Source organism: Petaurus breviceps, unplaced genomic scaffold (assembly GCF_028583685.1).
Source record: "Petaurus breviceps papuanus isolate PSGF00001 unplaced genomic scaffold, PetGlider_PUasm1.0 90895, whole genome shotgun sequence".
Taxonomy (NCBI): Eukaryota; Metazoa; Chordata; class Mammalia; order Diprotodontia; family Petauridae; genus Petaurus; species Petaurus breviceps.
In genome coordinates, this window is record NW_027187372.1 from 21116307 (window position 1) to 21188395 (window position 72089).

Sequence of the window (72089 nt, forward strand, 5' to 3'; positions counted from 1 at the left end):
GCCAAGTCATATCACCACAAGGGTTTGATTCCCTGAATGAAACCTGCAGGGACTGGGCTAGAAGAAGGGCCCTTGGTTTTAGGGGTCAGAGAAGTGAATATGGGAAAGCATTGCTGTCTCCAAGGCTCTTGGGATTACCTCATGTGGTTGCAGTTGATCAGTGAGTGGTGGTGGTGGTAGTGGGAATGCCAGGCCCCTTCTCCACAGGGGTTGCTCACCTGGATGATAGCTCTAAGTCAGAGTACTTACTGTTAACAAAGTATTATGTGAGTTCTGAGGAAGCAAAGGCCATTACTGTCTAATGAGAGTGTGAAAGAAGGTGGCATTTGAGATGAATCTTAAAAGATGGAATTAAAGGGATATGCAAAGACAAGGAATCAGAAAACAGAGCATTAGAGGGAAAGCAAGCTGTCTAGTGTGACTAGACTAGGGTAAATGGAAGAAATAGAGTAGATGGATATAGTAGTTATTAAATTAAATTAATTTAAAAGGGGTTACACAGAATAAATAGACAATTCAGTCAATGCTGAAAGCAGTGGGTCCTTTTATTTGGTGCATTTAAGAGAAAAAACAAATGGGAAGGCCATGTGGCTTCACTAGAGACATATAAAGGAGCAGAAGTTTGAGACACTAACAGAAGCCTATTAGGACATTCCACTGGCTTTCTCTTTACACTGGGACTGGAAGTGAGTTCAAATCCTACCTCAGATATTTACTAGCTTTGTGACCACTCACAAGTCATTTGACCTCTCTTTAGAATGTTTCTCCACCTATAAAATGAGAGCTATGAACTCAATGGTCTCTAAGGTCCCTTTCAACTCCAAATCCATGGTTCTAAGATCTTATGGTCCAATGAGATCAGGTACTCAGTGGGGGAAAAAGTTCTTTTTTTTTTTTTTTTTTAGCAAAAGGAGAAATAACCATGTGGGTCAGAACTTTGTCAAACTTAACAGGCACCTTCTATCTGGAGAGAACCATGTGTCTCCCAGCACTTAAATTGTCTTGGAGTTTATTTGGGATATAACTGCCAATATCTAAGATATGGATATTAGCAATTTTCCCTGAATTACCCACAGGATCACAGAATTGGAAAAAATTTCAAAAAATACCTGGTCTTGTTTGTAAGGAGAATTTCCTCTACAACAGCTCTAAGTAGTCAACCAGTCTTTAGGTGAACACTTCTAGGGAGAAGAAATCCTATACCTACTAAAGAAGTGGACTCCTTTTTATATACGTCTACTTGATGGAAGTTTTCTTCAAATACACTTGAAAATTCTACACATTGCCCCTATTTCTTCCTGTCACACAATGTTTGACTTTTCTCTCCTCTGTCACAAATTCTAAGATGAAATGGTCACTTCTTACCAAGGTCCACTTCATTTGTACTCTAGCAATCAGTTCTTTGGTCTTGTCCAAGTTCCTTCCATTGATTCCCTCATCTTTTCCCCCTGTGATGACAATCCCAACTCAAAGTAGCAGATTTCACAAAGGGATATTTTCTTACACTAACAAAACTGATAACTTTGAGAAATACAAAATTTAGGACACTACTATATTTACTACAAAAACTACATGATTTTTTCAATAATAATAAGTACCCTTGCAACCACTTTCTGTGATATAAATATGGTCTTGATATATAAATTTGGGATAAACAAAGCAAAGAAAGAAAATACAGAACAATATTTTTAATGAACATTGACACAAAAATTTTAAATATTAACAAATAGGCTACAACAGCATATTAGAAAGACTGGACATTATGGCCAGGTTGACCTTATAGGTGCATGTAGCAGCAAGCACCCAAAGAGTCCCCAGGGTGTCTGCCAACATAGGTTCTTAGATCTGCTTTGTTAAAGGAAAGCAACTCAAAATGGGTTAACAAGCTTACTTTAATCAGTCAATATGTATCGTTTACCTAGTTCAGGGGAATAAGGTCAGCACCCCGAACTTCAGAATATACAGACAGAATTATCAAGACAGAGAAACAGATCAAGTAAACAGTTTCCAAACTGTCCAACCATTACATGCATACCAAATAAACATCTGGGTTTTTCAAAGCCAAGGAACTCTCAACAACGGCTTCCCAGAACACTTCTCAAAGTGAGCCCCAAAACAAAGCCTCAAATCAGGGTTTATATAGCCTTCTCCTGGCGCAGAGACTGTAACAACCTTCTGGACCCACTGGCCAATCAAAAAGTATCTACTGAAAAACAAGCCTCCCACCCCAGGCTCCAAGTGCACTTTAGCCTAGGGGCAGGTAAGATCTTAAAAATTTACATTCCCATTACAATGCATTGCACTGGAAATTCAGTTTTTGGTTATAGGTTAGACTTAGATGGCCACTGAGGTTGCTTCCAATACTAAAATTCTATGATTCTTTGATATATGATGTCTTTATTCTTGACTACTTATAAAATAATTTCCTTATTAGTATTATTATAAAATTACATTATATTAAAATTAATATAAAATTATTTCCTTATTAGTATTATCTTGAAGTTTACAGGCTGGATTAATTGAATTTGGGGTTCCTCATTATTGGCATCCTGTGAATTCTATCAGTTTTCAACCTGCCATACATTCACAATATGGTTGGAAATTTTTCTTGTACAATTTTCTGAAATATATTAGTTAGATTCTTTACTTCTTCATAGTTTTCAGGCAACCCAATAATTCTTAAATTTTTTTCTCTCTTCTTTATCTTCCAAATCCATTACTTTCATTTGCATAAAATCCAAATATTTTTCCAGATAAATAATTTTCTCTAATTATTTTTCATTCCTGTTTTTCAGCATTCTTTCTTCTATAAAATAATTATTTTTCAATTCATTATTAAGGTATTGATTGTTTTGTTAATATTTTCTATAGATATCCTAACCTGTTGAGTTTCATCATATTAGGATCGAGAGTTTTAAAGTATATTAATGATCATCTATTCCAACACCTTCATTGTTAAATGACAAACTGAGACCCAGAGATATTAAGACACATACCCAAGTTTTTTAAGGTTTTAAGTAGAATAATTGGAATTTGAACTGCTATATTCACATGCAATGAGTTCTAATATTTTTACTTTCTTTTTACTTCACTTTCTTTTACTTTACCCTAAGAGAGACAGAGGAAAAGAGAAAGAGATTAATAGGCGCTCACCACATTCAGTTCCTTCAAACTCTATTCTTAATGAAAACATTTATACACTCTCACATATAGTTAATGTTTTGGTTGATTTTGCTGAATTGAAAAACAAATCCATTATTTTTTCCACTATGAAATACTGCACTAGGTTTTCTTAATAACATTCAATTCTTTATTTATTTCATTTCATGATATAGTTTTAATTTCATTTCATTTAATCCCTTCAGTATATTGATCATACATTTTATTATATATCATTGTGATCCCCCAGCTAAGCTTTGGAGAGCTCTGGGAGTTTCTCCCTAGCTGCTTACTACTCAATGAGGAAGGGACACCAGTGGTCTGATCTTTTAGACCTCTGCACCAACCAAGTCTTGAGGAAGATCTCAATACCATTTAAGGAATAATTAGCCAAATTTGCACGGAAAGAGTTAAGATATTGTTCCGACCACAACTGAGATCTTTTCTAGGGGCCACAGTGCTTCAGCAAGGCCTTTCCCTTTATAGTTCAATGGACACTATGAGTTAAGGAGCCCAACAACAAACGGAAACCAAAAGGACTAAAGACAGGAAGACAGGCTAAGGCTGATTCAAGCCTTCTGAATGCCTCCAACAGTTCCAATTATCCTTCACTCAAAAAAGACCTCTTCCAACTACATGGTTAGTGACTGAAAACAGCAGCAAAAAATCTATCCATGCTTTGCAATCTCTCCAGAGTACTTCTATTACACAGTATTGACTCACCTGGGACGAGGATACCCAGCATCTCCATGTGGAGAAACACTATCAGAGGTGATCTAGGTATATGCCAGAACCCATTACAATAGCATTAAGATCTTTTCTATTCTAGAATCTTTCTCTTTGGCATATCTTAAAATTCGAATTTCTTGTACTTTTAAATTATGTGACATCCAACATGGATTTTTTTTTCTTGTAAATATTGGGTTGTGTCTATCTACTTCTTCAGACTTGTAGGATAATAAATTTTAGAGCTGGAAGGCATAGTTATTCTAAGACCTTCTTTTTAAAGATGTAGAAACTGAAGTCCAGCAAGATAAATTACTTTCCTGAGGACATACAATTTAAGAAGTAGCAGAACTCAAAATGTGATGCAATTTCTACTATACCATGTTTTGCAACTTAGTAATGAGTCTAGTTGTGATGGTTCTGTAATCATTGATGGTGAGAATAAATTGCTATATAAATTCAGGCAGCTCTGTTCAATTTCACAACTACATATTGTCTTCTTTTCATTTTCATCTATTAATGATCTCAGGATGATCTGGTTTAAAAAGGTCCTAGGCTCATCTTTCTGTAGTCGTGTTTTTCCTTATACTGTTTCTCACTGTTTTATCATGGAAAATTTATTTTATCCTCCCATTGTAAATAAGCTTGTATTCTTAGGAAACATCACCTTCAGCTTCTAGATCACTCAGTCTGGCAAGGTCAAGAATTTGTGGGTTATGGTGCATTCTAGATTCTTTTTTGTTTTTTTGTTGTAGTAATTGGTTTATATTGTCTAAACATATCTAAGAAATAGTGATGGGGGCAGCTAAGTGATGCGGTGAATAAATCACTGGCCCTGGAGTCAAGAGGATCTGAGTTCAAATCCGACCTCAGACACTTGACACACTTACTAGCTATGTGGCCTTGGGTAAGTCACTTAACCCCAATTGCCTTGCCTTCCCCCCTCAAAAAAAAAGTCTTTTAGGGACAGGTAGGTGGCAAAGTGAATAGAGCACCAGCTCTGGGGTCAGGAGGACCTGAGTTCAAATCCGGCCTCAGACACTTATTTGCTAGCCGTGTGACTTTGGGAAAGTCACTTAACCCCAAATTCCCTGCCTTACTGCCTCCAGAAAGGAAAAAAAAATAGTGATCATCAAAGCCAATGTCAATTGCTTTATCCATTTCCTATTTTCGAAGTTGATAGTTTAGATAGATTAGGTTGTTGGCTTTGTAATTGCATATAATATATTCTCCTTTGTGTCATTTCTCCTAAATTGATATTGTTTTGCCAAACCATGACATAGACTCATTTGTTAATGAAACACACTTAAATTCAGCAAAACAAATTTCCGGCTTAAAGAGCTATTTCAAATAAACTATTCTTCCTGTATATGTTAAAATGTCAAAACATCCATGCCCTAGACATTTTCTTTAAAAACAATATTCATCTTGTCCTTTCTTCAATTTTTGACATTGTTGACCACCCCTCCTCCTGAATTCTCTTTCCTCAATGAATTGTTGGGTCATCTGGGCCAGTGGCATAACAAGAAAAAACAGAAAGACATCACAGTAAAAGCATCATTACCTGCCTGAGATTTTAAAAGTACAAGCAGAGGTAATCCAGCAGTTAGGGTCTATCCTTGATGGAGAATTTCTGTAAATATATGGGAAGAATTGGAAGGCATAGAGGATTTATGTTCTGCACCAATGGAGAGAGCGTTTACATCCATAAGATCATTGATCCGTATAAATAAATATGGTTTATTTACTTATTTTTTTTTGGTTAAGTGGGATTATTTGATTCCAGGTTACATGAGGCCAACATAGTAAACATAAACATTACCCTTTCATTTTCCCCACTACTCTTGCAAAGTTTGACAACTTAAAATTTTCAAAGAAATTAAGTATATTTTCATTTTTTCTTTTAGCACCACATACTATCATAAAACAATAGTAGGAAGAGATAATAGACTCCATCAAATGGCAAAACAACATACAGTACTAATTTCAAGTGACTAATGTCAGGAATTGAACTATGGTGAAGGTTCACATCCCCAAGGTTAAGGAAGAGTACCAATGGGCACATGGATTTCCCAAATTTTATCTCATGTAAATTATTAAATCTATAGATTTAGTATATATTGTTTCCAGCAGAATATAAGCTTATTGGTCAGAGTATAATGTCATTTTTAAATCTCAGTGGATACAAAGTACCTGCACTGTGTTGCATTTTACATATAGCATATGCTTAATTAATGTTTGTTCAATGGAACTGAATTAAACATAGTAGCCATTAGTTTTTTTATTATTTTTTTTAAATTCCTATTAGAAACTATGCTTGGTTTCCCCTGAGGTCAGTTTAATGTATAATGCACTCAAATGTTTTGATCTTACTTTTTTTCACAGATAAAAAAGAGACGTCTATAAATTCTTCATTTCCCCTTGAAATTTTTAAGCTCCTTTGTGAAGAACTGGGCAAAAAAAATCGAAAGGTTTCGGATCACCCAGGGCAAAAATCATGTGGGCAACTTTGATCTCTGACTCAGAGCCCCTAGTGCCACACTAGTTGAGCTCAGAGGCAGAGGTCTCCAATCGCTTTTTTTTTTTCTCATTCCCAACTTCTCTCCTCTTGGAACAACATTATTGTTTGATGACCCTGCAAACAGTTTATGAATGATAATCAAGGAGCTGCAGAGGCATTCAAAAAGGCCTGTCAGTTGCAGCCATAGAACATTGATTTTGGCCTCATTTAGTGATCTCTTCATTCATGGAGCCTGGTGAGGATAGTGCTGTAAGGAGAAGGCCTTGGGACTTTCTCCCTGTAAGGCCATGAGGAATCCAAGAAATGGGCTTCTACTTTTGTTCATTTCCATTTTAGGTAAAGGGAGTGAAGTCTCCATAATTTATGAGTTTAGAAAGTCCAAAGGGTGTCTTAGTATTCCAACATTCTAGAGTACAGAGAACATTTCAGTGTTCTGATATTCCAAGCCAGGTTCTGAAGCCAAGAGAGCATCAATGCCCCAAGGAAAAAGGAGCAGCATTTTTGACCCCAAGCACTAGGTTTAGAAAGAAAGGCAAAAACATTCAAGGAGTTCACAGTCTAATGGGGGATACAATATGCAAACAACTATGTGCAAGAAAATAAATGCATATTAAATATGTAAGACCTATATTTATTCATATATATGATAAAGAATTCTCAGAAGAAATGAGATTAAGGAAGATTAGGGAAAGGCTTCTGATAGAAACTAGAACTTCAGCTGAGACTTGAAGGTATCTAGGAGGTGGAGAATATTCTAGACATGAGGGAGAGACAATGAAAATACCTGGAATGGGGAAATGGAGTGTCACGTGCAAGGAGCAGCATAGAGGCTGGTGTGTCACTGGATATCTGAGTACTTGAGGAAAGGGAGGTAAGATGTAAGAAGATCTGAAAAATAGGGAGATAGGTTGCAAAGGGGTTTGAAAGTCAGAGAATTTTATATTTGATCCTGAGGGAAACAGGGAGCCAATGGAGCTCATTGAATAGGGAGGTGACATGGTCAGATGTGTGCTTTAGGAAGATCACTTTGATAATCAAATGGAGAATAAACTGGTAGGGAGAGACTTAAAGCAGGGAGATCCACCAACAGGCTAGTCCAATAATCCAGCTACAAGGTGCTGAGTTGCTACTAGGTGGTGATAATGTCAAAGGAGAGAAGAGGTTATAAATAGATTTTGCAAATGTAGAAATATCAAGGCTTGGCAAATGATTGGGTATGAAAAGTGAGAAAGAGGGAGGATGACACTTCAAGAACTGGAAGGATGGTGGTACCCTTGACAATAATAAGAAAGTTAGGAAGAGGGGAGGGCTTGAGGGGAAAATAGTGAATTAGATTTTGAATATGTTGAATAGAAGATGTCTACAGGACATTCAGTTCAATATATACAATAGAAATTTGGAGATGAGAGACTACAGGTTAAAGGAGAGGTTAATACTGGACAAGTAGATCTAAGAGTCAACTAACTACACAGAGATGATAACTGAAATCATGGGAGCCAATGAAATAATAAATTGAAAATAGTAAAGATGGAGAAGAGAGGAAGGTTCAGGACAGAGCCCTAGGGTGAACCTACCTTTAGTAGGTATGGCCTGGATGATCTCACAAAGGAGGCAGAGAAAGAATGGTCAGATAGATAGGAAATCATTGGGATAGATAATATTATAAAAATCTAGAGTAAAGAAAGCATCAAGGAGTAGAGAGTGACAGTGTTAAAGATAGCAGAAAGGTCAAGAAGGATGAGGATTAGAAAAATGTTATTAGATTTGATGATTAAGATATCATTGGTAATTTTGGAGAGAGGAATTTCAGTTAAAAGAGGAGGCTAAAAGTCCAACTACCCAAAGAGTTAAGGAGAAAAAAAGCAAGTAGAAGCATTTACTGTAGACAGTTTTCTTAAAAAGAAGGAAAAATAACCAGAGGTGAATGGACCAAGTGAGGATTTGCTGAGGGTGGAGAGACATGAACATGTTTCCAGGCTGTAGTCTGTACTGGATTAAACCAGATTATACCAGTATGGATTAGATTGGACTTGATTTGACTGATTTGGACTGGATTGAACTTAATTAAATTGGTCTAAATAGGATTGAAATGGATTGAACTAGTTAGGACCAGACCAGATTGAACCAGATTGGTCCTGACCGAACAGTAATTAACCAGATTGGACCAGATTGAACTGTATTATGCCAGATTAAATCTAAATAGGGAAAATACAATGTAATGAATTAAACAGATGAACTACTTCCAATAAACAATTCTTCACCATCTAAATCTATAATATTATGAACTTTTTATAAACAATGAGAAAATGTTCAACATATATAATTTTGGTTGAAAGTTTTAAACAGCTCAAATGGTATTTTATTTTAAGTAATATTCTTATTCTTCTTAACTATATTGTATTTTATGATGCTTTCAAACAAGCCTCTTCTTTCCATCATTTTTTCATATCCTTAATGGTTGTTGGTTGTATTGAATCCTTTAAAAAGAAAAAGAATACATATGAGCTTTGTTCCCACTACCTATTGACATTTTAACTTATCAACTTTCTGTTTAAAGAATTATTTTTTCTTGATGATGTAGCAATATAGGCAGGTGGTCATACATGGTTAAAAATACCTATTAATTTTAAAGAACTGCTTTAAAAATTCATTAGTTCTTATGGTAACCATCTAGGACTATTACCATACTTTCTTTATTGAGAGGACAAAATTTAGCCACTAAGAATTTTGTCATTATCAACCATGCTTCTGGAAGATGTGTCAATTCTGTCCATGATCTGTAGTCATCTAAACCTTAACTTTTTTTTTTTTACACATTATCTAAGGAAAGAAAGTATGGTATACTTCAAATGGTACTTTCTTAAGACTGGATGCAAAGTCAGAATACCTAGGTAAATATCATCATTGTCACTAATGTCTGACCCTGACCTAAGCAATTACTTAGGCTCATTGAAACTTGCTTTCCTCATCTATTATAAATTGGGTCGGGTGTGGAAATAAGATCCTTCGAAGTTTTAGCGACCTACATGAAACATATTTCAATTCAACTAAACAGTAAAAGACATTTTGTCTTTTTTTGTCTATTTTGTACAAAAAAAAATCAAACACTCCTACTCTTACAGGAGGCATTCAACTGGAGGGATAAAACATGTACAAACATAAATAAATGCAAAGTCAATTAAGGAGAGGGAGCATTAACAACTGGAGAGAACAGTGAGACTTCATGGAGGAGGTAGTTCCTGAACTGAGCCTAGAAGAAAAATAATGATTCTGAAGGTCAGAGATAGTGGAGGCTAGGGGGGATAACTTGAGAAAAGATGCAGAGGTAGGAGATGGAACTTTGACTATGGGAAAGAGCATTCTCTTCAAAATAATCTTTTCAAGTATGAGAGTACAAGCATTCTAACCTACATTTCATCTATGGAGAAACCAAGTCTGAAAGATGAGAGAAGGAATTGCCTCAGGTCGCACAGCTAGTAAGTGACAGAGTGGGATTCCAATACAGGTTCCCTGACTCCAAGTGCAGAGCTCTTCTCACTATACACAGTGGCCTTCCTTGATTGAAAAATGATGATGCAAATATAGAAATTGTCCCAAGACATCTCATCTTACCTTCCTTTTTCAATGCACTGAGGATATTTCAGTTGCCCTCTGTAGCACTGCACTCTCAATTCAGATTCTGTAAAAGATGCATCTAGAAAACTGCTCCTTTTACAGAGAAACGAAACGTACTCGCCATGGAAAAAATAAGGCCTGTCATCAAAACTCCATTTCAAAATCAAATTATTATTTTCCATCTCAGTTGAAGATAACATGCAAGGTTCTGGGGAGAAGAGGGATGGGAAGGAAACAGTGAGAATAAAAAGTTGTATCAATAAAACAATAAGAAAAAAATTTAAAGCAGTTATAGAAACCAGCATTTTCTTACATATCATGACTTTAATATGTTAAAATGGAATTTTATTGAATTTTAACATCTGCATTCTCTCCCTCTTACCTCCTCCTCTATTCCCCATTGAGAAAGCAAGAAAATAAAATTAATTACAAATATGTATAACATGATCGCAAAAATTACACAGACAAGAGTAAGTCAGTAGTATCTTACAGTTACCAATACTAACCTAACTGGGGGGGAAATTTTTAAAGCTGGGCCCTATGGTCCAGAAATCCAGAACAAAGGCCCTTCCTACTCTTTCTTTTAGACCACTGACAAGTCCACCTCAGTTGTTTTTTAGGGACAGAGAATAAGATGGTCAGAACTTGCTCTCCTATAGCCTTATAACTCCTGCCCAGGAGAGGAGGTAAACTGTTAACATTCATTTAAAGTTTCTTTATCCCTTCTTTAGAAAATCCAGGGGAGAAAAGGATCATTGAAGACTGATGTTGGCAAGGAGGTACTCCTTTTCTAAGGTGATTGAGGACAGCTAAAATTAACTGCTCAGACCCTAGTCCTACATCAGATACTAGACAATTTTCCACCTTTGATTTTCAGCGAGGAAGAGACAGCTGCTGAGAGTTGTGATGGTGTTAAGTGGAAGAAGTGGGAATCAAAAGGATCTATTTAGGTACTTCTGAAATCAAGTTCAGTTACATCCTGCTAAGATGTTAATGTTTATGGATTTCCAATGTACTACAGATGATATCTAATATAGAAATGATGAGGCATGTAGCTGTATACAGCTATTCTAAGTAGGAAAACAAGTCAAAATGTTCTTGGCAGACAGAATGACACAAATGCCATAAAGAAACTGATAGAAGTTTCATTTGTTTTTAATACTAACCCATATAGAGTACAACTTGTGTATTGAAATAAAAATATTTCAAAAAATACATACCTAAACATGATGGTGGTGTAGTCCATTGTCCCTGAAAGCAATAGGCTGTCTTGGACCCTTGCAGGAAATGATAATCTAAACATCTATATTCTACTGAGGAACCATTTTCATAACTCCTTTGTGATGAGCCAATAACATTGCCATATCTAATAATTGGAGGAGATCCACAGTTTCCTTCAGATTCTATAAAAAATGATTTTAAGTTGTTTGTATCAAATTGAGAGACCAAACAGTAAAGAAATACTATTGCCTTTCAAATTGTTAGGCAAATAAAAGACAGATGATCTTTAAACTATTAAGATTTTTTTAAAAGTGCGAAACTCAGACATTTTATTGAAGTTTCTAAGTATATCATCAAAATAATGTCTTACTTTTAAATTTATTATTAACTTTAAAATTCCATCTCCTAACATTCAAATTAGCTTTTATACATTCAAAATTTAATATTTATGACTGTATTTTCTTATTCCCAACTGATCCAAAAAAGAAAATCTACTAGTTTCTACCTTGAAATTATTCTCTAAGATTTTCTTTTTTCTTTTCTTTTTTTAAACACATAAGGCCAATACCTAGGAAGAAGATAAAGCTGAATTGTGTGCCCAAACAATTACATTTTTAGAACTGATAAATAGAAGTATGCATAGAATAATTTTACAAAATGTGTGTGTATATATGTACACACACACATATATATATATACATATATATCTATTTGTGTCTAATGGTAGCCATGACTAAAGGGGGGGAGGAAAAAAAGAAAAAAATTTACAGGATAATTTTGTTGTATATTTGAAAAAAATAGCACATTGTACAGGGTAGATTTGCAGTCTTGTGTCTAATCATCTTTTTTATTGTACTATGTTATGCAAATGCTTGTTTTATTTCCTAAATTAAAAATAAAATTAACAAAAACATAGTGTACTACTGCCCTTGACCTACATATGGTGCCTACTAGGACATACCCTAGAAATGTAATCACTTGCAGAACTGCTTAGCTCATACACAGAAATAAACCTCTGGTTATACTGGTGCATGTTTATACTCATGGGAAGGAGAGCCTTTTCAGAACTAGAAGGAATCATACAATAGGGCATGTATAGGGCAGAGGCACCCAGGATTTCATCTTATGGCACCTAACATCTTGAAGGTAGCTGCATCCCTCCTCCATTCCATCAGAGGCCCCTTTTATCTATGACAAAATCATTTCTAAGCCTTTGCCCAGCCTTCAGCTAAGAACAATTTGAGAAGTAAGACTTGAGAGTGACTACCTTACAATACCACCTAACAGTATCCTTCTAAATCGTATAGGCTGTATGCTTGTTTTCTTATAGTCTCTTTTATTGCTGGCTTTCTTAGCTAGTGCTTAGCATGGTACCTGGAACACAGCAGGTACTGAATAAATCCTTGCTGATCTAACTCCACTCAATACCACATGGCTGTTATACTTGTTTTTTACTGTAATCTCCTCTACTGGTAGCTTCTCAATAATCACAAAAGGTATATTTATACACTTTTTCTACTATAATCCATCTTTGTTACAGCAATAGTTTTCTAATACCGCATGAGCTATATACTTGTTATTTACTATGAGACTATATAGATATGTTTTAGGGACTCTAATAAAAAAAAACTTAAGGATTAAAAGTTGAATCTACACATTTCTTTCAATATCAGAAACCTAAATAATGAGTAATTAACTAAGGCAGGCACTTTACCCCTATGGACAGTTCAATGAAATAATGTTTGTAAAGAACATAGCCCAATACCTGGCTCATAGTGGGTACTTAATGAATGCTTGATTACTTCCCTTTTTCCATCTTGCAGAAAAGTCAATACACATACACACACACACACACACACACACACACAAGCAGAAAAGTTATGGGCCCTTACCAAGATGTGATCCCAAGGCCTCCCCACTCCTCTCTAGTCCTACCTTGCTCCCTCCCTCCACATCCTGTCTATGTCCTAGGGTGTTTTGGGGACCAGTCTCTATCAAGGTTCCACTCCCCTACATGGGTTAAGACAAAACAAGTACAAGGCATTAAAAGGATCAAGCTCCCTTAACACAGCTTCCTTGTGGCCTCTGACTGTGTTGACACAGATTCCTGGTTACCTGTAGTCATAAAAGGTCCTACCACAATAGGGCTGAGGGCCTTTCAACTTGGTGGATATCTGAAGACCATACTCTGAACTGCTGAACAGATGAATTTCCATATGGAGATGAAAAAGGCCACATATACGAAGCTAAGTGCTGTGATAAAAGAATTTCTACCTCAGGCTTCTTGTTTTCAGTACACTAAAAACCAAAACCAAAAAAAAAAAAAAAAACCCCTCTGCCCAAAACTCTATCTTGAAATTCCTAACACTGTTTGTTTGAAGCAAGAAATTCATGCACCCTGATGAAATTGGTAAAAATCAAGCCTGAGACATGAGCCAGAGCTCTAGTTTTAACTAGCCAGTTCCCTGATCTTTCTGACGATGACATTCTTCTGACATTCTTATCTTCCCACTCTGTTGTCCATTTTCTTTCTTTTTGTTTTTGGAGGGGGTAAGGCTGGGCAATTGGGATTAAGTGACTTGCCCAAGGTCACATGGCTAGTATGTGTTGTGTCTGAGTCCGTATTTGAACTCAAGTCCTCATGACTCCAGAGCTGGTTCTCTATTCACTTTGCCACCTAGATGCCCCTGTTGTCTATTTTCTGATGTGGAAATCCATATATTCCCCTTCTGCTCCCTGTAAAATCCCATTGTACCCATTCTGCTTTTTATATATAAGGTTGTTAAAATATGCTTAGGGCGGTTGTTAAAATATGCTTAGGGCTCACTGATTCATTGATTAGTATTCAGTAAGGCCCACCATGTTGCTCTGAGTGTAATAAACTCCAGTTTTTCTGTCCTGTCTGTGTTATTGATTGGTGATTTATATCAGTACCTAGTCAGTGCAATAATTCTGTCACATTGCCATCATATTCTTGTTGCATATTCTTGCTATATAGAGCTAAGTGATTTTTCTTTTGTTAGGTCTTCAATGACTTACCTCATTTTGTCCCAATGTTGAACTATTAGGGTGCTAGTATCAGCCCCACCCCTAATACAGGACTTCATAAGCCTCCCAAAGGAGTGATGTCTCAGGGTTTCTCCTACTGTGGGACTTGTGCCCTGATGTCTGATTTTTCTCCCTAAGGTTTTACCGATCCCCCTCACCCTATTTCCATTTGTACCAGAAGTGAGAATTACTGTAGTTCTGATAGGTAAGTATTGATTTGAACTAGCCCAAATCCTTGGTTTTATGGATATAACTGAGGTCCAGAAAGACTAAATAATTTATGCAAGACAATATTCTTTAAATGTAGCTGGGGATATTTGGGTTAATAGGGAACTGTCAAAATTTACTCCTACCTTTTCTAACACATGTTGGATATTTCAGTTCTCCTCTGTTACACTGTACTATCAGTTCAGAAGGTCTGGTTGACGGGGACAAATCATATCCCTGTTTACATATAAAATCTATATTATCACCATGTAAAAAGTATCTCTCTCCTTCAATATTCCACTTCATTTGTATGTTATTATTGTTCATATGATCAGCATTAACAATGCATGGCTCTGCAAGACAAAAAAAAATCTTTACATATTTCACATAATTTTCCCCCATGTTGGCACATTATTTTAATTGATTACTTATGTTAATTATGATTGATTATTACATATCATATCATATATTAAATTTTATATATTATATGCTATATAATATATCATAATATTGTGTTGTATTATATTACTTAAATAATAACTTATGTTAAAGAGTCTTCCTAAAAACGATGGGCATTTTTACCATAATACTGGCAGATGAGTCTAGATGGAACCTATCCCACACACAAACCATCTGTCTTTTGGAGCTCACAATGGCACCATTATGGACTGTGTAATTAAAGATGAAGGAATAAATGGTCCTGCTTGGAGAGCTTACAATCTAAACAAGAATGGGATGGGGAAGGAGGCAAGAACACAAAAACCACAGAACTAGTAGACAAAAAAAAATCATTCAGATTAAATTTTAACCAAATTTTTGGTGAGGATGAATCAATGAAAGCATTTAATGAATTATGTTTTAGAAGGGGAAAAATGAGCAAACAAAACCAACAACAACAAACAACAAAAACCCTTAACCATAAAAAAAAAAAAAACTACTATGGAAGCAGAGAAGACTGAAACAATGTGAAAATAGCTACAAGCAAAGCCTCAGAGGAAAAATGCTAATTGGACCCAATGTCAACAAGAATTCCTGTGACGGAATCCTAATAAAGTTGCCCCTAGGTCCAATATTCTAACTTCTTTTGGGCCGCAGTGAACAGCAAGTATGCCCTGATTTGACCATACAATGGGACTTTAACCATATAATAGGTCCCAAAACTCAATCATAGGCCTCACTGAACAGTAGACTCACTGCTCCTAGCTAACTAGTACTCCTAGACTCAATCCTCTAGCTAGTTTCTGCTCCCCAGATCTAATTCACATATTTCCCCACAGAAACAGGTGTATCCATGCACTCTACCATAACCACATCATCCGTTTAGCCCAAGATAGGAACATAATACCTAACTATCTGTCTTGACCAAACAGGCCCACAATAGCTAGCCAATCAGAAAGCAGCACCACTAGCATGCAAACCAGGATTTCTGACCACCAAACCATAGAAGGCACCCCCACCAAGATAGTACCTGCACCTGAGCAGTAATAGTAAAGAACTGACCTAGAGTAAACTTATTACATAGAAAGGCTTATTATAATATCATTATCATATATAAATGTCCCCCCTTTGGGTTTTTCTGTATGCACTATGGGTAACTGAATGTGAAAATCCACTGAGGCTGGGACTCCTCCCCTATTATCTAATCACTTAACAACCCCTTCATGCCTTTTTTAATATTTATTATATTCCTATATTCTATGTAAATTCTGATTGTGTAATCAGCATCATATACTCTATAATATATTGTTTGTCTTGCCTTACTGAAATCACCAACTTTTCTAAGGAATTTAGCCACTCACCAGAGTGTGAAACCTCAAAACCATAATAAATGTCTCTAACTGGATTGGAGTTGGCCTGGGTCTTTGAAATTCTTTAGAGATATCCTGCTGCAACACAACCTGCCCTCATCACCTGAAAGAGTTAAAGAAAGAGATAACTTGGTAGGGAAAAAATTGGGGAAAGAAGTGAGAGTTATACAAGAAAATTATAAGGAGAGAATTAACAACTTAGTAAAAAAAAGGCATAAAAACTTTAAAAGAAAATAACACATTAAAAAACAGAATTGGACAAAAACTCACTGAAACAAAGAAATCCTTAAGGACAAATGGAAAAGGAAGTACAAAAATTCACTTGATGAAAAGCATTCCTTAAAAAGCAGAATTGGCTAAATGGAAAAATTTGAAATACAAAAGCTCACTAAAAAAAAATTATTTAAAAATTGGAACTGAGCTAGTGGAAGCTAATGACTCCATGAGACATCAAGAAAGAATCAAACAAACTTAAAAGAATGGAAAAAATAGAAGAAAATGTGAAATATCTCATCAGAAAAACAATTGACCTTAGTCCTGGTCAAGATTCTCCTTAGACTCCTCCTCAAGACCCTCCCCAAATCCCTCCTCTAGACCACTGCTGTATCCTTCCCACAGTCTTTCTGTATATAAGATCCATCTTGCCTCTATGAAGGTGCACAGACTCAAGTCTGTGTCAGATTGTTCCAGCCTGCTTGTTAACACAAGTGTCACAAATGCGTAGGCTCCTTAAGAGTCTAAACATCATGGTGAATCTTTAACAAATTTTGCTTTTCTTTGGCTGAGAGAAGACTTGAGTCAAATTCATTTGGCAGAACCTGGAGTGTTGGTATTTTGGGTTCTCAAGCACCCCTAAACCCCCAAACCTCAACAATATCAAAAAAAATTTACAGCAAGTTCCTCCAATAAAGGCCTCATTTCTCAAATATATGGGGAACTGAGTCAAATTTATAAAAATAAGAGCCATTCCCCAAATGATAAATGATCAGAGGATGTAGCAGGTAATTCCTGAAAGAAGAAATCAGAGCTCTCTATAGCCCTATGAAAAACTGCTCTAAATCACTATTGGTTAGAAAAATGCCAATTAAAACAACCTCATACCTATCAGAAATGTCAAATATTGGAAGGGATGAGACATTAATATTATAATATTTTATTGATAATTAATTAATTAATTTGTGATCCACCCTTTTCCTTTCATTTTTGTTAAAACCTAACTCCTTAAAACTCAGTCAGCCTCTGAAGTGCATGGCTGAGTGATGAGATCTGCTCCTAGCCCTCAAGGCATATGCTAGTTAGTTGGGTGGGACACCAACCAGAGACCTAATTTTTGTTTAGAATATAAGCAAAATCCAGTCTGAATGAGACTTTGCCTGGGGAAAGAACACCTGGTCCTTGGTTTCCTCCATTAGAGTTTAGGGCAATTCAGCTCATGAGTGAGAAAACTAACCAGACAGGTCCAGATGGAGAAGACTTCCCCTACTCAGATACCTTGAGGCTGCTGAGTCTCATGATCAAGCCACATTCTCATCAGGAGAAGGAGAAGACTTTTAGCCCACCTCCCCATTAAGTGTCCACCAATCAGGGTTAATTTTCAGAAGAGTTCCCTTTCAGAAGGGATTTTAGGGTCCCCCTTTGTCAGAGAGCATAATTGCTACCCCTGCCTTTTTTTTTTTTCACTTAGGCTAGCCAACAATCAACAAATTGATGGTTTGTGGCTTACCAAGAGAAACTACTGACCATAAATTTATTGATTGTCAGTTAGCCTAATTAATAAAAATAATATTATCTAGGAGCTCTGTCTTTTAGGGTTTTCATTCATCTCAGGTGGCCTCCAGCAACTTCCCACACTTAATCATTCATTGACCCCATTAACTACTCCTTAAGACCCTCCCCAAACTCCTCCCCTAGACCAAGCCTAGATTCCTCCCATAACCTTCTGTATATAAGACCCCATCCTATCTTCATGTTTGTGAGAGCCCCATAGAATGATCTAGCACAGACTTGCTCTGTGTCTAATGCAGGCAAACTTTTAATAAACTTTACTTTACTTTGGCTGAGAGAAGACTTGAGTTGAATTCATTAGGCAGGACCCAGCATGTTGGTATTTTGGGGTCTCCAGAGAAACTAAATTTTTTCCAATGTTGTAAAAGACAACCCAAAGGCGAACTTTTGGGAGCTACAGGCATAGGGCCTTGGAAGTATCTTCCTCCATAAAGGAAAGTTTGAGAGTAAGCCTCAAAAAAACAAACAAAAAAAAGACACAAAAAAGTATCTGAAGTTTTCCCAGTTCCCTAGCAGAGAAGATGGATTATGAGAATATGGCTTATGCTTCCAGATGGGACATCTGTCTTTATCTTCCATTCTTCAGAAACTTCGCACATGTCCATGTTCTCCAAAATAATCAAACAGGACCAAAAACCTGAGGTCAGGCTGGGCACGAAACAGCCTCCTAGCTGTCTGACCTGATGGGACCTAAGAGGTCAGACCCAAAAAAACCCCACAAAACAAAACAAAAAAAAAAAACCCCTGCACTTCCAAAGTACTAGGGAAAGAGAGAGGCTTTCGTATCTTCCAGTCCCAGCTGGAGAAGAACTTTAGATTAGCAGTGTTTCTTGGTCAGAGAGCCATAAAAATGAAGGTTACCCATAAAGAGGGTTAGAGTTGCTCTGGAGACCCCAAAATACCAACATGATGGGTTCTGTCAAATGAATTCAACTCAAATCTTCTCAGCCAAAGAAAAGTAAAGTTTATTAAAGTTCACTTGTATTAGACACAGAGCAAGTCTGTGCTAGGTCATTCTATGGGGCTCTCACAAACATGAAGACAGGATGGAGTCTTATATACAGAAGGTTGAGGGAGGAGGAGTTTGGGGAGGGTCTTAAGGAGGAGTTAATAAGGTCATTGAGTGATTAAAGGTGGGTAGTCACTGGAGGCCACCTGGAGACCACAAACAATGGTGGGCTAGGCCAGTTTGGGTGGGAAGCAGATGGACAATGGAGGGCTAGGCTAGTAACTAGGCTAGTAGTTAGCAGTCAGTAACTAGGCTAGAGGTCTGGTCCCAGCCACAGTGTAAGGCTTATTGCCTCATGCAAATGCCTCATAAAATGAGACGTTTTTATCAGAGTCCAAGGGAGGTTCCCAGAGACTGTACCTCAAGGACTCAAGGAGAGCTTGAGAGCCTTACCCAGAGCCCATACCTCATCAGCAAGACCTATATAAACTGATGCAAAATGAAGTGAGAAAAAACAGGAGATTATTGTTCACAGTAACAGCAAAGTTCTAATGATGGTCAACTGTGGAAAACTTGGCTATTCTAATCAATACAGTGATTCAAGACAGTTTTAAAGTACTCATGATGAAAAAATGCTATCCACCTCCAGAGAACTAATGAACTCTGAGTAAAAATAATTTTTTTTTTGTGATATGGCTAATGGGAAAATGTGCTTTGCTTGATTTCACATGTATAATTGATATCATTTTGATTGCTTCTGAATGGGAAGAGGGGAATTTGAATGAAGAAAATTTGGAGCTCAATTTTTAAATTAAATAATGATTTTTAAAAACAAAAACCTATTAATCTATGAGCTACTTTAAACTTTACTCCCTAAAATAAAAGTCATGTAAGTTTCTTCCTACCCTTAAATTCTTATCAGAGAAAAATTCAAGTAATATATGTATTATCTAAATTCAGAAATATCTGAAATCATTCATAGAGGAAAATACTATCCCAAACAGAATTCTTCAACTTTTGGTTGACATTACTTTGAGTTCCAGAGAATAAGCAAAATACAAACTAGTCTTGCCTTTTGGATAGAAATTAAGTACTTAATAAAACATTTTTTCAATGTTAATAGGAACTTAACACTTATCTCTCTAAAGATTGCAATGAGCATTTGTTACTGCAACAAACTACTCCAGTTTCAAAATTTATTACTTTATTTAAAAGGATTAAATATTCATTTCAGTGTTGGTTCAAGGACCAATAATCAATTTTAGTAATTGAACATTAACAGTTTGTCAGTTTAATAAACATTTGACAGTATGTGTACTAAATCTCATGAAACAATTGTGTTTGGATGTCCGGGAGGTGGGAAGATCCTTCACCACTGGGGGAAAGGGATGTGCTGACATCCCTATCTTCCCTTGGCCTTGAACTGCCCCAATCCATCTGGACTCTTCCAAACTCACAATGCTTGGATTACTTGGCATTCACCAACTCTATTCACAATTGTTTCACTCTAGCATTCACCCCTACCACCAACACAACCACTACCACCATTATGACTACCACCCAGCCTCAATGCCAATTAAATCATGCAACCATGTGATCTGCTTCTCTATCTGTCAAACTATACTATATACTATGTAGGTAGTAGGTTCATATCCACTAAGTAAAGATGATTATTGAGGCAAATTTGAAAGTTGGGAACATTCTCTACTTCAATTTGTACATGTGGTCATTATCAGAGCAAAAAATCCAGATAGATTCTTATCACTTTCCATTTACATAGGACATATTAGTAATGTGCATACCATACACTCAGAATAATGCTAGAGTGCTTCTCTCTAAATGATTTTCTCTGAAATAGGTAAGCACTGGCTTTGACAGGGCCCAGTAAAAGCAAAATTGCCATTGACTATAATGTAAAGCAGCAGTTATCAAAACTCTCATACTGGTTAAAAAATAGAAAAGTAGATCAATGGGATACACTAAAATAGAATGGGGGAATTAGGATTAATGGAACTCAACAACCCAGTGTTCAATAAACCCTCAAATGTAAATTACCTAGGAAATAATTTCCTATTTGACAAAAACCTCCTAGGAAAACTGGAAACAGTCTAGCCAAAATTAGGCTTTGACAAAATGTTATACCATATTCTACAATAAATTCAAAATGGATATGAAATTCAGATCTTTTTGTCTTTGATCTCCTGAATAATAAATATCATGCCACAAAAACATAAGAAGTGAAGTAGTTCATATACCTCTCCCAAATATAGGGAGGGTATAAATTCTTAAGCAAAAAAGTAATTACAATAGACAAAATAAATAATTCTAACATAATGAAATTTGAAAGTTTCTGCACAAAAACATTAATGTATCTAGGATAAGAAGTGAAACAAGACTGGAAGAAAAATCTTTGACTCAGATATCTATGAGAAAGATTTGACATTCAAGATATGTAGAAAATTAAAATAATTTTATAAGACCAAAAGCCATTTTCTAGTAGATAAGTAGTCAATGGATATGAACCAAAGATTCTCAATTGAAGAATTGTAAACTTTTGTCAACCATATGAAAGAATGATCTATATCACTAATAAGAAAAGAAATACAAATCATAAACAACCCTAAGGATCTACCTTATATCCAGCAAACTGGCAAAGATAACAAAAGATAAGAATGCCAATATTGGAGGGGTTCTGGAAAGACAGGCATACTAATTCATTGTTGGTGAAATCTGGGAATATGAACAACCATTCTAAAAAACATTTTGAAATTATGCAAATATAGTGGTTGAAATGTCCATATTCTTTTATCCAGAAATTCCACTATTAGGCCTATGCCCCAAGGAAGACACTGGCAAAGAGAAAGGCTCCATATACAACAAACCATTTATAGCAGCATTTTTTGCTTTAGCACATAACTAGAAATGAAGTCAATATCTATTGATTAGGAATGGAACAAACAAATTATGGTACATGAATATAATGAAATTTCACCATGCTATAAGAAATTATGAACATAATTGTGAGATGCTTGAAGGCAGGGATTATTTTTTCCTTTCTGTGCATCCTCAGCACTTAGTACAGTGCCTGGAACAGAATAGGCATTTAATAAATGCTTGCTGATATGACTTGAAAGTCTCACAGCAAAGTGAACAGAAACAAGAAATAAGATACTCAATAACTAGAACAAGTTAAATGGAAATAATCACCAGAAAACAGTAAAAATGAATGTTGCAAAACCATACAAAACGAAGTTGGGCCCAAAGAAGAGTTATGAAGTTATGTACCTCTCAGCATAACTTGAACAGAGGTATCCCAAGGATAAGAGATGCCAGGGCAGGTAATTTATTTATAACTAATTCAACCAGTATATGTTTGCTAGAGGTACATAACATCTTTCTCCCCCCCCCCACTCCTTTGCACAGATGAGGGAACAGGCTGATTGATATAAAACATAGAAATATAAAATATATTTTGAGGCATTGACCTTTTGTCAAAATCTTGATAAAATTTTCTTCTCTCTCTTATTTTCTCTTTTAAAAAATTATCATAAGGGATGGTTCTCTAAGAGGAGGCAGAGAAAGTGATAGAAAGGGAAATCTAGACAATATAAAAGAAAAAGATCAAAAATCCATTTTTAAAAGAAGAAAAACAATATATTAAGCAAAACTGTTGGGAATTTTCATCTAGAGGAAACAATAAAAATTAGGATAAAGATTTAAATAATTATTTTCTATCATAGCATGGAAGATACACGAAGAGTGTTACTTAAAAGAAACACAATAGAGGGGTCTTACCTAAGCAAAGAGGTGGAGTTGACCACTTTCCTTGCACACACTGTGATTTTTGAGATCCGCTCAACAAGTAATATATATTGCATCTGTATTCCACTGAGGACCCTGTTACATAGCTTGGCAATAATTCATTAATAATAGTCCCATGTTCAATCTCAGGTGGTGGTTTACAGTTTTCACTGTTTTCTAAGAAAAAAATTAATTGTTGAAATAAGAAAACATGCATTCACAAATGCATAATCTTTCCTGTGTTTGTTTTTCACATCATTTTATTCAGAGAACAATCATTTATTGTGGTGCAGAGAGAACAGGTCTTAAAAATCAGGAATACCTGGGTAGATTTGGTATTACTGTTAAAAAAATAAACCCTAACATTTAAATAGCTAGCATCTCAATGAATACTCCACCATTTCATTCAAGGCAATGTAACACAATACCATACAAATATGTAAGGTGCTATGCTTGATTTTGCTGTAAACAGAAAAATATGAAAAAAGAGTTCGAGTCCACAAAATCATGAGATTTACACATGTGGATTTCTGATCATGGAGACTGCTATTGAAAAACATTGGATAGCCCTGCTCTAAGGGTCTCTGGAGTTAAAACTTGTCTCAGTGAAGACAAACATCAATCACATTGACCACAAGAACAATTCTAGTCAAATACGCCTCTTCCAGTCTTTTATTTCCTACTGTTTATAAAACACATTACTTCTAGTCTCAGCATAACTTGAACAGAGGTATCCCAAGGATAAGAGATGCCAGGGCAGGTAATTTATTTATAACTAATTCAACCAGTATATGTTTGCTAGAGGTACATAAATTTACTAAACCAGAAGGCATGTGGCTGATCTAATCAGCTATGGCATTTATCCTGAATATAGCATACTTACCAATGCATTTGGGAGATGGGGTCCATTTTCCATTTTTACAAATTATCTCATCAGATCCCTTAAGATGGTAGCCATTTTCACAAGTATATGTCACTTTATCCCCATTATAATAGATCTTAGCAAGGAGGTTTGCCGTGCCATTCATGATGGCAGGTGGCTCCTCACACAATATTTTCTCCTTTATTTCTGAAAAAAGAAATCCCAACAAGTAAAAGAGCAAAGACCATTTATATTTATGTGACAGGTTTCTCGGGACTATTACTAACCAATGCAGTTTGGAGGTGCTGTCCATTTCCCATTTTCACAACGTATTTCTTCTGATCCTTCCATTTGAAAGTTCAGCTCACATTCTATGTGTATTACTTTTCCATGACGGAAGGTATTGGAATGAGTTTGCATTTTGGCATTTGGAGGCAGTGGTGGTGGAGGACATCTATTTCTTTTTTCTTGAGAAAAGAAACTTGTACATTTCATTATATGACATGGTATAAGAAAAAAAAAAAAGAGCTCTAGTCTAGAATCAGAAGAATTGGGTCCTGATACTGGCTGCTACATTTACTAGCTGTGGGATCCTGATCAAGTCATACTTAACCTCTCCAACCCTCAGTTTCCCCATAAAAAATGAGGATGATTCTTGACCTGGCTGCTTCAAGGTAATTGTGAGGAAAGTAGTTTAAAGTTAATTCCCTTAGTCCAGGAGACAGACTAAAAAATATATTTAACTCCTGACAGGAACAGTAGAAGAGAATGGAACTGGAGAAAGAAAAGCTACTGTAGGAAGCCACTTGGATCTGGGAGAGTAGATCCAAAGCTGACACAAAGCCACAATCCAGGACTCTTGTAGATTCCTTAAGGCATGAAGTGTTTGGGGAAGTTTTGTTACTGAAACCCCTAAAACTGTATCATTGCCCCAAGGCAATAATCCTAGGTCTTTTTCCCCTTGATTCTCCTTTTTAGGATCCTTGGGCATGAGAAAAACCTGTTTACCTTTCTTTGTTTTTAAAGTTTTATTTTGTCTTTATAAACAGTTAACTGTATCTGACTGTAGGGATGTACTTGCTGAAAATAAAGTTGGGAAGAGGCAACTGAAAAGGCCCTATCTTCCAGAGGATATTAAAATAGACCTAACAACAAGGTGTTTTGCCAGAACATCATCTATGACTGAAGAAAGCTCAGAGCTGAAAAAAAAAAGATAAAGAGAATTACATATCTTTTGATATTACTTACCAGAGCAGAAGTAGAGTGTTTATACAAGGAAATCCATCTGGGTAATAATTTAAAATTAGGGTGAGGGGCAAATAAGAGGAGTTGAAAAACTTTGATCATTATGCCATCCCTTAACAATACTGCATTTGTGTATATACACACAGAGATACATGTATGTGCATGTGTCTGCACATGTATATAAATGCATGTTTTATATGCAATTATGTGTGTGTGTGTGTGTGTGTGAAGTTTGTGCCCTCATGGAACTTACATTGCAAGAGGAGATTCCCCCTTTGTTTTTTTTTTGTTTGTTTTTATAAAATAATTTTTATTTATTAAGCAATTGGGGTTAAGAAACTTGCTCAAGGTTACACGGCCAGGTGTTTCTGGGTGGGTGCTAAGTGTCTGAGCCCGGATTCGATCCCAGGTCATCCCGACTCTGAGGCCAGTGATCTTACTCACTGTGTGCTACCTGGCTGTCCCTTAAAAGAAATTTTTTTAAAATGAAAATTTGTATTTTTGTATGTGTCTAACAGTGCCTGGCACATAGTAGGGATTGATAAATTCTTGCTTGCTTGATGCACAAATGTGAGCTATCATTATAATTATGAACTCATATTGCTAGTGGATAGAGAAATGGCTTTGGAGAAAATGCCATGATTAAGTCCCACTTTTATACATAATGGTATTGTTAGTCTGAATAAGTCGCCTAATTTTTTAGTTTCCCAAAAAATTTTCTAAAAGAGAAGTCCTTAACTTTTTTTTTGTCACTTTTGGCAGCTTGATGGGGCCTGTGGAATACTCATAATAATATTTTTAAATGCATAAAATAAAATACATTTGTTTAAAAAGGAAATAAACAAAAATTAATGTTTTTTGGTTTTTGGGGGGGGAGGGCAATTGGGGTTAACTGACTTGTTCAAGGTCACATGGCTAGTAAGTGACCAAAATTATTTTAAAACAAGTTCATGGACCTCAAATTTAAAACCCATGCTAAAAAAAATAAGTTGATGCATAGTTGAATATCTGCATTGACAGAGAAAACAAAGTTTCCTACACTAACAAAACCACACATCCAGACCAAAAAAATTTTTTCTTACTATGTGTATGTATATATGATGCATATAGTTACTATCTATGGCATATATGATATCTATATAGTTACTATATATCATATATATCTGTTTGGAAACATCTATACTTTCATGTGACTAAATCAAGATTTAGAGATTGCTAAGGATTTATTTAAGAGTTGTGAAAGCTCCTAGGGACCCAGACTCATAGAGGAATTATATTTTAATGTTTATAAATATGAAGTAAAAAACAAAATTACCTTCACAAACTGGAGGTTCTGGGTACCATCCAAAATGATAGCACTGAATTAAATCTGACCCACTGAGATAGTAATTTTCAAGGCAGAAATACTGAACTACATCTCCCTCTTCATAGGTTTTCTTTATGGGATTAAAGTGTCCATTTTCTATTACTCTTAAAGGAGAACAGGTTAATTCTGAAAACAATGATTGAAAACATCAAGAAGTTAATGTCTGCAACAAAGAAAATTTGCTTAATGTTTACATATGTAATTGTTCAGATATTGCTTTCCCCATCAGACTGTGAGTTCCTTGAGAGCAGGAATGGTCTTTGGCCTTTCTTTGTATCTCCAGCTCTTAGCATTATGCCTGATACATACTAGGCACTCAATAAATGTTCCCTGGCTGATTATTGCTATAAGACAAGGCAATAATCACTCAAATATTTTAAAATCATAAAAAGCAACTTGATTTGTTTAAAAATGCATATATTAAAGATGGCACAGCGAGGTTCCTTAATGTAATTTTAAAAATAGGATTTAAAGGATTTTTGATAGTTATTATATCCTCACTATCACTATAGCTTAAAAAAAAAGCAAAATCTATGAAACCTAGAGTGTATCAATAAGATAGATTATATAAAATGAAATGGAACTAAAGGAACTTTTTTTTTAATGGAAGGAAATTATTTTCAAAGCCACCACTTACTGGTACATGTTGGAATGAGAGACCATCCATATGGATGACATTCTGCCTCTTCAGATCTCTTTCCCCCAGTAGTGAAATATCCATCATCACATGCATAGTACAGTCTCTCTTTTACTCTGAAGATCTTCTGGCTTGAGGAGTAATTCCCATGATATAACTCAGGGACCAGGCAAGTTTCTAATAAAAATTTTTTCCAAAAAAATTTAATATTCAGGTCACTTACTAAAAAAAAACCAAACAAACTAGGGGGTGGCTAGGTGGCGCAGTGAATAGAGCACCAGCCCTGGAGTCAGGAGGACCTGAGTTCAAATCCGGCCTCAGACACTTAACACACACACACACACACACAAATCCCTAGCCATGTGACCTTGGGCAAGTCACTTAACCCCAGTTGCCCTCCAAAAAAAAAGGCAAAAAACAAACAAACCATCACACACACATTTTCAAATATGTATTACCACTTTTAGTATAGAATACTAAGAAACCTCAAAGTCCTGGATCACTGAATATAGAGTAATATTAAGCTTGGAAGCATTTCAAAGCACTTAAAGTAAATCTTTGACACTCACTTCCCTCGCTTTCTTCACTCTTCTACCCCAGTCTCTTGCTCATGGTGCTCCTTTCTATTGCCCAAAGTCCCCTCCCCCCTTTTCCACTTCATCCTATTCTTGTTGTTGTTCATCCTTTGTTTTCAAAGAGGACTGATGAGACCACCAAGTGGTGTCTGGACTTACATGTGAACTGGATTTAAGTGAGGCAGAGTTGCACAGTCCTCAGTCTCACTCTCTCCTCCAGAGTCATCAAAGTCCAATAGCAAGACAAAAGTCAAGATGGGCAATGGCCTGAAATGCAGTAGATAACCTTGGTAACTTCAATGTCTGACTAAGCTCCAAGGACTAGCACCTCTAGTATGAGTCCTTTTCAGGGGTGTTCATTCACTTTCGAGGTCCACCTGCCACCCAACCTGTGGCTCTAAAAACTTTAGTATACCCAAAAGTTATACTATTCTCTTCCCAAAGTATACCATATCCTAAAATTGAATAGGCACTATCATGCCAATTGAGACTCAATATAATTTTTAAAAAATATTGGACCTAGGGCGGCCAGGTGGCTTAGCGAGTAAGAGCACCGGCTCCAGTGTTGGGATGACCTGGAGATCGAATCCCGGGCTCAGATACTCAGCACCACACCCAGAAATAACTGGCCGTGTAACCTTGAGCAAGTTACTTAACCCCCGATTGCTTAAAAAAAAATACAAAAAAAAATTGGACCTATAATCAAAGGCCTTGGGTTCAAATCTTAGCTCTGCTATTGATGTTATTATTCAAATACATCCCCCATATTCACTTCATTTTTCATCCCAGTAGACTTAAAATTAATCAATTACAAGTCCATTTGGATTAAAAAGAAAGGTGTTCTTTTTAATATGCAAATAAGTTTGGGAAAGTTGGTGGCTATCAAACATTCATGCATATATGTAAATTGCTGCCCTCCTAATTGCTAAAGGTATAGGATAGTAAGATTTAGATTTTAAGTGGATCATAGAGTCCACCATGGTCAGCTCCCACATTTTACATAGATCATACAAGTAGTAAGAAGAAAAGCCAGGATTCAAACTCAGATCTTATGATTTCAAATTCAATGTTTTTTTCCCCACTATATCATGTTGTTAGAGAAATAGAGAGATTAAAATATTTACCCAAGGTAAAAAAGTTAAATCATCCTAGAAGTTGTAATTCCTTAATCTCTGTGGTTTTTCAATTTAACATTTGCCTTTTCAACAAAAGTTTTCTTAATATGTCTTAATTTACTATGGCTATAGTCTCAGGGAAAGAGTATACAGCACCTTTGAACACACACACACACACACACACACACACAGACATCTTCCAAAAAAAGTAACAACAAAGGTGCATATCTAAAAATATTGGAAGCAATTCAGAGATGAATACCAAGTTCCTTGTTACAACTTGGTTGAGAAGACCATCCCTTGGAAAGACATTGTAGCAATTCTTCATCCTTTCCTCCAGTAGTTTTGTATCCTGAAGCACATTTGTAATGTAGAGTTTCTTGAATTTTATATAACATCTTCTGGTCAGAAAAGAAGCCATTATGCAAGACTGGTTTTTTACATTTTTCTGTATAAAAAGAAATATTCTACCTCAGTTTTAATAATGCAATTAAACTCTTTTGCACTTAAACAGTGAATTTAAAGAAGTAGAGGAATGTTATACTGAATTTTAATTTCATTCTTTTTACTTCTTAGGCTTTGATTAAACTTTGAAAAATTCTATATTATAAGAAGCTAGAATATTTTTTTTTCTAGGCAAAGTAAAAAAAGAAACCTGTTGAATGCTTTTGAAAGCCAATTGGATATGCAAAGAATATTTTTAACTTGAAAATTTTGCATTTCCTATCTCTATATTTACAAATCCCACTTTCTTCTACCATGTCACTGAAGATGAGTAAGCATCTGCCTTTAGCAAGCCTAGATAGGCTTTATAAAATGTCCCAACATGTCAGAATATCAGAAAGAAGTATATCCTAGCTCCCCATCAAATCTCCTCCACAAAGATCTAAAAGTGCACAAGAAAAAATTCTTATTAAGAAAGGTAAGAAAAAGTCATAATGAGTCATTTCTCTAGCCCAGGTCAAGTTAGGGGGACAGAGAGGTTGATAGATAAGGACAGGATTTGACCAGGAGTGCATGGCTGGTGGAACATTCCAGTGGCCAAAGATTTGAAAGAGTAACAAGATTAGGCACCAGGGCAAGAAAGACTAAGGCAGGAAGAGATTATGGAGGTGGGGAGGGAACCTTGTCAGCTTTGTCATCCACTACTCAGTTCTGAATTGGACTGGGGGAGGGCAAAGGGAACCTGCACAAAGGTGTGGCAGAGAGGATCAGTTGCAGTATGGGATTCTGGCTGTGACTTGAGCAAAGAATGGGTTCAGAAGCAAAAAGTGGCCACATGGTTCTGATCTCAGGAGTGGAGCAGGGACTCCATTCTAGCCTCTAGCCCAAGCTGAGGCCTACAGTGGAATAACTAGGGTAAGTCTCACACAAAGGGGAGTTTGCAGGGCAGAGCCTAGATAGTGGAGAGGAAGCAGAAAGCTGCCTAAACTCTCCCCAGTTTCCCCCAGAAACAATGTTAAATTAAGCCTCTAAAACAATTCTGGAGTGACAGAATTCACAAAAAGATGAACTGAAACCAATTTCCAGCCCAAGATGACTTAGAAGGACTTCAGGAAAGGTCTGTCTCACTTGGTTAAAAGGGAAGCATAGCCTAGTGAAGGCAGTGTTGGGACAAGCCAGGGGGAGGTTCTTAGCCACAGCATAGATCATCAACTGAGAGGCCCCATGGCCCTGACTCAACAGGCCAGTGGCAAAGCAGGCCAGTTGTGAGGCCTCCAGCTCCAGCACAGAATGCAAACTGCCAGCTCCAGAACCCAGGACACAACAAACACAAGTAGACTGGGCTACCCTAGTGCAGAGCAAACTGCCAGTCCCAGAGGCCCTGGCACAGAAAGCCAGTCATCAGGCCCCTGGCTCCCAGTGCACGAAGCTTGGGACAGTGCCCTCCTGCACCCCAGAAGCGGAACTCAACTTTAAAAGTCATGAAATAGGTTTAAAAATGAGCAAAAAGAGGGAGAATGTAAAAATTATTGGACTACCTGAAAGTCATGACCAAAAATAGGTCCCAGATGGCATCTTTCAAGAAACAAATACAAGACTCAAAAGAAGAATAAAAAGGTAAATAGGAAAGGGGGGGAAAAACATGGTATTCAATAAAGTTAAACTGTTTCCATCCCTACATAGGAAGATGATACTTGCAAGTCTCAAGAACTCTTTATTAGGGAAGTTAGAAAGAGTATACATATATAGAGAGTGTGTTATAAACTGACTTTGATGTTACAATAAAAAAGTTGGAGAAGAAAAAAGAGAATTGTACTGGGAGAAGAGGAAAGGGGGAGGTAGAATGGAGCAAATTATATCACATGAAGAGGTATGAAAGACCTATTATAGTAGAGAGAAAGAAAGGAGGAGGTGAGCATTGCTTGAACCTTACTTTCATCAGATTTAACTCAAAGAGGGAATAACATACACATTCAGATAAAGAAATCTATCTTACTGTATAGGGAAGTAGGAAGAGAAGGGGATAGGGAAACGGGGATGTAGATTGATAGAAGGGAGGGCAGATTGAGGGAAGTGGTGCTCAGAAGCAAAACACTGGTGAAGAAGGACAGGGTGAAATGAGAGAGAAAGTATAAACAGTAGTAAATAGGATGGAGGAAAATACACAGTAATCATAACTGTGAATGTGTGTTGAGGGCCAAGGTGAGCCAGTCCAGTCATGGGTAGAGTCTGGACCAGGATTCCCCTGGACCCCACTCCCCACATGGGCTAATTATGGCTCAGGGTGTTGGCTCACCATTTTTCCATGACTAGCAAGGGCATGATTCCTGAGAAGTGACCCCCAAGGATTGCACAGCTGCCAATAATTAAGTACAAGCCAGTTAATTATTTTTTCCATGAGAAAACCAGATGCAACTGCCTCTGTTACAAAAACCCTTGCCCCAGAAAACATAAACAGAGTACCCTGATAGTTCCTACCTGGCTCGCATGTTGTCATTTCATTGCCACACCCTTACATTCGGCCTGCACCCCTTTGGTACAGGCATCAAATGTAAATGGGATAAACTCTCCCATAAAATAGAACCAGATATAAGAGTGGATTAAAAAACAGAATCTTACAATATGTTGTTTACAAGAAACACATTTGAAGCATACAGATATGCACAGAGTAAATGTAAAAGACTAGAGCCGAATATATTATGTTTCAGTTAAAGTATCTCAGACAAAGCAAAAGCAAAAATAGATCAATTAAAAGAGACAAGAAAGAAAACTACATTTTGCTAAAAGATACCATAGACAAGGAAGTAAGGTTGATACTAAACATATATGCACTAAGTGTTATATGTCCAAAATCTTAGAGGAGAAGTTAAATGAGTTACAGGAAAAAATAGAAGCAAAACTATACTACTGGAGAATCTCAACCTCCACCTTTCAAAACTAGATAAATATAACCACAAAATAAGCAAGGAGATGAGTAGACTTTTAGAAAAGTTAAATATGGTAGAGGGGTGTGTGGAGCCAAGATGGCAGAGTAAAAGAAGGGACTTGCTTAAGCTCTCACACCAACCACCTCCAATACCTGTAAAATATGACTCTAAACAAAAGAGCTACAGAACCCACAAAGTGACAGAGAAGCAAATCTACTGAAGGCAGCCTGGCAGAGTAATAGAAAAGGTCTATTGCACCAGCCTCTGAGCCCGGCACAGTCCCAAATGAGCCCCACAAGCTCAGTCTTGGGGTGACCCTAACTAATGGCCCAGACTGGCCAGAGCAGACTTCAAGAGAGTGAATCACTAGGAGCTGTGGCAGTTTCCAGACTTCTCAACACATAAACACCAAAGAGAAAGTAAAAGGTCAGTGGGGAACTCTGTTGGAACTGGGTGACGGAAGATTGTGGTCTGGCCCCTACCCCCAGGGCAAGACATGGCAGCGGCATGGTGGCTACAGCTCCTGTCATGTGGCTGCCTCCTGAGCTCCTGGCCTGCAGATCAAAAGGGGACCAAGCAACCATTCAGAGGGTAATCACTCTTGCTTTGACCAGCTTGGATCTGGATCACAGTATTGGCTGTGGCATTTGGGTGTGTGGCAGTGTGCCAGAGCTTGTGGGGACTGTAGAGAGGGCACCCTCCTAACACCTCTGACAGCTGTGAAAACCCCAGCAATTTGGGGCATAGCTCTCTCTATTCTGGAAGCAGAGTTCTACCATAGCAAAGAGCTCAAAAGTCAAGTAATTGGCTGGCAAGATGAGCAAGCAGAGGAAGCACAATCAGACCATAGAATCCATTTTGGGGGACAAAAAGGATCAAAGCATGGAATGGGAGGAAGAAAACAAAGTCAAAATTCCTGCATCAAAAGCTTCCAAGAAAAATATGAATTGGCTACATACCATGGAGGAGCTCAAGAAGGATTTTGAAAATCAAATAAGGGAAGTGGAGGAAAAATTGGAAAGAGAAATGAGAATGATGCAAGAAAATCATGAAAAGAGAGTCAACAACTTGCTAAAGGAGACCAAAAAAAATTATTAAGAAAATAACACCTTAAAAAATAGACTAACTCAAATGGCAAAAGAGGCCCAAAAAGCCACTGAGGAGAAAATTTTCCAAATGGAAAAAGAATTTCAAAAACTCACTGAAGAGAAAAATTCCTTCAAAATTAGATTGGAACAAATGGAAGCTAATGAATTTATGAGAAATCAAGATACTATAAAACAGATCCAAACAAATGAAAAAATATAAGGCAATGTGAAATATCTCATTGGAAAAACCACTGACCTGGAAAATAGACCCAGGAGAGAATTTAAAAATTATTGGGGCAGTTAGGTGGTGCAGTGAATAGAGCACTGGCCCTGAAGTCAGAAGGACCTGAGTTCAAATCCAGCCTCAGATACTTGACACACTTACTAGCCATGTGACCTTAGGCAAGTCATCTCACCCCAGCTGTCCTCCAAAAAAAAAAAAAAAGCAAAAAAAAAAAAAGTTATTGGACTATCTGAAAGCCACGATCAAAGAAACAGCCTAGAAATCATCCTTCAAGAAAAATCTCAAGGAAAATTGCTCTGATATCCTAAAACCAGAGGGCAAAATAGAAATTGAAAGAATTCACTGATTGCCTTTTGATCAAAAAGATCCCCAAAGTAAACTCCTAGGAATATTATAACCAAATTCTAGAGTTCCCAGGTCAAGGAGAAAATATTACAAGCAGCCAGGAAGAAGCAATTTGAGTATTGTGGGAATACAATCAGGATCACACAAGATCTAGCAGTTTCTACATTAAGGGATAGAAAGACTTGGAATATGATATTCTGGAGGTCAAAGGAGCTGGGATTAAATCATAAGGAGCTTATTAAAGTTGAACTATTTACATTCCTACGTGGAAAAATTATCATTGTAACTCATGAGACTTTTCTCAGTATGATGATAGTTGAAGGGAATATATGTGTGTGTGTATATATGTGCATGTGTGTGTATACATACATATACATGTATGTATAGGAGGGTGTATGTTTGTATAAATATATATGTGAGTGTGTGTATATGTGTTAATGTATACATTGACAGAGGACACAGGGTCAGTTGAATAGGAAGGGATGATATCTAAAAAAGAAAATCAAGAGGTAAGAGAGGAATATAATGGGAGAAGGAGAAAGGGAGAGAGAGAAAATAGGTTAAATTATCTCATATAAAAGAGGCAAGAGAAAACTGTTACAATGGAGGGGAAGAGCAGGATGGTGAAAGGGAATAGATCAATCTTACTCTCATTGAATTTGTCTTAAGGAGGGAATAACATATACTCAATGGTGTATCTTACCCTACAGGAAAGTAGCTGATTGGGGGAGATAGTAGTTAGAAGCAATCACTTTTGAAAAGGGACAGGGTCAAAGGAGAAAATAGAGTAAGTGGGGGGCAGGATAGGATGGAGGGAAATATAGTTAGTCTTTCACAATATAACTACTATGGAAACATTTTGCATACCTACACATGTACAACCTATATTGAATTGCTGGTCTTCCCAGTGGGGGTGGGTGAGGAGGGAAGAAGGGAAAGAATCTGGAAATCAAAGTTTTAAAAACAAATATTTAGAAAAATGTTTTTTTACATGCAACTGGGAAATAAGATATACAGGCACTGGGGTATAGAAATCCAGTATTTGGGGGAAATTTATATCTCCAAATGCTTACATTAATAAAATAGAGGAAGAGGAGATAATGAATTGGGCATGCAACTAAAAAACCTAGAAAAAGAACAAGTAAAAATTCCTAATTAAACACCAAATTAGAAATTCTGAAAATCAAAGGAGAGATTAATAAAATTGAAAGCAAGAGAACTATTGAACTAATAAATAATACTAAGAGATGATTCTATGAAAAAACCAATAAAATAGATAAACCTTTTATTAATTTGATTAAAAAAGAAGAAAACCAAATTACCAGTATCAAAAATGAAGAGTGAATTCACTACCAATGGAGAGGAAATTAAATAATTAGGAGCTATTTTGCCCAACTGTATGTCAATAAATCTGACAATCTAAGTGAAATGAATGAATGCTTGCAAAAATATAAATTGTCCATATTAACAGAAGATAAAATAAATACTTAACTCCATTTTTAGACAAAGAAAATGAACAAGCCATTAATGAATTCATTAAGAAAAAATATCCAGGAACAAATGGATTGGTAAGTATACTCTACCAAACTTTTAAAGAACAATTAATTCCAATACTATATAAAATAGCCCGAGTAATCCTACCAAATTATTTTTATGATACAAATATGGAGCTGATACCTAAGCCAGGAAGAGTCAAAATAGAGAAAGAAAATTATAGACAATTTCCCTAATGAATATTGATGCAAAAAGTTTAAATAAAATATTAGCAAAGAGATCACAGCAATTTATCACCAGGCTAATACACTATGACCAGATAGGATTTGTACCATGAATGCAGGGCTGGTTTCACATTAGGAAAACTATTAACATAATTAACCATATCAATAAGAAAACCAACAGAAATCATATGATTATCTCAATAGATGCAGAAAAATCTTTTGACAAAATACAGTACCCATTCCTATTAAAAACACTAGAGAACATAGGAATGAGTGGAGCTTTCCTTAAAACAATAAGTAGTATCTATCTAAAACCATCAGCAACCATAATCTCTAATGGGGATAAACTAGAGGTCTTTCCAATAAGATCAGGTGTGAAACAAGGATACCCATTAACACCACTATTATTCAATAACATTCTAGAAATGTTAGCTTTAGCATTAAGAAGACAATTGGGAATTAGAATAGGCAATGAGGAAACAAAAGTCACTCTTTGCAGATGATATGATGGCATACTTATAGAATCCTAGGGAATCAACTAAAAAACTACTTGAAATAATTAACTTTAGGGGTGGCTAGGTGGTGCAGTGAATAGAGCACCAGCCCTGGAGTAAGAAGGACCCAAGTTCAAATCCAGCCTCAGATACTTAACACTTACTAGCCATGTGACTGTGGGCAAATCACTTAACCCTAATTTCCCTGCCCTCCATCCTCCAAAAAGCAAAAATATACATACATACATATATACATATATAAAATTAACAACTTTAGAGAAGTTGCAGGATATAAAATAAACCCACCTAAACTTTATTATTTCTATGTATTACCAACAAAGCCCAGCAGCAAGAAATAGAGAAATTCTATTTAAAGCAACTGGACACAATATAAAATATTTGGGGGTTTACTTGCCATTACACACCTAGGAACTATATGAACAGAATTACAAAATACTTTTCACACAGATAATGTCAGATCTAAACAAGTGGAAAAATAGCAATTGCTCATGGGTAGGCCAAGCTAATATAATAAAAATAGTATATAGCACAATAATTATATGCACCAATCAAATTACCAAAAATTATTTTATAGAAATAGAAAAAATGATTAATAAATTTCATCTGGAAGAACAAAAGTTCAAGAATATCAAGAGAATTAGGGGGGAAAATGCAAAGAAAAGTACCCTAACCATACCAGATCTATTACTATATTATAAAGTAGCAATCATCAAAACTATTTGGTACTGGCTAAGAAATAGAATGTTGGATCAATGGAATAGATTAGGTACACATGACACAGTAGCAAATTTGTATAGTGGTCTATTTTTTAACAAACCTAGATTCCAGGACAAGAACTCACTGACAAAAACTGCTGGAAAAACTGGAAAACAGTATGGCAAAATCTAGACATAGACCAAAATCTTATGCCATATACCATGATAAGATCAAAATGGAGACACATTTTAGATATAAAAGGTGATATCATAAGCAAAGTAGAAGATCAAGGAATAGCTTACTTGTCAGATCTATGGAGAATGGAAGAATTTATGACTGCCCAATAAATAGAGAGCATTATGAAATAAAAAATGGATAATGTTGATTATATTAAATTAAAAAGCTTTTGCACAAACAAAACCAATGAAACCAAAATTAGAAAGAAACCAAAAAGCTGGGAAACAATTTTTACAGCAAGTATTTCTGATAAAGGCCTCGTTTCTCAAATATATAGAGAACTCAGTCAAAATTATGAGAACACAAGTCATTCCCTAATTGATAAATGGTCAAAGGATATGAACAGGCAGTTTTCAGATGAAGAAATTAAAGATATCTATAGTCATAAGGAAAAATGCTCTAAGTCCCTACTGATTACAGAAATGCAAATTAAAACAACTCTGAGGTACCACCTCATGCCTAGCATATTGGCTAATATGATAGAAAAGTGAAATGATAAATGTTGGAGAAGATGTGGGAAAATTAGAACTCTAACACATTGTTACTGGAGTTGTGAACTGGTCCAACAAGCATGGAGAACAATTTGGAACTACACCCAAAAAGCAAACAAACTGTGCATACCATTTGATCCAAAAATACCACTAGTAGATAGGTATCTCAAAGGGATCATAACAAAAAGGAAAAGGACCTACATGTACAACAAAAACTTTTATAGCAACTCTTTTTGTGGTGGCAAAGAATTAGAAATTGAGAGGACATCCATCAACTGGGGAATGGCTGAACAAGTTGTGGTGTATGAATGTAATGAAATATTATTGTGCTATAAGAAATGATGAGCAGACAGATTTCAGAAAAACCTGGAAAGACTTACTTGAACAGATGCTGAGCAGAACCAGAAGAACATTGGACACAGAGACAGCAACATTGTGCAGTGATCAGTTTTGACAGACTTAGCTTTTCTCAGCAATACAATAATCTAAGACAATTCCAAAAGACTCATGATGGAAAATGCCATAGACATGCAGAGAAAGATCTATGCAATCTGAATTTTCTTTCTTTTTTTATTTTATTTTTTCTTTCTTGTGGTTTTCTCCTTTTGTTCTGATTCTTCATTCACAATATGACTAATTTGGAAATATGATTAAAATGATTGTACATGCCTATATCAAATTGCTTGGTGTTTTGGGGAAGAGGGAAGGGAAAGAGGGAGGGAGTAAAAAAATTGGAATTCAAAATCTTATAAAGGTGAATGCTGAAAACTATCTTTACATGTAACAGGAAAAAATAAAATACTACTAAGTGGAAATTTAAAAAAAAGAAGTGTACAGAGATTAGTACTAGTATAAAGTCTAACATCAAAAAGTAGTAAGGAAAAACAAGCAAACACAAAAAGAATTCCACCATAAACATGTAATAGAGAAGCTCTAGAAACAAACCCAGAAGAAGAGAATAACAACAACAACAAAAAATCTACAAGCAAAATTTCAAAGGAAAATGCAACTTGGACACAGGTCCAACCAGAATTCTCAGAATAGTAAAAGCAAGAGTTTAAAAATGATTTTAAAAACCTAATGAGCTCAGTAGAAAAACAATGGGAAAAGAGTCTAGAACTAGGGAATAATGATAGGGGAAGACAATTAACAGTTTGGCACAAGAAGTACAAAATCTTGCCCATGAAAATAACTCCCCGAAAACTAGTATCAACCAAATAGAAGGTAATGATTCCATGAGTCTTCAAGAAATATTAAAACAAATTTAAAAGACAGGAAAAAATAGAAGAAATATGAGGTATCTCATAGCAAAAGCACACCTGGAAAACAAGATCAAGGACAGAGAATTTAAGAATCACTGGAAGGAGCAACTAGGTGGCATAGTGATTAGAGAACTAGTTTTGGAGTCAGGAGGACCTGAGTCAAATTCAGTCTCAGGTACTTACTAGCTGTGTGACCTTGGGCAAATCACTTAATCCTGATTTTCTCAAAAAAAGAATCACTGGACTACTTGAAACCCAAAAAGGAGTCTGAATATCATATTTTTTCAAATCATAAAAGAAAACTGCCCAGATCTCTGAAGATTAGAGGGAAAAGTAGAAATTGAAATAATTCACTAGTCACTTTCTCAAAGAAAGCCATAAATGAAAGCTTTCAAAAAAACTATAGCCAAAATCCACAGTTTTCCACACCAAAGAAAAATACTGCAAGAAGCCAGAAAAAAAGAATATAAATATCAAGGAGGCACAATCAGGGTCACAAATGACTTAGCCACCATTGTAATAAAAGAGCAGAGAGCTTAGAATATGATTCTAGAAGGTAAAAGACTTAAGTTTATGACTAAAAATACCTTCCAATAAAACAGTATAATCTGGGAGGAGAGGGGGGAATTTCTAATGAAAAACAATACTTCTAAGGATTCCTAATTTTTTTTAAAAAGACCAAAATTGGGTAGAGAATTTGAGATTCAAACACAGGATTTGAGAGAAACATTAAAATGGTAATTATAAGTGAGCAGACATAAGGGGCTTAACAAGGTTTTACTTTACATTCTTACATTGGAAGATGGTACATGTATGCCCTCAGAATTATCATTATCAGAGATCACAGAGGGAGTCTAATTAGAGAGATCAAAGAATGATAATGTTTTGATAATTGTAAAAAGAATGGAAAGGTAGAGGAAGAAGAATACACTGGGAGGGTGGTGAAGGGAGAGAAAGAACAGGAAAAGTTATTTCACATAAATGAGGCATGTGAGTAGAAGTCTATACAAGAAGGAAGATGTGGGTAGTACAGGCAAAATTTGAACACCACTCTCATCTAACTGATCAAAGGAGGGAAGAATACATATATAGACAATTGGGTTCAGAAACACATTTCAGACAACAGGGATAAAGGAGAAAAAAGTATTAAGAGAAAGGGGGAGGAGTGAAATAAGAGGGATGGTAAATTAAAGAAGGGATTAGTTAAAACAATTTGAACTCTTAAAAGAGAGCAGGAAACAAAGAAAAGGAACACTATAAGAAACTGAGATGAAGGGTAACACATAATTAACAATCATAACTGTGAATGCAAATTGGATATATTCATCCATAAAACAGAAGAGAATAGCACAATGGACTACAAACCAGAATCTAACTATGTATTTTTACATGAAACACACTTGAAATAGAAAAATATATAGAATTAAGAAAAGGGAATAGAACAGAATCTATTATGCTTCAACTAAACTAAAAAAATCAGTACTAGGAAATATGAATCCAGCAAAGCAATAGTAAAAAGAGACCTAGTTAAAAAAGAAAAACAAGGAAGCTATCTTTTCCTGAAAGGTACCAAAGATAATAAATTAACATCAGTACTAAATACTTATGCAATAAATGGCATCGCATCTAAATTCTTAAAGGAAATGTTAAAATACTTACAAGTAGAAGTAGATTGTAAAACTGTAATAGTAAGGGACCTTAATTTATCCCTCTCAGTCCTGGGTGAATCTAACCCCTCTCCCTCCCCCCCAAATAATTAATAAATGAAAGACCTGAATAGAACTTTAAAAAAATTAGATATGATAGCCCTCTGGAAAATATTAAGTGGGAATATAAAGTAATATCTCTCTCTCTTTTTTTTTTTTTTGCTTTTTGGAGGGCAATTGGGGTTAAGTGACTTGCCCAAGGTCACATGGCTAGTATTTTTGTTAAGTGTCTAATTTGAACTCAGGTCCTCCAGACTTCAGGGCCAGTGCTCTATTCACTGCACCACCTAGCAACCCCATAATATGTCTATTTCTAAACTGTGTATTGTACCCTCACAAAAAAATTTACTACGTATTACGACACTAAAAACCTCACAGAAAAATGCAAAAAAACAGAACCACTAAATGCATTTTTTTTACTAACCACAATATGGCAAAAAATTATATTCAATAAAGGGCCTTTGAAGCAAAGATTAAAAACTAATTGGAAACTAAGTAACAATCCCAAAGAATGGGTATGTCAAAGAACAAATTATAGAAACAATCAATAATTTCATTAAAGATGGTGAAAACAATGAAACAACATTAAACTTTTGGGATACAAACATAGTGTTTAGGGGGAAATTTATATCTCTAAACATTTTAATTAATAGACTAAAGGAAAAGCAAATCAATGAATTGGCCATTCAACTAAAAAAAACCTAGAAAACTACCCAATTAAAATTCCACAATTAAACACTTTGGGAATAACAATTTAAAAATTTAAATAAAATATTATCAAGGAGAATGCAGTAACATAGATCAAATATGGGAGGTACTGTGACCAAGTTGGATTTACAACAGAAATACAGACTTGGTTCAATATTAGGAAAACTATAAACATAATTAAGAAAACAACAAAATTTAAAAAAACAACAAAAATCATACAATTACATCAAACAATGAAGAAAAAGCTTTCAACAAAAAGAAATACCCTTTCCTGTTTAAAAAAAAAAAACACTTGGAAGCATAAGCTTAAATAGAGTTTCCTAAAATGATAAGTAGTTATCTGTCTAAAACCAAGAGTCAGCATCACCTGTAATAGAGATAAGTTAGATGCCTTTCTGAAGGAGTAAAGCAAGGGTATCCATTAACACCATTACTATTCAATATAGTTCTAAAATTATAGCTATAACCCTTAGGAGAAAATTGAAGGAATAAATATAGGGCAAAGAGGAAACAAAATCACATTTTGCAGACAATATGATACTTAACCTAGGGGAACCTAGAGAGTCAACTAAAATCCAACTAATTAAAACAATAAATTCAGTAAAGTTGCAAGATACAAAATAAACCAAAAGATATCACCATCATTTCTGTCTATTACCAGCATAATACAACAAGAGATAGGAAGAAAAATTCCATTTAAAATAACTACAGAAAGCATAAAATGCTTGAGAGTCTAACTGTTAAAGTACAATCAGAAACTATATGAACACAATTACAAAATACTTTTTAGACAAATTAAGACAGATGTAAATAACTGGAGGAATATTACTTGCCATGAATAGGTTAAGCCAATATAGTCCATATGATATTACCTTTTCATTTATTCAGTTCCATGCATATCAGACTACCAAAGGTTTATTTTATAGAGCTGACAAAAATTATACCAAAATGCATTTGGATGAACAAAAAGCCAAGAATATCAAGGGAATTAATGAAAAAAGTGGGGAGAAAGGGATGAGATTTCAAACTACACTACAAAGTCACAATCATCCAAAAAAAGTTAAGTTTTTACTGGTTAAGAAGTACTGAGGTTGAACAGTGGAATAGGTTAGGCACACAGTATACAGAAACAAGTGAGCACAGTAGTGTAGTCTTTGATAAATCCAAAGACCCCAGCCACTGGAGTATGAATTCATTATTTGACCAAAACTGCTGGGAAAACTGGAAATAAATCTGATAAAAACTAGGTATAAACCAGCATCCCACATCTGATACCAAGATAAGCTCCAAATGAATACATGATTTAGATATCAAATGTGAGATCACAAAGTTACATGGAAGAAATCATTTGCCAGATCAATAGATAGGGAAAAACTTTGTGACTAAACAAGAAATAGAGAGGTTTGTAAGAGTTAAAATAAACAATTTTCATCAAATAAAACTGTAAAGGTTTTATCTTTTTTAATGCATCTAAAATTAGAAGAGAACAGGCAAATGCAGAGAGGGAAATTTTTGCCACAAATTTCTCTAATAAATATCTCAATTTTGAAAGATATAGAGAACTGACTCAAATTTATGAGATCAAGAGCCACTCACTCCCCAACTGATAAATTGTCAAGGGATATGAATAGTTTTTTGAGGAAACTATAAATAGTCAGCATATGTTTTGTACCAAGTCCTCAGATTTGCTTTATGACCATTTGTTATTTTCTAGAAGGAAAATTGTGGTGTGGAAACTCTTTGTACCAATACAGAGTTCAACCCCTACAATTCATCTATGACTTACTGGATAAATCCTAGAGAGTTGAAGGCACCTAGAGAGTAAATACTATAATCATTGTCACACACTCTATTCCCTATGTCATATACTTTTTTAAAAAACTAAACCATTCACAAGGTTTTATTTTGTCCCTGACACATTCAAACTAATTTCTTTCACAATCAAAGACATTTCATTGGGAAATGTAAACTGACTTACTGAAACACTCTGGCTTTGGGGACCATCCTTCTGATGTACATGTAGTTATATCTTCTTGTTTCCCAGTCTTAGTTGAGTATCCAGCCAAGCAAGAAAATGAAAGCTTTTTGTTTAGATCCATTGGAAAGTAATGATTTTTAAAAGTATAGTAATATTGAGCAATTCTTCCATGTTCAACATTAGGCATATCACATGATTTAGCTAAAAAAAAAATAAGTGGTGGGGAGAGATTTTTTTATATTGTTTAAAGTCTTTTTTAACTAGATTTTATTTTAATCAACAAAAATGCATTCTTTCTTCCTCCCATTCTACCCCATCCCCATACTCTCTGCCCAATTGAGAATGAAAGAAAAACAAAAGCCTTTTACAAACATTTGCAATCAATCAAAACAGATTTCCACATCAGTCATAACTTAAGAAAATATATTTATAAATGTATATATGTGCATATGTGTGTGCATATAAAGCACATATACAAGCAGCTTTTCAGAGGACTGCTGCTGTGAAGAACTCTCAATATTCTGATTACATAGTATAGTGGACTTTCTATTCAATAACAAATCAGAGTAAAACATTCATAGAAAATCAAAATACAGCATTCACAATGTTACAACTGATCACAGAAAAGCAAAATAAAGCATTCACCATGTCACAACTCAACAACTTATCACTAAAATGGCCACATAGTTTTTGCCAAAGTGGTCACATAGTTTTAAAAAAAATACATTCATTTAGTCAATTACAAAATCTTTAATTCAATCACAAAGTACAAAAGTCAAAGTTCTCCACCCCTAGGTCACAGTAAATCATAATCTTCTCAGTCAGTACACAGTATCCAAGTAAAGTCTTCTTTCAGCTTGACTCAAGGCTTACTCTCAGCTTCCATGGTTCTTCTTCCATGGTCCCAGCTCCAACTGTCACCTGGGTTCAAAGGCAGGCAGCTCCCAGTTCTTTGTCCAGCTCCTTGTCCAGTTCTTCATCCAGTTCCCCTTCCATATTGAAGTTCAGAGTGTCCAGTCCACCTCAAGTCCTTTACAGTTCCTGTTTCTGGGAAGACAAAGCTTGACAGAGCCACAATAATATTCATGCATATTGCCAGCACCATCATCAATTCACTATCTGCCTGTGAAATCAACTCAGACCCACCAACAAGGTCTGAGAACTCAACACAAATCATCAACATAGAAATCAACACAGACCACAAACAAGGTCCAAGAGGTCAGCACAAATCATCAGTAAAGTCCCAGGACCTCCAAAACCCTCCTCCAGGACTTCTGTAAACATACAACCAGAAAATCCTCTTTCAGGGCTTCCAGGAAGGTCCCAGAGCTTCTGTAGAAAGTATCACAAATGAACATCAACACAGACAGAGCAGACAGAGTGCCAGGATACCACAAGTTTTCTCTTCCTTGACTCTGCCACCACAAGAGTGCTCTTCTCAGTTCTCTGTCTCTAGCCATGGGGCTCTCCTTATATATGGTCATTAGCTCCTCTCTAGAAGTTCATAAGTTCTAGGGTTCACAAGTTGTGGGGTTCACACATTCTGTTTCTTAACAGATTTGATTCAAGGCTCAAAAGAAATTTGAACTGAAACAAGGTGTTAATTCAATAGCTGAAACAAGGTGTTAATTACTTCTGTGCTTGCCATTACAGTGTATCAATCTGTGTTGCGCCCTTCACCTATCAAGAGATGGGTAACATATTTCATCATCTGTCCTCTACAATTGTGGTTGATTGTTATACTGATTTGACATTTCTTTTCCTTTGCCCCCAATTCCAACTTAGTTCTCTTCCCCTCTTTTTCCATTCTTCTCTTAAGATCATTAAGATATGACAGAACCATTCTTGGGCTTTCTGTCTAATTAAACTTTTTCTATTACTCCAAATGATGATAGGGTTCAGAGTGTATATGCCTGAGTATTAGAACATAAGCAGTTTGTCCTTGTTAAGTCTCTTATTGTTCAATTGTGTTTATCATTTTATGTTTCTGTAATGGGAATGTAAATTTTGAAGATCTTCCCTGCCCCTAGGCTAAAGTGCACCTGGAGCCTGAGGTGGGAGGCTTGTTTTTCAGTAGATACTTTTTGATTGGCCAGTGGGTCAATAAGGTTGTTACATTCTCTGAGCCAGGAGAAGGCTATATAAGCCCTGATGTGTAGCTTTGTTTTGGGGCTCACTTTGAGAAGTGTTCTGTGATTTGATCAGATGAAACTCTGGGAAGCCGTTGTTCAGGGCCCTCCAGCTTTGAAACCCAGACGTTGATTTGGTATACATGTAATAGTTGGACAGTTTGGAAAGCTGTCTACTTGATCTCTTTCTCTGTCTTGATAATTCTGTTTGTATATTCTGAAGTTTGGGGTGCTGACCTTTCTCCCCTGAACTAGGTAAACAATACATATGTTTGACTGATTAAAGTAAGCTTGTTAACCCATTTTGAGTTGCTTTCCTTTATCAAAGAAGATCCAAGAACCTGTGTTGGCAGACACCCTGGGGACGCTGGGGTGCTTGCTGCTACAGTTTCTCATAACTCCTATGTTTGAACTTCAAAGTTTCTATGTAGCTCTGTCTTTTCATCAGGAATTCTTGGAAGACTCTTTTTTCATTAGAGATGCATTTCTTCCTCTGTAGGATTATACTAACAGCAGTTAGATGACACCGTGGACAGAGAACTGGGTTGGAATCTTCCTAACACTTACTGGCTGTGTGATTCTGGGCGAGTCAATTAACCCTGTTTGCCTGGTTTTCTCATGTGTAAATGAGCTGGAGAAGGGAATAGCAAACCTTTATCCTTGCCAAGAAAACTCCAAAATGGGATTACAAAGAGTCAGACGTAACTAAAAATAAATGACCAAATAAACACACGCTAAAAAAAGGATTATACTCAGTTTTATTGGCTATAAGCCTATATCCTTTGCCTTTCTCTGCTGCTTTAATAGTAGTGCCTGCTAAATTGTGTGTGATCCTGACATGGATCCTCAGTTCTTGAATTCTTTCTTTACAGATACTTGAGGTATTTTTGATTTGCCTAGAAGTTCTAGATTTTACCTGTAATGTTCCTTGGCATTTTCATTTTGGGGTTTCTTTCAGGAAATGACTGGTGGTTCTTTCTATTTCTACTTTGCCTTCTGGTTCTAAGACATGTGGACAGTTTTCTTTTAAGATTTCTTGAAATATTAAGTCTAGTATCTTTTTTTTTTTAATGTGTCATTGCATTCAGGTAGTTGAATAGTGGTTTTTAAATTTTTTCCTTGATCTATTTTCCAGCTCAGTTGTTTTACTATGAGATACCTTACATTTTCTTCCACTTTTTCAGTCTCTTAACTTTGTTTTGATATTTCTTGTCTCATGGAGAAATTGACTTCTTTTTGATTCAGTCTAATTTTTAGAGAATTTTCACTTGGGCATAAGTAAAGTTTCTCTTTGGTCTGGGTCCTGCCCTGGTTATTCCCTGCAGGTTTCAGACTGGTCTGGAACTGAGTCACCACTCTGCTCCTGGTGTCTAAACCATACTCCTGCTACAAGATTATGAATGTCTTCCTTGAACAGTACACTCCACTACTTACTCCTAAATGCCCTAACCCCTTCAACCCTCAGGGCAGATCTTTCCTCAATCTGCCCTATATCTGACTCAGGATTGGGTAGTGAGTGAAAAAACTCCCAAGTGGCATCTGTTCCTGTACCCAACATGAGGTGTCTCTGTATGGATCTAGGATTTCCTCTTGTCCTATTATCTAGCCTCTCTCGTCACTGGAATGCTCTGCAGGATCCTGAACACATCCTTTCCCCAGTGTCCACAGACCTCTCTTTCTGATTCCCTGTGCTAACTTAGATTAGAAAAATGATTGTCTGAATTTTCTGGAATTTCCCCCATCAGGATTTGGTCTGTTGCATTTTCTAAATTATTTGGAAGATATAAGAAGGAGGCATAGGGGTGAGTGGGGGGGGACTGAAATTTTGGGAAATTTTTGATAATGTGGAAGAAAAAGATAATAAAAAGTAAAAATAAGAACCCAAAACATGCCCTACTAAATCCCAAACAATCTAATAAAAAAAAGTGCTGCAAAAACAGGAAAACAGCTTGGCAACAACTAGGTTTAGACAAACATATTACATGATATTTGACAACAAATTGCAAATGAATAACCTAAATATTTAAAGATCTTACCACAAAAAAAATTAGAAGGGAAGGGAATCATATATCTTTCACAGTTCTATGCAAGGGTGAATTTTTATTTTATTTACTTTTAGCTTTCAACATTCACTTATATAAGATGTTGAGTTCAAAATTTTCCCCCTCTCTCTGCTCCCCCTTCCCCAAAGTAGCATGCATTTTGATATAGGCTATACTTGTACAATCATATTAAACATTTCCAAATTAGTCATGTTGTGAAAGAAGGATCAGAATAAGGGTGAATTTTTAACAAAACAAGGGATGGAAACAATTACAGAGAATAATACAGATAATTTTGATTACATAAAATTGAAAAACATGAACAAAGAACAGTAGTTGACTGGGGGGAAACCCTTTTTATCAAATATTTCTGATAAGAATTTAATATCCAAGATATGTAAACAACTAATACAAAAATACAATGCTCTGCAGGATCCTAAACACACCCTTTCCCCAGTGTCCACAGACCTCTCTTTCTGATTCCCTGTGCTGACTTAGATTAGAAAAATGATTGTCTGAATTTTCTGGAATTTCCCCCATCAGGATTTGGTCTGTTGCATTTTCTAAATTATTTGGAAGAAATCAGAAGGAGGCATGGGAACAAAAATGATTCCCCTATAGATAATGGATTTTGGCCCACCTTGATCATAATGAATGTTTTGGGGATGTATTGCTATGGTCCAGGATTTTAATTAAAATTTTAATCAATATTCATTAATAATATTGGTCTGTAGTTCTTTTTCTCTTTTCTCTAACCTTCCCTGGTTTATGTATTGGGACTATATGTGTCTCCTGAGCAAGAGTTTGGTAGAATATTTTCTTTCTTGATTTTTGAGAGACTTTTTTCTCTGTAGAATAAAAGGTGCTACAAGAGATTGGAAATGAAAGTACCTACTAGTAACCGGCACCCAGAAGGGTTGGGGTGATTAAAATCCCAGGGATGAATTGGTGAGACTAATAAAAAGAATCATCATGGGGAAGTTAGGTGATAGATTTAGACTGCATGAATAGGTGTACAGGGTAATTTCTACAATACAACTCTGCTTCTATCTAGAGTTCCTCTCATAAACTGATATTTCCAAGAGTGAGGCACAACAACAATAAAAAAAAGCATGAGAAGGCAAGATATAGAAAAGTAATAATATAGAAATTGGTGACAAGTGCAGCTCCAGCACTTACTAATTGTGATATCTTAGTCAAGCCATTTAAACCTTAATAGCACGTTTCTTCTTTTATAAAATGAAGATAATAATATCAGCAATAGCTTCTTGGGTTGTTGCAAGGCTAGGGGAGTTTAAACATTTCTATTCTTCTGAACTTTCTTGGAATATCAATCTGTTGTGTGATATGACACTAGAACAAAAGGCAAAAATACTGAGATCTCTAAAATAGCATTTGGAAACAAGACTTGATTCAACTTCTTATAATATTGTCAGCTCTTTCAGTGTCTGATCTTTTTATTATTCCTAACTTTGAATAGATTTTTTAAATGAGGTAATCTTTTGTAAAGAAAAATGACCATTTTCATCCAAGGAAAGATCTATGCTAAATAACAGGGAAAATAATATTTATAGAAAACATAATAATATTTTTAAAAGGGCAAAAGGACAATAAGAGCACATAAACATATAAGTTAGATGATACTTTAGATTTATATTTAAAAGAGTATAATTTTACCTTCTGTGAAAAGTTCTCCTGAAAAGATCAGTATCATGGTAAAAGTCAATCCTTTTAGCCTCATCTTCAGTAGTTTAATAAAGCCATAAGCTATCCTGAAAGTATGCTAAAGTTTTCTTTAGTGAATACACCTAGCATTTCTCTGGAAAAAAGTTAATCATTTACAATAGTTGTCTATAGCTCTTTTTAAACACAGTTTATACATTTCATTTAAATCATTTAACAATTAACTTTGGTAACCTTCAAAAGAGGGGAAAAAATTAACATTCTAAATTTGAGTAAAAACTAAGTCCATAGAGTAAAGTCCACTGGTGCCACCAATTTCTCTTACTGTTATTAACCAATTTGGAATTTGAACAAAAGACTAGTGACCTTTACAAAAATTGTTTCTAAAAAAGTTTGAATAGTTGACTTTTTCTTCAGGTCTGTTATTGGAGAGGAGGTGGTCTTATAGATGTAAAAAGGGTTGGGTTGGAAAGGAGAAAGAAAAGAAGGTTTTCCTGAGGTTCCTGGGCAAGAACTAGAAAGGAGTGAGGTAGTTAAAGAGTGTTTGTTTATAACACATGGCAAAAAATTGTCTAAGGTAGAATTTACTGAGTTGTGAATAGGAAAGATAAAAAGTAAGAAAGAGCTATGAAAAGAGGTGATGGGAAAGAGACATTATAGAGGGCAGTTCCATTAGCAGGCACAGGTAAAACCTTGAGCTGGGACAGCTTCATTATTGGACAAGCAAAACCCATGAAAGAAGCAGTTTTAGAGTGAACTGTGAAGGACACAATTCATTGGGGGAAAAAAAAGATTAAAAAATAAATCTGACTTAAATAAGCAATAAAACAGTAACAACACATGCTTGAATGAGATGAACAAAATGGAACTGTACAAATATTCATTACATGTCAATTAACCTCTTTTAAAGTAAAAATTGGAGGTAGTCTGAGGGTAGACTCTGGAATCATGAAAATCTGGGTTCAAGTCTTGCCTCAAATGGACATTGGCTGAGTGACTATGTGAAAGTTATCTAACTTCCCAATACCTACAAGTACTTTTCTAAGTCAATAAGTTATAGAAAATTGGTGATTTTCACTATTGGAAGAACTTTCCTCATTGGCAATTCCCTACACTGATGAAATCAATGGTGTGAACAATTAAAAAAAGAATTTATGTAAAGTAGTTATACTGAGGGTAGTTATAATTCTTTATGGAAATCTAAATATACAGTTTAAATGTATTTGTACAAACTGTATAAATTGAGATAAAAAATACAGTGGACAGAGTCATGATGACATCTAGTGGTAATTTGGGTTAGTTACAGTCAACGTTCAGGGACACCAGTCAAGCTACTTTTAAAAAGTAAATTAATTTTAAACAAAACACATTTTAGAAAATTATTTCATGAGATATACATATTTCCTACAATAAAATCCTCTTACATTCCTTATCTTCAAACCTATTAAATTTCAGTTAGGACAAATTATATATTTGTGGCCACTTTCCCAATTCATTCAAACACTACCTAAAAAGAAAGGAAAAAAAACTTGCTTCAATCATTGCATTTCAAATATGAGGAGATTCCTAAAAGTCAGTCAAACTATCTAGCATCCTCTTAGGCTTTGCTACAAAGGAGAAGAGTCTATAGGAAAGGAAAGGGTTTTGTTTTGTTTCTTAAGAACAATGTGAGAGAGACAGTGAGAGACAGAGAGAAATTTCCAAGGCCCTTTTCAATTCTGTGATTCTATGCATCTATCATTCTTTAGAAATATGTACATAAGGACTTTTTCAGTCATTGAGTCCAAATGTTGGCTAAGAAGGGGTCAACAAGAACAAAGGAACTATACTAAAGGCAGCTGAAAAGCATGATGGCACTAATTAACACATTTTGTCACCAGGAAATTTCTTGGCATTTTATATATATTCTTCATGCTGAATTTTATAATGGAAACAAAATTTCTTTATCACCCATGGTTATTGAGTGACATGAATTTTTAGTTATTTTATTTTTTAATCCAATTTTAAGGTGAGCATTTTCTCTCTTCCCCTACCCTTGTTGAGAAAAACTTAGAAAATAAAACCTGTTACAAAACCTGTAAAGTAAAGCAAAACAAAATTGAGCATCATCCATGTCCAAAAAATAAAATATATACCTTGGCTTGTACTGTGAATCACCTCTGTCTAGAGGTGGGTAGCATGTTTCTTCATGAGATCTCTGGAATTGTGGTTGGTCATTGTATTGATCAGAATACCTAGACCTTTCAAAGTGGTTTGTCTTTATAATATTATTGTTATTGTACAAGTTGTTCTCTAGGTTCTGTTCACTTCATTGTGCATCAGTTTATATAAGTCCTCTCAGGTTTCTTTGAAACCATTTCTTTTTCTTTCTTTCTTTCTTTCTTTCTTCCTCCCTCCCTCCCCCTCCCCCTCCCTCCCTCTCTCTCTCTCTCTCTCTCTCTCCCTCCCTCCCTCCCTCCCTTCCTTCCTTCCTTCCTTCCTTTTTTTTTGCTTTTTGGAGGAGGGAAGGTAGGGCAATTGGGGTTAAGTGACTTGCCCAAGGTCACATGGCTAGTTTTGTGCTAAGTGTCTGAGGCCACATTTGAACTCAGGTCCTCCTGACTCCAGAGCCTGTGCTCTACTCACTATGCCACCTAGCCGCCCCTCTTTCATATTTTTTATAGCACAGTAGCATTTCATCATATTTATATGTCATTACTTGTTTGACCATTCTTCAAACTGATGGGCATTCACCCAGTTCTTAATTTTTTGCAATTGAAAAAAGAGCTGCTATAAATATTTTGTATACATGGGTCCATTTCTTCTTTCTCTGATCTCTTTGGAGTATTACCCTAGTAGTGGCATGGCTAGGTCGAAGAGTATGCAGTTTATCAGCTTTTTGGTCAGAGTCTCAAATTGTTTCCCAAAGTGGCTGAACTAATTCATAGTTCCACCAACAATGAATTAATGTATCTGTTTTCTTGCAGCTCTTTTCACCACTGAATGATATGAATTTTGATATCAGTTATGTAATATGAAGTGAAAAAAATCTAATTTGTTTGTGATGGGGTGGGGAAGCTGCATAAATTTCACTAGCTTGCTCTGTGAAACCCTAGCTTTGGTGCCAGATGGGACAGGTTCTTGCATGTTCAGTTATGCACTAAAAATCCCAATATGTAACAGACTTCTGTTAGTGCTGTGTTAGTGATCATTTGATAAATGTTGTTGTTCCCAAATCAAGTATTTTGCATTTTGTCAATTGTGTTTTCAAGTTTCTCAGTAATCATTGCATGTCATCATCTGAATAGCTTTTGTTACATTAGGTGTCAGTAACTAAGGTCCCAGTTCCATTTAACCATTTATATCAATTAGCTTTTACAAAGGGGTACTAACTTCGAAGATATAACAGACGGTGAAGAACAAAGTTTTCCCCCACAAAACCTCAGGGGAAACACTCTTCCTTACTGACCAGTGTCTCACTCTTACCTCAGTTTCCAGATGTGGCATGCCTGCTTGGATGGGTCCTCATCTCAGTTACCACTGAGTTAGATCCTGAAGGTCACTTGGGCAGGTCAGCCCTTACTCTTTGGGGCATCAGTGCTGAGCTGGCACAAAACCCAGATGCTAAGAATCCTGAACACTTGGTCATCTTACCTTTGGAAACTCACAAGATAGAAGGTTCTATTTCCTTCACTTGGAAAAGAAAAGAAGAAATGCAGAAACTGAAGAGGTTACCCATAGAGAGGGTTAGGGTTGCTCTGGAGACCCCAAAATAGCAACACACAGGGTCCTGCTGAATGAATTAGACTCAAGTCTTCTCTCAGCAAAAGAAAAGTTTATTAAAAGTTCGCTTGTATTGGACACAGACTAATCCTGTGCTAGGTCATTCTATGGCACTCTTGCTATTCTATGGTGCTCTCACATACATGGAGACAAGATGGGGTCTTATATATAGAAGGTTGTGGGAGGAATCTAGGGGTGTTCTAGAGGAGTTTGGGGAGGGTCTTCAGGAAGAGTTAATGAGATCGAGTGATTAAGGGTGGGAAGTTGCTGGAGGTTACAGACAATGGTGGTCTAGGCCAGTTCAATGGTGGATTGATATTTTGATAGGCTCAGGGGTGGGAAGTCTAGTAACAGAGGAATGCCAAACAAGAGGTTTGGGACCTACAAGGTAAGGCTTATTGCCTCATGCAAATGCCTCATCAAATAAGATGATTTAATCAGAGTTCAAGGGAGGTTCCCAGAGCCTGTACCTCATCAGAAACCAGTGACTGAGGTCTCCTTGGAACCACAAGGCTTTGATGGAGAGAAAGCCCCAGGGTTTTTCCCCTTACAGCACTGTCTCTCTCTCTCTCTCTCTCTCTCTCTCTCTCTCTCTCACTGACTGCTGTCAGCAAAGAAGTAAAATCATGAGTGCATATGACTTAGACCTTTTGGCCTAACTTCTGGTTGTACCAGCCAATAAAAAAAAAGGCTTCTAGGGGGCAACTAGGTGGCACAGTGAATAGAGTACCGGCCCTGGAGTCAGGAGGACCTGAGTTCAAATGTGACCTCAGACACAACACTTACTAGCCATGTGACCTTGGGCAAGCCACTAAATCCCAATTGCCCTGCCCTTACCCCTCCCAAAAGCAAAAAAAAAAAAAGATTTCTCACCACCTGGTTAGCAAAATGGAACTGCTTATAGACTGTCTACATTTCACAATTTCTTCAAAGTCCTTCCATTCTATATAATCCTGACTCTACCAGAAACAGTAGGCTCCCTAGTCTTCTTCTCTTCTTCCTCTATACTACTTCAGTTGGTAATCTCATCAGTTCCCAAGGTTTAATTACCATCTTTATGCTAATGATTCTCAAATCTACTTTACCAGTCCAAATCTCTCTGCCGACCTCCAATCTCACATCGACAACTGTCTTTCAGACCATCTCAGACTGGATGCCCAGTAGACATCTTAAACTCAATATGTCCAAAATAGAACTCACTATCTTTACCCCTAAACCTCCCTTGCCTTCTACCTTCTCTATTATTGTAGAGAGCAATACCATTCTCCCAGATTCTCAGGCTCCCAAAAAGGTGCCATCCTCGACTTCTTACTATCTCTCACTCACCATATCCAATCTTTTGCCAGGGCCTGATGATTTCACCTTTGCAACATTGCTCAAATATGCTCCCTGCTCTTCTCTGACACCCTCATCAACTAACACCTTGATTACTGATATAGCCTGCTAGTGGATCTGTCTGCCTCAAGTCTCTCCCCATTCCAATTCATTCTCTATTTAGTCACTAATGGGATTTTCCTAAAACTCAGGTCATGTCATCTTCTATTTGATAAACTCCAGGGCTTCCTATTGCCTCCAAGGGCAAACACAAAATGTTCTCTTTGGCATTCAAAGCCATTTATGAAGAACTATTTAGTTAAATATTTAGCTAGATAGATGGATTTTATCAAACATCGAACAATCAAAAAAATTTATTAAATAGCACCATGCTAGGCACTTGAAGATACAAATAAAAAAGCATCTGTTTCTTAAATCAGAGAAATTAAATTCCACTAAAGCAATATGACATATTCTCTGGTAAGTAAATACAGGATATATACAAAATCTGTATAAAGTGATGAAGGAGTTAGGACAGGACTAACAACTGAAGGAACCAGGAAAGGCTGGCCACTTGAAGAAGTTGGCACTTGAGCTTATCGTTTAAGAGAACTTCTGGTGCCAAGGTGGGATAAATGGGGGAGAGAGAAGGTTCAAGGCATGGGAGACATCCTAAGCAAAAGCATAGAAGTGGGGGAGAAAATGTATTCTAATGACCGCTGCTTTATAGTAGAGTTTGAGATCTAGCTATTTCCCTTTCATTCTTACTTTTTCCCCATTATTTCTCTGATATCCTACTTCTTTTGTTTTTCCAAATGAATTTTGTCATTATTTTATGGAGTTCTATAAAGTGCCCCTTTGATGGTTTGGTATGGCATTAATTTTGTATATGACTTTGGTAGTCTTACCATTTTTATTATATTGGTACCATACAGCCATTAGCACTGAATATCCAGCCATTTAAGTTGTTCTTTATTTAAGGAGCACTTTGAATTTATGCAAGTTTTTCATGTTCTTTGGTAGATTGATCTCCCCCCCCTTAATATTGTAGCTATTTTGAATGGAATTGATTTCTCTTTCTGTTATTGTCTTGTCATTCTCTTATGAAGACACTGAGTTTTGGGGTTTATTTTGTAACTCATAACTTAGATTAAACAATAATCTCAAATTTTGCTGATTGCTACAATTTTTAAGTCATATCATCAAAAAGGGATAGTTTTATTAATTTTTTCTTTATGAATTTAGATGATTTTGGGATGTTTTATATTGTTTTTTATTATCTACAGTTTCTTTTAGCGTTACATTAATTTATCTCTATTACACTGTGGATTTTTGTCTTTGCTTTGTGTATTAGCAACCACACTAGCACACAGGTTGGGCTGCTAGCATAGGTTCTTTGATCTGTTTTTCTAAATGAAAGACAGCTCTAAAGGGGTTAACAATCTTACTTTAATTACATTCACTAGTTCAGGGGAAAGGTCAGCACCTGAACATGGAGAAAATAAAAGCACAGAAATTAGCGCAAAGATCAACAGGGCTCCAGCTGTCTGAACACAGCAATAATGCTATACACTTTACATACATTGCTGGATGGAGGGAGCACAGAAATCTGGCTACTCAGAGTCTCAACCAGGAAATCAAAAGATACTTCTCATGAGTGAACCCCCAAAGCAAAATACCAACTCAGAGTATATATATACTTCTCAGAGCCAGAAGGCATCACAACCCTCATGACTTAGTGCCCAATTAGGTTAGTATCAGAAGATATGAAGGCCTTCCTACAAGCAAGCCTCCCCTAAGCAAGCTTCTCTTTAAGCAAGTTCCTCTCCCAATGGACTCTATGTGATTCGGAATGTATTGCAGTTGGGCACATAGGCCTATAAATGGATGGGGAATAACATTACACTTTGTCTGATGATGTAATTGAAATTCCTGCTTTTTTGGATTCACTGGATATATAGTAAATTTTGTTCTAGTCTGATTTTTATTTCCTATGTATTTTTACTTTTTTAAAAGATGTTTTCATTGTAAACAAAACATGAGACCCGGTTTTCTTATACCATCTGTCACTCTCATATATTGGATTATTTAACCCATTCATTCATATTTAAATTTATGGGTTAAGTTTATATTTCACTTTTGCCTACAGTATTCCTTTTTTTTAACCCTAAATTGTAAAATTTTGTTCTTCTTCCTCTTTTAACATAGTTCTCTGTCCCTAAAATTATTTTTGCTTAATCCAACTTCAGGTAACCCTGCTCCCACAGGCTTTCCCCTTTTCACCCTCAACCCACCCTCTCATTCCCATTTGTTACTTCTTTCCCTAGTTTTAGAGTTTTACTTCATTTATTTTCTATCTTCCTGTTATTTAGCTACATAATTCTTCCCTTCCTTTTTCTCTCTGTGAAGTAGTTCAATAAAGAATTCCTTTCTCTTCTTCAAACCCTTCAAAACTTTTGTTTTACAATTTTCTACAACTTTTTCTAAAAAAAAACTTCATTACCTTTCCTTCACTAATCCACTTTCCTTTTTATTTTAAATTTTACTCATGGCCATTATATTTATATAGTTCTTTTTTTCTTTGTGGTCCTCATGGAACAAAAGTATCTAAAGTACTAAGTTTAGGTACTTCTAAAAATCTTCATGTTGTTGCATCATAGATATTGTCCTCATTTCCCTGTTTTTGTTGTCATGCCTTAGCAGTCAATTCCTATAGGAGATAGTGAATTCAGAACTATTGCCTCATGGTAGAAATTATCCTTTGTCCTATATTATATGGTCCAATTCTACCCCCAGCCCTCTTCTTTTTCATTTTCCTTCTAATTTGCCATGGAATCTCTCCTCTGGTTCGATAACCCAGATGCCAGTTGCCCCCCTGTAGCTCTGATTTCCCTTCACCTTGTTGTTGTCCATCAAGACACAACACTATTTCAGAAGAAATAGTTCCCCAAATCATTGATTAGACTCATAAGATCCCTATGTCCCATTACAGAATGCATCTTTTCTGCTATGGGAGTGGAACCCCCTCACACCAATGATTTGAGATTTCTTCCTTTATTTCCCTATTTCAATCCGCTTTGTCACTTTTTTGCAGTGACTACAGGAGTTATTTTTCTTCATTGTTTACCACTGGCATGACTAGTATACACACTTTCTCCTCTATCTTCTTCCTCCCCTTTCCCCTTTTAATCATCCTCCCATTCTGAAGTTTTCTCTCACAAAATACATCTATCCATCTATAGGAGATGGTTGTGAGATCTAGGCCATAGTGATTCAAGCATTTTACTCCACTGTTACCTCTTCTATTTTTAAAAGTTTCTTTTTCATCTTTATACCCTTAAATGTTTTCAAAATGTCTTCTCAATGATTTTTTTTTTTTTTGGCATTTTTTAATCCTTCCTGGGTCTTTCTAGGTTTTTTCCCCTTTTAATTGTCTCTAAAGTACAGGTAATTTATTTTGCTACTTGTGGTTTCCTTGACAGTTGTATTTACCTTTCTGTATTTTGGGGGGTAGGGGGTGTATCCAAGTCAAATAATTGTGTGTATGTTTGTGTGTGTGTATTTTAATGTGTTTGTAAAAACGTCTCTCGGGGTGGCCAGGTGGCTCAGCAAGAGTACAGGCTCCAGTATCGGGATGACCTGGGGATCAAATCTGGGCTCGGATACTCAGCACCACACCCAGAAATAACTGGCCGTGTAACCTTGAACAAGTTACTTAACCCCGAGTGCTTCAAAACTAACTAAATAAATAAAAATTAAAAAAAAAGTCTCTCTATTGAATGTCCATTTTTTTCATTGATGATTAAGCTCAGGCTTGCAGAGTTGGCCATTTGGGGTTTCACCTTGAGTTCTGTTGCTTTTTGGAAAATATTCCATACCTTTCTGTGATTTCTGGTGGGTGTAGAAGTCTAGCATTTTTTCAAATTTTCTTTCCTTTTCCTTTTACCTGATTGTAGAATTTGTTTAACTTTTAAATTTAGACTTCCTTAACTTAAACATATTTTTTTTTGGAGGGGGAAAGTAGGGCAATTGGGGTTAAGTGATTTGCCCAAGGTCACATGGCTAGTGAGTATTAAGTATCTGAGGCCAGATTTGAACTCAGATCCTCCTGACTCCGGGGCCAGTGCTCTATTCACTGTGCCACCTAGCCACCCCAGTTAACTTAATCATATTATCTTGGAGATTGAAGCACAGATTTTTGTTCTTTCCCCTGGAGATGATTTGTGGATCCTTTTGATAGTTTTGTTTTCTATATTGAAAAGTTCTGAGCAGCATTTTTTTTTAAAGCAATTGGGGTTAAGTAACTTGCTCAAGGTTACACAGCCAGTTATGTCTGGGTGTGGTGCTCTGGATTTGATCCCCAGGTCATCCCGACACTGGGGCCAGTGCTCTTACTCACTGTGCTACCTGGCTGCCCCTATGAGCAGCATTCTTGTATTATTTCTTGTGTCATGGTGTTCAGTTTTTAACTTGCTGTGTTTATCTGGGAGGCCTTTGATCCCTAAGATATCTCTACACAGCCTGTCTTTGAGCTCAATGTATTTTGCTTGTATAGAAATCATACGTTCTTCTGTTATTGATTTTTGCTTCTCTTCCAGATTGTTCTTAACTCCACAATATTTATATTCCCAACCAGTTGTTCTGTTTCTCTTCTTTGACAGATTCACCACCACGGATTCAAGTTCTTCTATCCTGCTACTTATTTCTACTAGATAGGTCATAAATTCTGCCATTTGTTCTCTTCTCATTTCTTTAAAGATTCTTATTTCCTTCTTGAATTATTCAGGAACATTCTGCTGTATTTCTGTGCTATCCTAGAAATACAGAAGGCCCTCTGTTTCATCAGGTGTTGGTTCATTTTTCTTGCAACATATTTATTTAGAGATGTTTATAGTCATTTAGATGTCTGGACAGCCATTTCCCCTTCAGTTTTCATTTATCTGCCAGTTCCCTAGGATTTCAACTGAGTTTTATTTATCTCAAGATCTTTGGTTTTAGGGTTTTTTCCCCTTATATTCCTCTATCAATTACTTCCTTACTCCATTCCCTATGATGGTGAGCTTACATCTAGAAAATGGAAATAAAAACTTTCTCAACCTCTTCTCAAATTTGAGAATTCACTTTTACCAGTCTCAGACCCTGCTCCAAGTGGCTTCTGAGGCTGATTAGTCAGTCCTACCTAGACACCAGCTTCTATCCTATGGCATCAACAAAAGCTGCTGTACTGCCCAAGTCACTCCTCCCCCCCTCCGCGCCCCCTCCCCCCTCCCCAGCCCCATTCTTTAGTTTTCTGGATCAGTACAGCCACCCCAGGCAGACCTTGATCCCAGCCTCCTTGATACTTACCCTTTGAACTATGTCTACTTATTGCCACTGAATGGTGGGGTGAGAGTTGGGGCAGGGTATATAGTCCTATTCATGTAGTCATTATGGAAAATCTATTTTTCCCCCTAAACCTCTGCTCTCTATTGCTAGTTACCTTCTCACTTTGGGGGAATCTCTAGATCTGCAGTAATTCTTGATACTGATAGTCCTCTGACTTACTCATCTCTCTAAAGTTTAGTTCTTGAATTCAGGCTTTTTGTTAGGGCCAGGCTCCACCTTTGCTCCACAAATTTTGGTTGGCATGGTAGGTAGGCTCTGCTGGTCTTGCCCTGGGTTACTTGGCTATTATATAGACCTTCATGCCTTGCAAGGTTAGGACCCCTCTTATCTGAGTACTGGAACTCCAGGGCCCTCTCTAGGCTCTAAAGAGAGATTGTTTCAGGAATATCAGAGTCCTTGGGTCTGGATTATCTCAGAAGGGTTTTTGCTACTTTCTAGCACTTCCAAGGTCTCCACTTTAGGCTTTCTCAGATGGCTATCCACTTTTGTTCACTTCACACTCACACTCATAAAACATTTATTAAGTATGTGTCAGGAATCTAAGCACACAGGAGATACAAATATTAAAAAAAAGGTCTCTGCCCTCAAGGAGAATACAATCTAATGAAAACATTCTGAGAAGTAGGGAGAGGGGCTTCTAAAGGTATTCAATCCAGGAACATGGTGAAGTCAGAGATGTCTCAAGAGTAGTGCAGCCATGTGAGAAATGAGATTTATTGAGCTGAATTTCCTCCTTAAATGGGGGTTTTGGAATTTGTGGTCCTATCCTTCAATCAGAGAAGTAAATAGTAATGAGATAGAGTACCAAGGCTGATGGGGTTTTGCAGGATGAAGTGATTATGGCTATGACTGATTATTATGAAACCACTGGTTAGATATGCTACAGTAAGGATTTCTTTTGTGTATGAGTTGGATTAAATGTTTGCTGAAGTCCCTTCCAAATCTCAAATTCTGTGAGGACTTCAAACAACCATATTTTATAATTTCAGAAAACTTTACTGTATGTGTCTCTCATCTCTTTTAAAGTACTTTTATTTTTAAAAATTGTCTTGATGTCTTATTTTTAACCTTACATTCATTTCTTTTTTTTTTTTTAAAGCAATCAGGGTTAAGTAACTTGCTCAAGGTTACACAGCCAGTTATTTCTGGGTGTGGTGCTAAGTATCTGAGCCCAGATTTGAACCCCAGATCATCCGACACTGGAGCCAGCGCTTTTACTTGCTGAGCCACCTGGCTGCCCCTAAGGAACTGGGGTTAAGTAACTTGCTCAAGGTTACATGGCCAGGTGTTTCTGGGTGGGTGCTAAGTGTCTGAGCCTGGATTCAATCCCAGGTCATCCCGACTCTGGGGCCGGTGCTCTTACTCACTGTGCTACCTGGCTGCCCCATTACATTCATTTCTGAAAGCATCCCTCACCCCCTCCCCTACTTTTAGGTGTCCTTGTAACAAAGAATAAAAATAAAATTGAAAAATACAACAATACTGACAACATTTAAAATATTTGATACCAACTGAAACCGACCTCTGCAAAGAAAATGTAAAATAATACATTTTAGTTAATGTCTTAACATAATTCTAAATTATTTGTAGAATTGGAACAATTCACAGCTCTACCAACAGTGAATTAGTGTGGCTGTCATCCTTCTAACATTGACTTCCCATTTTTTGCACTGTTGAGAAACAGATAAAAAAAAAACCTCAGGATTTGTTGTTTTATTTTTACTTGCATTTCTCATATTACTGGTGATTTTGAAACATGTACAGTTGTTTATAGTTTGAATTCTTGTTTCAATAACTGTTTGTTGGGGCAGCTAGGTGACGCATTGATTAAGAGCGCCGGCCCAGAGTCGGGAGGACCCGGGGATCGGTTATGGCCTCAGATTCTTAACAGCCACACAAAAAAACTGGCTGTTTAACTTTGGGCAAGTTACTTAACCCCAATTGCTTTAAAAAAAAATAACTGTTCGTATATGTTGGCAATTTGGTCTTATATCTTGGATCAGAGACATGAGATGAAGATATTTTTACCCAACTGAAAGCTTCCACTTTTAATATCTATGCATTAATTTTATTTGTACAAAAGCTTTTCAATTTCATGAACTTATTTGTTTTCAATCTTGATTGTTTCTACTCTTTATGTGGTTAAAAACTCTTGTCCCTAGATACAGCTGTGAATGCTATGTTATCTTGTTCTTTCATGATTCCTATAAATTTTTTTATATTCTGGTTATTTCTCTGTTTTGACTGTGTTAATAGTATAAGGTGTAAAATATTGGCCTAATTTAAATGCTTTCCATTTTTTCCAGCAATTTTGTTAAGAAAGGAAATCAGTCTTCCCAACTAATTAAGTTCTTGGGCTTATTAAATAACGGGTTGTTGAGTTTGTTGGTATCCGATTTCCCCATCTAGTATGATCCATTTATCAACTTTTCAATTTTTTAATATAAATTATAATACAATTTAAGATCCAAAAGTTCTATTTCCCTTAATTCTCGGTCATTACTTTCTTGATATTGTTCTACCAAATGAATTTTGTCCAAGTACCTCCTTGGAAATTCGGTACAGTACAAAATATCTAAAGTTCATTGGGTAGCATCATTTTTATTATATTGGTATAGCTCAAAGCTATGACAATTCCTTAGTTAAGGGATATGCCTTTATTTAAGTTATTCTTTATTTTCTTGAAATGGTTTTAGTTATACATATAAGTGTGCCTTGGTGGATTGATTCTCATATTTTATGCATATACATTGTGTAGTTATTTTGAATGGCATTTAACTATGATTGCTTCCAGAATTTTTTTTTTTTGTAATTTAGAAATTGGTGATTTTGTGGGTTTATTTTGTATACCATTAATATACTAAAACTATTGTCTCAGTTATTTTCTTTGCCAATTTTCTGGGAATTTTTAAGTATAATTTTTTCATCAAATAGAGAGAATTTCATATTCCTTTTCCAATGTTTACAGTTTTAATTTCTTTTAATTATCTTATTGCTACAGTTTGACTTTCTAGAACTATATCATGTAACAATAAAGAGAGACGGCATCTTTACTTTACCATTGTAATACTATTAGCTATTGGTTTTAGATGATTTGTTAAAATCATATTTAAAAATCTCCTATTCTCCACTTTGTAAATATTTAGCATCTGGGAACTCTGATAGACGTATCAGGCTGTGGGATCCCTGAACTAAAGATGGTTCCTTGGTGTTATTATCCTTAACCTCTCATAATAACTGGGTGACATCAGTTAAATGGTCTCCCATACATGAACAGTGGCTAATTTCAGGTTCCCTAGATGACACAGTCAAGCTTCGGGATACAAGAAGTTGCAAGGCCCCCCTCTATGATTTGGCTGCTCATGAAGATAAGGTTCTATGTGTAGATTGGACGGAAGCAGGGCTGCTGTTGAGTGGAGGAGATGACAATAAATTATACTCTTACAAATTTTTGGTCACTGCTTCAGATGCATGAAAATAGATGGTGATTTGACATCAGAGATCATCTATTAGCATATAAAACTTAAAAAACATCGTCTTCATTAGCCTTTTACAACAATTTGTATAACATGGTTTTTGACTGTCAAAACGGTCATGTTTCATTGTGTTTAGTTTTTTTCCATTTTTCCTTTGTATTTATAACATGCAAGTTAAAGTATTTGTAAAAAGTGAAATGTGGAAAAAAAATCATATTTAAAAACAGTCCATGCCAAACTCATTAGGATATTTAATTAGCATAAATGAGTGCTGTACTTCAACAAATGTTGATTATTCATTAAAAAAAATACAAAACGTATAAAATACTTGGAAGGTAACTCATCAATATGACTATCAATTATGAAGCATTCGGGTTTTGTTTTTTTTTTTTTGGCAAAGCAAATTGCGGTTAAGTGACTTGCCCAGGGTCACACAGCTAATAAGTGTTGCATCTGAAGCCAGATTTTACCTCCGTCTTCCTAACTCCAAAACCAGTGCTCTATCCACTGTGCCACCTAGCTGCCCCCATGAATCATTCTTTACAAAAATATAGACCTAAATAAAATGGAGAAATATTAATTACTTACAGGGAGGTAGAGGCAATATAATAAATATAGCAATACAATGCCAAGCCAGTCAAACTACTAAAAGACTACTTTACAATGATAGAAAAAAAATAATGAAATTCATCCAATAAAGGTGGTTTATTAGTACCGGATCTTCTGGACTTCTTGAAATATAGCTCTAAAACAAAGGCTATTTTTTTTAAAGGAATTATTTGACTACTAGGCCTTTAAACCCAAATCACTCTGGCTTTCATTGAATGGCCAATAATAAGTCCAGGCCAAGCCTCTATGACACATTGTTTAGGTACTGATGGCTTAGAATAACTGTAAATAGCTTAAACTGAGCCATCTTTTGTCTCAATTCTTACCTAACCCTTAGTCATTGAATGGGTATGGCCTCAGAGAAACTGAGACCAGGGAAGGACCTTAATTTTAAAAGGCCAAGGTCACACACTGCTTTGTGTGCCATCATTAGTTGTCTTGACCTTTGTCTTATTACTGGACTCCAATGACTCTACAGGAGAGAGCCAAGGCTGACAGCTTTGCACAGTTCTGTCTCACTCAAATCCAAATCACATGCAAATCAAGACATCATTCTAATGATGTTATTGGTCCTCCTTCAAGAACAAAGGACAAACAATAAAGTACCAGATTTCCAGCTTTATTACAAAGTAATAATCATCCAAACAATTTGGCATTGGTTAAGAAATATAGAGACTGATCAGTGAAACAAATTAGGCATATAACATACACAAACAAATAAATAAAGTAGCCTAGGGCTTGATAAACCAAATATCCCAAATACTAAGTGGCCAAAATACACGCTATCAAGAATCATATGAAAAATACTCAAAATCACTAATAATCAGAGAAATGCAAATTAACTGATATTACATCTCACACCCAACATGAGGGGGGAGGGAATGTTGATAGAGGTACAGGAAAGCGGAAATAGTCAGGAAAATGTGAACATATAAGGAAAAAATTTTAAAGAACATGTATATAATGGGGAAACTAATAGATCTCGACTATCTTTGTCTGAAAGGTCTATTGGTTAAGGAGAACAGTCCAGAAGCTCTGTTAGCAAAGACAAAAAAATGGATGCTGCTTAAAGGCACATATCCAAAACTCTGCTAAATGGTACAGGTTCAGTCTGGGAAATCATTAGCAAGCAATAAAGGTTCTTTAGTACTCATATTCAATTGAGCTATGGATAGGAGTAGTATGGGAATGTATACATCCAGAAAGATCATTATCATTGTTCTTCTTTCTTCTCTTATAACACTCACCAGATTCAGAAAATGAATATGTCTATTATTGCCTATGAAATAGGGACAATATACTTTACCTTATCCACATTCCGAAGTTACTGTTAAGATCATATCAGTATCGTGCTTTGAGAGTAGAGACAAAATATAACATGCTATTATAGAATCACAAGCTATAACTTATTACTGTGCAACAGTAACTTGACATTTTACTCCCAACATTATATCAAATGAAGTAAAATAATTCATGGTTCTCAGCCATTGTATATCACTTTTTCTAATTTTAATATAAAAGTCAGATTTTAAAAGCTATATACAGAAGAAAGCCAAAAAGCTTTGAGATTTCTCCTCACTGTTCACTAAAAAATATATTTTTAACATATTTATTAATAAGGAATGCCAAGTGTATCCATCACCATTTGAATAGCTTGCAGAGGATTCACAATTTCTTGCATATTATCTTTTCTCAAAACCCAATCTGGCTTCAATCTATGAGGAAAAGAGAATCGGGTATTAACAAAGAAATTAAAAGGTCTTTGTCATTAACAAAGAAAGGTAGAAAAATTCAGATGAAGTTTAAATTCTTACCTTGAAACTACTTTTGTTCTTACAGGCGTTGGTGGGATAAAGAAGTGTTCATTTGTGGGATTCATCTTTTGTTTAGTAATTATCCTTTCAGTGCACAATTTATGCTTACGCGCTGTGAGTTTGTAGAGACTACAAATTCGGTTAACAACTTTAGGTTTGCTTTGGATATCCTAAAAAATGTTAGCAAACAAAATTCAAATTGATTAAAAATGAAATAACATATTCTGCAACATTCTTCACAGGTTATTCACCAGTTAACAAAAGGAGATTTATTTAGCCATAGCATAGAAAGGATATTCAATAAGGATGAGCCTACTGGTTTACATACGGAAAATGTATCAGGTTAGTAGGGCAAGGTGTGGTAACTTGAGTGATTTCAGGATTCTACATGAAGGGCCTTGATTCTACATTCATAGGCCTTACAGGACCAGAAAGCCAGATAAATAAGGCCAGAGGCTACCAGGAAGCTGCATCCAGGGGAGTGCAACTTAAGCCTCCTGGATCAAATCCCAAGGATGGAACTGTCATTCTTACAGGTAAAACTTTTTTAGATAGTGGTCTTACCACTATAATAAATTGAAAGCAAGTTCAAAATAAGCACAAGAAATCTTTCACATTGTTTTTGGCTGGACTATAGAATACAAGAAATATTACATGTGTGATAAGCTTGCAAAAGTAGGTTGGCATCATAGTATAAAGGTTTTCCAATTCAAACCAAGGAGTTTTTATTTTATTTTATGAAACCAGGAGCCACTGGGGATTTTTGAGCAGGTGAATGATAAGATCGCAGTTTTCTTTTTATTATACTTATCGGGAATATGCCCAACAATATAAACTCTGTAAGGGCTGTAATGTCATTTTTTTCACATCTAAAACCTAAGTTTGTAGTATAATTCCTTATAGGAGACTAGCCACTTGGGAGATGCTTATTGAATTATTTTTTTAATATTAAAAAACAAAACAAAACAAACAAACAAGCAAAAAACCCCAGGAAACACCCATTAGTGGAGGAAGAGGACAGGACTTACAGAAGCCCGTCCGGAGGTCTTCAACAGAATAGCCAACAAACAACAAGTCTTGGTGAAAATACTTCCACCTTTGCCTGCAACTTTGTCACCAGATTTTTCTCGATATGTTTGCAAAAGTTCCAATAATGTATCTATGCAATTTTCTATCTCGTAAACTGCTGGAGCTGTTTTTTCATACTTGAAAAGTAAAAGGCATTAGGAGTCACATTAGTTAACTTCAGAAATATTTACATTAAGTCAAGCAAAAGTAAAATAAATTATCAGGTTTTAGATTAAAAAATGAAATGCTAAAATATGTGGAAATAACTTGGAAGTAACAAAGAACAAGCTTTTAAAGCAAAGAATATTTAGTACTTTTTGAGGGAAATTTTCAAAAAATTAATATTGCTTATGACCAGGAATACTACCTTAATTAGTGTTAGCTTTAATAAGAAAAAAATATATAATTTTTGTTATCTATAAGACCACAATATACTTTTAATATAAAATATTTGTAATATTAAATACATCTATCATGTTATGAATTAGCAATTTTTCAGGCTTTTTATGCTGTGCTATTCAGTTCAGCATGCTTTACGAGACACGAACATCTTATTTTTAATACAATTTACAAATATAGTCCTACCCAAAAATGGAAAACACACATACATACACACACCCTTTGTTTTAAGATTCTTAAGCCCCAAAATGCTCAAATTTAGGGCAAAACAAGGAAAGCATTTTCTAATAGCTTTAAGCAAAATTAGTTATTTAGTGATGAAATTTAAGTTCCATTGAAATGTTTTAAGGGGATCTGAGAAAAATGTGAAGAGGTAAACAAACAAAAGTACATTTAATTAAAAGGTAGATTACTCAACTTAGAAACATTTCACTAACAGAATGTAAAATTAAAGTACCTTAGCAACATTAAGTAAAACTTGCACTGCATATGTGATGATTTCCATACAAGGGATGCTACGGTTGCAACTTAGAATCAAAACAAATATTTTGGCAATTGCTCCACTCTGAGCCATATTTTCACAACAAAGAGGGGACAACCTGGTAACAACCTCTAAAAAGGAAATAGAATACATTTGTATTTAAAGTAGAATACAAGAAAATTAACACTAAAAATTACTTAAGTACTGAAATTTTCTAACACTATATTCTAGAAAAAGAGATAGTGTGCTTTTATTATAGTAGATCGTGAGACTGGAATTCAGAAGATATGAGCTCTAAATTAAATTCAAACAAACTCTATGCTCATGCACGTCAATTAAATTCTTTGTACTTCAGTTATCTCATGTGCATAATGGAGACAATAATATTTCTATTGCTTCCTTCATGGGATTACTCTGAGAAAGTGTTATGTAAACTTTAGGATGCTACATAAATATAAGTTTTATAACAATCAGAGTCAAAAGCAGAAGTATTTTTATTTCAAAAGAATTAGCTTTCTAAGTACAAGAAAGAAGGAAGCAAGCAATTATTAAGCACCTCCCTACTATGTGCCAGGCAATATGCTTGACAATATTATTTCATTTGACACTTATAACAGCTCTGGGGGCAGATGCTACATAAGATGGGGCAGATGTATCTGGACAACACTTTGCCTGGGGGGAAAAAAAGCACCATAATGTCAATGATAAAATTGTGATATACAAATCCCTCATCCCCCCCAAAAAAGACTAATTCAGTCTTAGGCTTCACTAGAGTGGGGAAGGGGCAAGGATACTGTACTCCATCCTTATGAGACCATGTCTGGAGATCTATGTTCACTCCTGGACACTGCTGTAAAAGCCAGATGAAAAGTATCCAAAAGAAAACAACCAGGATATGCACACGGAGGACTTTGAGTTCATGGTATGTCAGAACTGGCTGAAGGAATTAGGAATGATTTAACCTAGAGAAGATTGTGGTAAATGATAGCTGACATCCACTACTTGAAGAGATGTCATGTAGAAAAAGGGATTCGAATTGTTTTACTTGTCCACAACTAAGAAATACAGGCAAATTTTATTTTAATCTAAGGAAAAACTTCCTATCAGTTAGAGTTATATAGAAGGGGAGTGGGCCACCTGAGGAGGCGGTAGGTTCCTTCTAACTGGAGGTCCTCCCGCAAGGGTTATAATACCACTTCTCAGCCAGTCAAGTTTTCATAGATCAAAGGAGAGAATATTTATAAAGCACTTAGTCCAACACATAGCAGATGCTTTATAAATGCTAGCAATGACGATGGGAGGGGCTGGATTATATTGCTTCTAAGGTACCTCCCAACTCTGAAATTCTGCAACCATTTCTTGAGGAGAAAATGGCTACTTAGCCATAAGAGAAAAACGTTGTTATAATGCATTATCTAAAACAGAACAAAAATTATAATTAACCTAGATGCTTTAAGGCTTCAAGAATGTATGACAGATGTTTGTATTTTAAAAGGTAATGAATTGCCAGTGAAGTTCTTTTATACAGTTTATTTTCTTCTTGGCTGTTTCTATTTACTTCTTGCAGGCTTAGTCGGATGGCTTTAATCTCTGAAAAGTCATTTTTCTTCCTCCAAGAATATCCCCTCCACAATGCCTTAAAGAGATTTGAGGTAAGGGGAGAAAAAGATTAATATTCTCAAACTGTTTTTTCTCAAGTTAAAAGTTTACATATGGATACATACTCACAAAAAGGGAATACAGTGAATCTGGGAAATGCTTATCAACTCACCCTTATACGAAGATCTCAATTCAGTCTACAGTCAGTATTAAAATCATGTTACTAAAAAATAATCCATTTAATAATACTGTCTTTTGGAAATGAGAAGTCTAATTACTCTAATGGATACGGACCACACTGTGAGAGCATAATTCAAGAATGTTGCCAAGCATGGGAGGCTAAGGCTAGCAGGTCTCTTGAGCTCAGAATTCTGAGTTGAAGTGATCTATGCTGAACAGATGTCTACTGTAAAACTGAAGTTAATATGATGAATTTCTGGGAATGGGAAATCAGCGGGTTGCCTAAAGAGAGGAGGATAGGCCCAGGCAGAAACAGAGCAGGTCAAAGCCCCTGATCTATTCAGTAATTGAATTGGGCCTCTGAGAAGCAGTCACACTTCCAGGGTAGAAAATATGAGGAAGATATACTCTTAAAAATAAAACTAAACTAAACTAAATTTTAAAATGTCTAATGCTTTTTGAAATTCCTTTGTTCATTTAATTTCCTAACTGCTACCTACCATTCATTTAGAGGTATGGAAACAGATTTTCATTTTTCACAAAACTGTTTTAACCATTCAGTTGTGTTATTTTGATGCATGTTTTCAAAATTTCTGAGGTAATAAAGAAATCTGAAGTATCTTCAACTAAAACAAAACAAAACAAAATTTGCAGTTACCTGAATTTTAGAAATCCCATTTTTAAGTTTTTCTTCTCGTCTACGAAAGAGGAAATTACGTGCTGCTCTCTGAATCACTGCTGCAGCTCTATTTCTTCTAATACAATACTCTTGGGTTGCCTCCTGCCCTTTTACGATATTCTGACAATTTTCAATATGTATCTTTTGTCGTGCTCTTACTTGGATGCATCTCTGTTTTGCATTATAGAAAACAAAATTTTGAACACACATGTGTGTTCAAATAGATATGTTCAAATGTATACATGAACATATATATGAAAACACATACATATATGTATCTAAACAACATTAAGAGTTATGATCCTGATCATTAAACTAAAAGAGAAACATTAAATATTTTATTGTCCAACATCAGCCTTTGGAAATATTTAAATGTTGATTGACTTTAAAAGATAAACTAAACAAATTATATTACTTCTCCTTTACGTGAAAACTAACACAGATATAAATAACTGAATTGATATTCTTTTTGGTTCCCTTCAATGCTACATGAAGCTTGTATGCTTTCTGAATTTTAAAAGCAGAAGTGATAGTATGCTGTAGTTGAAAAGCAAAGTATCCTATTTTGGGCTTTTTACTCTAAAATCTAGAAAAGAAAAAAGTATGAATATATTTTGAAAATTACATATTTCGGTTTTGTTTTTGTTTTCTATACTGCTTCAATCTAGAATCAGTTATGCCAAAATAACAAAAAATCACAATTGGTTTGGAGATTAAATAAAATCAATTTAGTGTAGAATGGGGGAAAAAAACCCATTATTCAAATCAGATCTTAATACACTGGTTGTGAAGCATTTCTGGCAGCATGCTCACAACAATTTTAATATAAATATACAGCACTTAATTTAAAAAATTCTAATGTAATAGTATCAATTGTTTAAACCCTACAATTTACTAGGAAGAACAGTTCAATATTCTGATTATACCATATGCTGCCTTGTCTTGTGGCTGTGATTTTTTTCCCCCTTAGTATGAAATGAAAATGGCTTCTAATTAATATTTTCTCAAGTAATTATTCCTTTCCCAGGGAAGTGTTTCACAAATTGAAGGTCAATATTTCTGGGTTCCCAACAAATGTATTTGTACAAGGAATGAGATAACGTCACAGGGTCTATAGGTAGAATTCTGATAAGCTGTTTGCTGTTCATAGAGACTAGCCACCAACAAGCTACATAAATGAAATGTACCCATTTCTTTGGTTTCCTTTCTGAGTGTTAGACTTGCTACAACAATAAGAGGAAACTGTGTGTGTAAGACTGCTCTGAGTGATATGGGGGACAGTGAGTGAATTCAAATGGATGTTTGTGATAGCTACAGATGTATTAAATAATTCAACATTTTCTAAAAGTTATTTTACATCAGTGGAACATTTTATCTTAAAACACTTACCTTCTTCCTCACTAACCAACCACGAACAAGAGCTTGTAACATGATGATAGCTTTTTTCATTCTTATGTATTTTATTCTTTCACATTTTCCAGCCTTCCTAGCTTGAAAATGTCTTTGTAGGATCACAGAGGCAGCTTTCAGTTGAAGAAAGTTCTGTCTTCTTTTATAGCCTCGATAAGCTGCCTGGACCAAACAGGCTGCTTTGTGTCTCTACATTAGGCAATTAATGACAGTAGTAGGTAGATGTCAGTATAACTGAAGATTTTCAACCTCAATAAGTTATTAAAATTAAAAATGTAAAAATAAAATAATTGAGGGAAACCTTAGAGCTGTGACTTAAGAGTAACATTTATTTCTATCCATAGAAAAGTATCAGCACTTTTGTTTTCAACCATGTCTGCAATTAAAAACTAAGATTGATTCAGAATCAATAGTTTACAACAACTGAATCACAGGGTGAGCAAGCACTCAACCATTCTTTCTTTCATCATCCTTAAATTAAGGATGTGGGTTTGGGAGGAAAGCAGAGGGAATAAGCTTAAAAAAAAAAAAATATATATATATATATATATATATATATATATATGTATATGTACACATGAAAAATATTAGATAGAACTGCTAAAGACAAAGCTGAACAGGACTGCTCAAGACGAAAGATCAGAATGGCTTGTAAGTAGCTGTGAGAAGCTACTTCTGATCACAGTATGCTAAGCAACTGCCCAGTTTTCCAATACCTCAGATTCTTCCTAATCATATATTGCCACATACTGCCATACAGATAAAATTCTAGAAATCAAGTCAATTTCTGCCACAATGTGTTAATTTAAAAAAAATTAGTTCTTCAAAGTGAACATTACAGGAACATCTCAATAAAAATACAAGAGTGACAGGAACATCATAATGAAATTAGTTTACGAAGTTACAAATCTTATAGGATTGCAATTTTGCTTTATTAATGATTGCTTAAAAATAAGTGGAACAGCATCTTTAAATTCTGTCATTAACTTCTGAAGCATTATACTTTGTAGGGGAAGAAATTACTTGGGTATTTGTTAAAAAATCTTGTCTAAAGAAACAA

At 35.7% G+C, this 72089-nt stretch overlaps 2 protein-coding genes across 3 annotated transcripts in view; both read right to left on the reverse strand.

Moving 5' to 3' along the window:
* Positions 1-4204: 4204 nt before the first annotated feature.
* F13B (coagulation factor XIII B chain) lies at positions 4205-48994 on the reverse strand. The gene is made up of 12 exons (XM_069074473.1): positions 48848-48994; positions 43000-43200; positions 28903-29088; positions 26951-27127; positions 26263-26439; positions 23990-24169; positions 23724-23909; positions 22835-23017; positions 14644-14850; positions 11242-11424; positions 10019-10229; positions 4205-8883 (listed from the first exon to the last, which is right to left on the reverse strand). The coding sequence occupies exons 1-12, from the start codon at positions 48909-48911 to the stop codon at positions 8850-8852; spliced, it is 1989 nt and encodes a 662-aa protein (XP_068930574.1). The 5' UTR covers positions 48912-48994; the 3' UTR covers positions 4205-8849.
* A 15008-nt stretch (positions 48995-64002) lies between these two features.
* ASPM (assembly factor for spindle microtubules) overlaps positions 64003-72089 on the reverse strand; it is a 75320-nt gene continuing 67233 nt past the window's right edge. For both annotated transcript variants that reach the window (XM_069074474.1, XM_069074475.1), the window contains 7 exons: positions 71009-71218; positions 69599-69790; positions 68605-68797; positions 67138-67292; positions 66242-66418; positions 65214-65383; positions 64003-65114 (listed from right to left, as the gene is read on the reverse strand). In XM_069074474.1, the coding sequence (XP_068930575.1) occupies positions 65012-65114; positions 65214-65383; positions 66242-66418; positions 67138-67292; positions 68605-68797; positions 69599-69790; positions 71009-71218 (1200 nt within the window). In that variant the 3' untranslated portion in view covers positions 64003-65011. The remainder of the gene's footprint in view (positions 65115-65213; positions 65384-66241; positions 66419-67137; positions 67293-68604; positions 68798-69598; positions 69791-71008; positions 71219-72089) is intronic.

What these genes read in the sequence shown, in the direction of transcription:
- F13B (XM_069074473.1), bottom strand. Translation starts at nt 48,911, where the DNA reads ATGAGGCTAAAAGGATTGACTTTTACCATGATACTGATCTTTTCAGGA. An exon ending in AGGAGAACTTTTCACAGAAG is followed by an intron (nt 43,201 to 48,847) that starts GTAAAATTATAC and finishes TTTTTTTTTTAG; the next exon opens with CTAAATCATGTGATATGCCT. An exon ending in CCCATCTCCCAAATGCATTG is followed by an intron (nt 23,018 to 23,723) that starts GTAAGTATGCTA and finishes TTTTTTTCTTAG; the next exon opens with AAAACAGTGAAAACTGTAAA.